Source organism: Pelmatolapia mariae, linkage group LG20 (assembly GCF_036321145.2).
Source record: "Pelmatolapia mariae isolate MD_Pm_ZW linkage group LG20, Pm_UMD_F_2, whole genome shotgun sequence".
Classification (NCBI taxonomy): domain Eukaryota; kingdom Metazoa; phylum Chordata; class Actinopteri; order Cichliformes; family Cichlidae; genus Pelmatolapia; species Pelmatolapia mariae.
Window position 1 is genome coordinate 14875201 of NC_086244.1, and position 72089 is coordinate 14947289.

The 72089-nt window shown below is 38.8% G+C and overlaps 5 protein-coding genes across 5 annotated transcripts; 4 read left to right on the top strand and 1 right to left on the bottom strand.

The window, feature by feature from the left end:
• Positions 1-3547: 3547 nt before the first annotated feature.
• dnajc25 (DnaJ (Hsp40) homolog, subfamily C, member 25) lies at positions 3548-8695 on the bottom strand. Its single transcript, XM_063463693.1, has 5 exons — positions 8329-8695; positions 5973-6125; positions 5511-5881; positions 5324-5423; positions 3548-4457 (listed from the first exon to the last, which is right to left on the bottom strand). The coding sequence occupies exons 1-5, from the start codon at positions 8668-8670 to the stop codon at positions 4335-4337; spliced, it is 1089 nt and encodes a 362-aa protein (XP_063319763.1). The 5' UTR covers positions 8671-8695; the 3' UTR covers positions 3548-4334.
• Positions 8696-14662: 5967 nt separating this feature from the next.
• LOC134619195 (GTPase IMAP family member 7-like) lies at positions 14663-34922 on the top strand. The gene is made up of 3 exons (XM_063464967.1): positions 14663-14837; positions 33949-34519; positions 34754-34922. The coding sequence occupies exons 1-3, from the start codon at positions 14663-14665 to the stop codon at positions 34920-34922; spliced, it is 915 nt and encodes a 304-aa protein (XP_063321037.1).
• A 4394-nt stretch (positions 34923-39316) lies between these two features.
• Positions 39317-42670, top strand: LOC134619197 (GTPase IMAP family member 7-like). The gene is made up of 4 exons (XM_063464968.2): positions 39317-39444; positions 40895-40978; positions 41763-41797; positions 41952-42670. Exons 1-4 carry the CDS (start codon positions 39317-39319, stop codon positions 42668-42670), a joined length of 966 nt encoding a protein of 321 aa, XP_063321038.2.
• Positions 42671-51135: 8465 nt separating this feature from the next.
• On the top strand, positions 51136-52436 carry LOC134619198 (GTPase IMAP family member 9-like). The gene is made up of 2 exons (XM_063464969.1): positions 51136-51163; positions 51712-52436. Exons 1-2 carry the CDS (start codon positions 51136-51138, stop codon positions 52434-52436), a joined length of 753 nt encoding a protein of 250 aa, XP_063321039.1.
• A 14009-nt stretch (positions 52437-66445) lies between these two features.
• On the top strand, positions 66446-67341 carry LOC134619199 (GTPase IMAP family member 9-like). Its single transcript, XM_063464970.1, has 2 exons — positions 66446-66473; positions 66605-67341. Exons 1-2 carry the CDS (start codon positions 66446-66448, stop codon positions 67339-67341), a joined length of 765 nt encoding a protein of 254 aa, XP_063321040.1.
• The last annotated feature ends 4748 nt before the right edge of the window (positions 67342-72089 follow it).

Consider the following 72089-nt stretch of genomic DNA (forward strand, 5'->3'; position numbering starts at 1 on the left):
CTGACTGTAACGGTTTGCAGTTTATTTACTACTGCAGAAACAGCTCAACTGCTGTTGGCGTTCATGTTTCTGTTGCCATGGCAACAGCTCACTAATTGGGAGAGAGTCACTTCCCACACACACACACACACACGAAAACCTCCCAAAATCAGACTGAGTCACTCCAGAGTCAAATCCTCAGGATTTGACCTTCTGCTAGCTGCTCCGTGAGCGTCTGTGCGTCTGATCGAGTCTGTGCAGTTTGGTGCTGAATTGTAGGTGTACACCTGTGACGAAAAAAAAGGAAAAACATAATAGGTTCCCTTTAAAATACTTGAGTCTGTTCTGAGTCAGTGTTTTGTCATTCGTCTACATTTGTGGGATAAACGGGGATCTCCTACAGGCTGCTGTCAAAGCCGATGAACTCCAAACACGAGGGCAGCTAGCTGACGTGATTGCACTGTTCAGGCTGTTTGTGACGGTGATGTGCTTGGATGCTTTGGCTGAATCGATGTACAGAACAGTTTTTCTTTGTGAAGCCTTCAGTGTGCGTACTTCCTGTAATGTAGTTAGTTGCAAAGGCAGATTAAAGCTCTTATTATTATAACCGCTCTTTAAAAAAAGAAAAAAGAAGAAGACAGACCCTCTGTGAGGTCTGTAAGTCTCTGCACTTGTGTATCTGTTTTGTTTTTCATTGAAAAAGAAGTATGATTGTGATCATCTCAGCCGGCACTATTTTAATCAGTTAACTAAATAACGCGTCGTTGCTAAGACTCGACTCCCAGCCAGGTTATGTTGGTTCATTTTTGCTCTTATGATACCAGATTATTGTGGTTAATGTTGGAATGACATGGGCCTTCTATCATCCTTTTGCCTTGTATTGTTTGTTTTTGTATGTTTAAAAAAAAATGTATGTTAATAATTTTTATTGTTAATGGAAAACCTGACACGGTGTGTGTCGTCTTCTTTCTACCATCATTTTCCGGTGATTTAGAGCTCAGACTGAGCAGTGAAGGTGTAGTGCTCACATGCTCCCGTGTGATTTAATTATACAGGGTGGGCCATTTATATGGATACACCGTAATAACATGGGAATGGTTGGTGATATTAAAGTCCTGTTTGTGGCACATTAGTATATGTGAGGGGGCAAACTCCTCAAGATGGGTGGTGACCATGGTGGCCATTTAGAAGTCGGCCCTCTTGGATACAACTTTTGTTTTTTCAATAGGAAGAGGGCCATGTGACACATCAAACTTATTGGTAATGTCACAAGAAAAACAATGGTGTGCTTGGTTTCAACGTAACTTTATTCTTTCATGAGTTATTTACAAGTTTCTGACCACTTATAAAATGTGTTCAATGTGCTGCCCATTGTGTTGGATTGTCAATGCAACCCTCTTCTCCCACTCTTCACACACTGATAGCAACACCGCAGGAGAAATGCCAGCACAGGCATCCAGTATCCGTAGTTTCAGGTGCTGCACATCTCGTATCTTCACACCATACACAATTGCCTTCAGATGACCCCAAAGATAAAAGTCTAAGGGGGTCAGATCGGGAGACCTTGGGGGCCATTCAACTGGCCCACGACGACCAATCCACTTTCCAGGAAACTGTTCATCTAGGAATGCTCGGACCTGGCACCCATAATGTGGTGGTGCACCATCTTGCTGGAAAAACTCAGGGAACGTGCCAGCTTCAGTGCATAAAGAGGGAAACACATCATCATGTAGCAATTTCAAATATCCAGTGGCCTTGAAGTTTCCATTGATGAAGAATGGACCCACTATCGTTGTACCCCATATACCACACCAAACCATCACTTTTGTTGTTCCAACAGTCTTGGAGGGATCCATCCAATGTGGGTGTCAGACCAATAGCGGTGGTTTTGTTTGTTAACTTCACCATTCACATAAAAGTTTGCCTCATCACTGAACAAAATCTTCTGCGTGAACTGAGGGTCCTGTTCCAATTTTTGTTTTGCCCATTCTGCAAATTCTGTGCGCCGATCTGGGTCATCCTCATTGAGATGCTGCAGTAGCTGGAGTTTGTAAGGGTGCCATTTGTGAGTAGCTAATATCCGCCGAAGGGATGTTCGACTAATGCCACTCTCCAGTGACATGCGGCGAGTGCTACGCTGTGGGCTCTTGCTGAATGAAGCTAGGACAGCCACTGATGTTTCTTCATTAGTGACAGTTTTCTTGCGTCCACATTTTGGCAAATCCAACACTGAACCAGTTTCACGAAACTTAGCAAGCAGTTTGCTAACTGTAGCATGGGAGATGGGTGGTCTCGTAGGGTGTCTTGCATTGAAATCTGCTGCAATGACCCGGTTACTGCGTTCACCAGATATCAACACAATTTCGATCCGCTCCTCACGTGTTAACCTCTTCGACATGTCAATGGCTGTGAACAAAGAGAAGAATCCAGTAACTGGGATCATTAAGGGATGGATCTGGTCAGTAATAACACTCAAGCAGGCTGTGGTGTTTAGATAATGCTCAGTCTGTACTAAGGGGCCCAAAGTGTACCAAGAAAATATCACCATCACAGCACTAACACCAGCCTTAACTGTTGATACAAGGCAGGATGGATCCATGTTTTCAAGTTTTTTATGCCAAAGTTTCCTGTTCTTTGGTGACAGGAGTGGCACCCAGTGTGGTCTTCTGCTGTAGTCCAGAGATGCTCTTCTGCATACCTTGGTTGTAATGAGTGGTTGTTTGAGTTGCCATTGTCTTCTGGTCTCTGGTATCAAGAAGACCAGATATTTTGTTTTTCTGACCGTTCTTTGTAAACCTTGGAGATGTTTTTTGGGGAAAATCCCAGCAGGTCAGCAGCTTCTGATATATTCAGACAGCCTGTGTGACACCAACAAAGATGCAAGTCAGGTAAATCACCTCTCTTCATCACTCTGATGCTCGATTTGAACTTCAGCACCTTGTCTCCACCATGACCGAATGCCAACAAGCACTCAGTTGATGCCATGTAATTGATTGATAATTATATCTGGGTTAACAAGTAGCTGAGCAGCTGAGGTTTGAATCAGGACTCGTCCTTGGTATGTGGTGGCAGTGCTAATTGGTACTACATATCCAACCAATCATGCTGTTGTTTTCAAGGCAGAAATTAATTTCAGAACAGTTTTTTAGTATCAGGTTATAAACATGTTTGTTTTAACTGTGGACTCATTCACTTTTGGAGCCAGCCTCCAGTGGACATTAGAGGAACTGCAGTTCTGGTACTTCTATTAAACAGCAGCTGCTTTACTTCAGACTTGAGGGTTTAAAGCTCCACCCCTCTGACATGTGAAAGAGGAAACAAGTGTTTCTGTTAGAAGTTTGTAAAAGAAAGCAAGTCAGCATGACTTGAACTGAATTTGTGGTTAATGAAGCAACTTCATTAACCACAAATTACTTAAAATAACTAGACACTCTTTAACTCATGATGAGTCAAATAGAGTAAAGATGTATCTGAATATAGCATGAAAATTTTATGCATTCTCCTTGCAGTGTTTGATTAGCTCTCAGAAAACTTGTGTTCATACACCAAAAACCACAGGGCAGGTTAATTTCAGAGTGACTTTAATTTCGCTTTGCCACTGAAAAAAACGAAACGTGGAAACAATAAATAACACTGAGAGTAAAATCAACCTCTGAAATGCAGTAAACAGTAAGCAGCCACTTGAACTTCTGAGGAGAGCGATGATGATAAAAAGAGTCAGCGGGTGACAAAGATCAGCTGTTGTGAAACCGCAGCTGTGACTTTGGTTTCCATTTATACAAATGTATACCAAAACACCATGTCTCATTTTCTTCAGATAAAAAAAAAGCTTCAGCAGCACATCAGAGACAGAAAAGCCCTGGAAGAAATAACGTACTGAAGCTGTTTCTTATGCGCTCAAACAGCTTCTGATTGATGTTTCTAACCGTCGCTGTCTTACCAAAGGACACTTTGGTATAATAACCAGCAGCCGCCTGGTTATTCATCCAACAGAAAATCACTTAATAACACCTCAGGCTCCAAAAGTCACTCAATGTGTTTTTACCAGCAGGAGAAAACCAAAAATACTAATAAAAAAAATTACTGAATCATTATTAAACTTCCCTCTACTTAGTTTGGAAAACAAAAACATAATAAAAAAAATAGCCATGATATAAAAAAATTACTGAAAATCTCAAGCTTCAGCTCACAGTTTATTCCCTCCGTCGTCCTGTCAGAGGCCCGACTGCTATGAAAATATCTCTGCTATATAATCTTTCTGTACAGGTACGTTTCTCACACAGCGTGGCGTCCCTCTGTGTGTGTGTTGGCACTGAGGCAGGCGTGTCTGTCATCGAGGATGCTTTCTGTGCCGCTCAGTCGTCGATGAAGGTCAGCCGGCCCGGCCCCTCGTTCTTCATCCAGCGGCGGTATCGCTTCATCCTCGTGTCGGTTGCCATCTTCACCTTCATCTCCTGCTCCTGCTCTTTTCTGTACACCTGAAAGACAAAGACATTTTAAGCTAATGTATGGAACTGAAAAAATATTTGCTAAATTAATTCAGCACAGCAAAAATAGGATAAAAATAAAAAAACGGAATGGCACAAAATGTCCCACCAGGATCCTCGAAGGGCTAATATATTGACAGAGGATGCAGTATCTGAAACCATAAGGCTGTACCAAAGCTCTTCCCCATCACAGCTGTTGGGTCTAAGAATTCTGATTCTGCACGGACAAAAGAGGTGAAGCAGGAGCTACAGGTAGGTTTGTTTCTGACTGGTCAGGAGTAACTGCTGAAAGATCCTGACTACACAACAACAACATGACTGACTTCTGGAAAGCTGCCACACTCTTAAGGTATTTACACATCAGACATGTAAAAGACGCTCACACAGACATCATAATTTTATTGGATGAATTTGCAGCGATCTGAATAAACTAATCTGACCAATCACCGGTATGCAATGGCCTTTACTTTGAAAGTCCAGTCTGGCTAGTTCCATTCCTTTCTGTCAGGTGATTCCCTGATATCATTAAACTGTTTCAAATCTTTCATCTCACAGTTTGGATGTAGAGCACCACTGTCTTAGACTGCAGCTGCTGACTGTAGTCTTAACCTGGCCCTGCTATGCAGAGCTTACTGAGGCTGCAGAAAAGGACAAGGTCCATCATCACCAGCTGCAAGTCTGTGCAACACCTGAAAGACCTGTGGTCAAACTAACACCAGCTGCCTTTAAAGGATGGAGCTGGATTAGCTTTTATTCATAAAGTAAGTAAGGAAGAAGAAACTAAAAACGTACCAGGAAGATCCACGGAGGAGGCTGTAGGAGGGAAGAAGCAAAAGAAAGAATTGACTGCGACCAACCTCGAAGTTTTCTTTGATCCAGAGCTGTTTGTCCAGGAAGGTCTGCTTGGTGCTTTCCTCCAGGCGGTCAAACTGAGTCTGGGACAGCTTCATGTACCTCCTGAGGATAAAGCAAGGTGAGAAACTTCTAAACATGTTTCATGTCATTCATCCCGGCATTCATATTGTAGCTTAAGCCTGAGCTGACCTGATGATGTAGAGCTTCTCCTCATCTCCATACTCCTCTCTGCAGATGGTGAAGCGGTACACCCAGGACACGTACCACGCCACGTAGTTGGTCAGGTAGTACGGGAAGAGCACGATCTGACACAGCAGGATGTCCGACAGGTTGGGCTTCTGGTAACCCCCTTTGATGTCTATCTTGTTTTTGATGATGTCGCGGATCACCTCTTCCTCCTGCTCCCGGATCTCCTCCTTGGAGCGTCGGTTCTTGCCTTTTTCCTTGGTGCGGTTGAGGAGGCCTTGTTGCTTGGCGATCTCCGTGGCCTGGATGCGGTACTTGGGAACGGTCATCAGGTAGTTGATGGCCTCGTTGTAGCTGCTGTGCCAGCTGTAGTACTGCAGAGAGATGGGAACAGGTTTGTAAATAAGTCAGGTGATGTTCAGCAAACCCTGAATATCACCTGGCTTACTCAGTATGCAGTCTTACCTGGAAGATGGAGATGGCACAAATGGTGACCAGGAGGACGACCCGGACGTCCACTTTGGGAGCGAGCCGTCGGCGGTAGTAGGCATAGTAGTGCTGGTAGTACTCCTCAGGGTGGTCCAGCATGTAGTCGTAGTCCCGCCGCGTGTCCTCGTCCTGCACACAAAGATCAGCAGGTTTTAATTCCTCCAAGAATTAAAACACCTATGAAAACTTAGTTTGTTAATCCGGAGTGAGGGAAACACTGGTTTTCTGTCTTAGGAGAGCTAACAAGCTCTGGGTCAAATACTGGTTTCCACTCATCCTACTCCTCTCATGCTGCATTTCATTTTCTCTGTCAGTCAGTATAAAGCATATATTAGAGGACATTAACTGGCAGAAATTGCTTTTATAATTTTATAATCTGACAGATCACTGGACACTAAATGTGTTTCTTTCAAATAAAATAAAGCTACAGTATCCGTCTTTCTAACTCTTTATCAGCCAGTTCTCCTGTACTGAAAAATTTACTGTAACAATCAACTCTAATTCATCACAAAAGTGTTTTGTCAGGTGGAGGTCTGGACTCTGCGTGGGGCAGTCAAGTTCTTCCACATCAACCTTGCTTTATGCACTGGTGCAAAGTCTGCGCTGAAGCACTGAGGGTCCCTTTCACTTGCATCCGACGGTTTGCACCATGCTGGGTGATGTTAGGCTTGGATGAGGCTGCTCAGCCATGGAAACCTATTCCATGAAGTTCTCTACATGCTGTTCATGAATTAATCTGAAGACCACATGAAGTTTGAAGGTCTGCAGCGTTTGATGCTACAGTAAGTTGTTGATCTCTGAACTGTCCGCCTCAACATCCACTGACATGGCAGCAACTGGAACACTTGAATTCAATGATTTGGATGCGTGACTTTTGGCAATAGAGCATACGCCAGTGGATAGAGTATAACATGGAACAAATGATTAGTTCTTAAAGAATTACATTTTTTGTTAAAAGCAACACTGAGGTCAATTACAGAAATAATTTTAAACTGTTCAATACATTTTATTTTACCCTATTTCTTTTCTTCTTCTTTTTTTTTTTTTTACTGAACTTTATGCAATTGATGGTGATTATTAAACTTTACCTGCAACTCTAGACTCTGGTTGAATGTAAATGACAAAGGTGTTGAATTTAAGATTAAATACTTTATCTCTATAGTAACTACCAATAAAATGAACAGCCGGATGATGAAATGTCAGGCCTTTCAGCTCACGACTTATTAATAACAAAGTCAAGATGAACATGAGTCCTAAAAATACACATATGTGCGGCAACTTTTAAAGTTTTGAACATGGGTGTAAAACAGCTATGAAATACATCATGTTTATGCATGTGTCAGCTCTGATAATATTTAATGAGAAAAGTAAAGAATATTCATGTTCATGTGACTCATTCACGTGAAAATGACAGAATGCCTGCATTATACTTATTTTTTTCTTTAATTTGACAAGTGGTGTCTAATTTTTGTGTTTTCCTTTACCTAAAGAAAGATATTTTTCATAAATTTGTACATGGATGCATAAATCTGTACAAACTGCTGCACAAAAATTCACCAGAATACAAGAAATAAAGAGTCTGACACTCAGAATACTCAAAAAGACGACCTCTGTAAGCCCCAGTTTTGATAAAATCTGTTATCAGAAAATATCAGTGCTTGTATTGCATGCATTTAATTTGTTTGTGCTCCTTGCCCAGCTGTCTGAAGCTTTTTACCACGTTATTACTTTTTCTCCTGTCATGTTTTAAAGATTTATTTTTGTTTAAACATGTTTTTGTACTGGGTTTAAAAGGGAAAATTCTGCTTATAGGTTTGAATATATCCCAACTCTAAAGCACAAGTCTCTACCCCTCTGCAGACTTCTGGAAGCTGGCCAATCAGAGGGAAGTTAGCTTTTTGGACAAATGGCCTTAAAGAGACAGCTCTTTGCTTACAGGATGAACTGACCAGCATAAAGGCCCAGTTTTTGGACTATGAATCATGCAAGGTTACTCTAGAAAAGTTCAAGGTTACAAATATGGAAATAAAAATAACTTAAAAATAGTGGAGCGCTTTTAAGATGGTCAAATATCAGAGGATATATTACAGGATCGGAAACACAAGCTGACTTCATGTCTATTTTAGGACTATCAGAGCAGTGAAGAATTAAACCTGCAGCACAGTTTGAGGTAATACAAGATTGGATCAAATAGACATGATGGCACAAATAGTTTCCGGGTGGATATTACAATAAATGAAACTTTTATGAGGAAATTAAAAACAAAACAAAACAAACAAACAAACAAAAAAACACTGTAAAGCTTTCAAACTTCCCACACTCTCGGACGAACCTTTAACGTCTCGTACGCTGTCGCGATGAGCAGGAACTTGGTGTGTGCAGATTCCTGGGTCTCCCCCTCCAAGCCCGGCTCCCCCGGCCTGAACCGGTCCGGGTGGTACCGCCGGGCCAGTTGACGGTAAGCCCGGGCGATATCCGACTTGGAGGTCTCCCGAGTGACACCGAGCACGTCGTAGCACACCTCCTTCCCACAGTACAGACCCTCCACCAACGCCGAGACCGCCGGCAGGGAGGACACGGAGAGGAGAAGCACCGCGAGGCGCCACCACGACTTCACCGCCCGCGGACAGCCGGTGCTCCGTCCGCCACTGCTCCGCTCCCCGGGAGCAGCCATCTCTGCCGTCTGCCTGCCTGCTGTCCCGTCGCTCACTGCTGACGACATCAAAACGAGCCGGAGCGGAAGGATGACAATCAAAGATCGTTTGGTGAAAAGATGAAGCCTCCTTCATTTCTTTGATTAGTTCATTTAAGTTTTTTATTTTTTATTGGTTTTATTTTTCGGTTCCAGCCTATAATGTTCCAGTTCTCTAAATTAAAATGCACAAATATATGAAATATTGTTTTTTTCTTTCTTTTTTTGTTAAGTAGCTACAACACTTTGTCATCTTCATAAACCTCATAGTTTAATGGTTCTGGGACTGTCAACTGCTGCTGGTACGTCATGGATTTTCAGGTGAAAATATTGAAACTACAGTGAAATTATTATTTGTTGAATCCCTTTTTATTGTTTTTATAACTGATAAAACTGCAGGATACAAGATATTTTTTTCAGCCCCTGAGGTGCAGCACATCATAAAATGTTTCAGATCTACAGTGGCTGGCCTAACCAAATTATAGCCTACTTTGCAGTCAGATTTAGCACAAATAAATAAACAATACATGTAATTTTGCCCTAACGTCTCATCAAAAGCATGGTGGCTTTGACGAGACTATTCAGGGAACATTCTGGTGAAAGGTTTGATGGATCAGAAAAAAAAAGAAGAAGTTTATTGTCACATGCTGTGAATTTCTTTTCTAGAGTAGTCCACACTACAGGCTCTTAATCAGTGTGATATTACTGGTGCATTGCTCTTGTTTCTGTAGTTATGTTCCACTCACATAGATTTAGTGTTTGGCTGCCTCTGTTGACGCCGGCCATGATGACTGAAAATTCCCCACTTACTTGTGATAAAGATCACTTCCTTTATTCTAGTTACTCAGATATTCCAAGACTGTTTCCCCACAGAAATATGCAGATGTGTTCACCATTTGGGTCAAACATTAACTTCTAAATATTTATAGGAAATAACTTACTGCAATTACAGTTTTCAAACGACAAAATCTATAAAGAGAAAGTTGAAAAATAATTAAATAATTGATCGGAGTGATCCATCTTTCTACCATGAATAATCTTTGAATTGAGACTGAACGATGACGCGGCATCAAGCGACAGGCTTTCCGTCGCCCTCTGGTGGTTGATTTAACAGATGCAGCGAAGCGGTTCAGATAAAGCTTCACACAGATATCAACTCTTTTAAAGCTTTCCCAGTTTCCCCCTCTTATTTTAGTCATTTTTTTAATCTCCTTTTAAAATGATGATAAATGTTAGCTTCTGCTGTTTTAATCTTTTACATGATTTTCATGATCTGCTAGTATGGAAGTATGGAAGCCCGTTTCTGCCACTAAAAAAAACAACAAAAAAACCCCAAAACATATCAGTATTTGAAATAAATCACAGAACTGTTACAGTACTTACCATGGAGCGTGTGCTCAGGAAATCCGGTCTCTGTTGTTACCACAAACTGCCACACGAGGGCGCTCAACTAGAACAAAAAAAAAAAAAGCATCCATAACTCGAAATTTCGAGTTATGGATGCTTTTTTTTTTTTTTTTTTTTAAATAATTCGAAATTTCTAGTTATTTTCTCAAAATTTCAACTTACTTTTCTTGAAATTTCAAGTTAATAACTCAAAACTTTGACTGACTTTTCTCAAAATTTTGAGTTATTAATTCTAAATTTCGAGTTAGCGCTGCCAATCAGTAATCTACGTGAATGGCGTCATTTCCTTGTTACCCGGAAGCTGAAGCCCTCAGCTACAAATGCTACAGCTAAGCTACCAGTATTACAGCCAGTCATGAACGCACAAATTGCTGATTATTTTCAGTGTGGCTTCACAAATGATGAAATCCTTGTGTTATTAGCTGAATCACATGGCGTTACTATCACCAAACATACTCTCGAAAGCGCCAATTTGTTGCGATCCGGTTTTGACTGCGCTTTCCATGTAGATTACTGATTGGCAGAGCTAACTTGAAATTTTGAGTTACTTTTCTCGAAATTTCGAGTTATTAACTCGAAACTTTACTTTTTTTGTGTGGTGGAAACGGGCTTCCATATTTGTTTGTCTTGTGTAAATCACTTTGTAAAAATGCTTTGTAAATCATCTGTGTTCTAGTTGAGCGCCCTCGTGTGGCAGTTTGTGGTAACAACAGAGACCGGATTTCCTGAGCACACGCTCCATGGTAAGTACTGTAACAGTTCTGTGATTTATTTCAAATACTGATATGTAAAATGAATAGATCCATGATTTCATGCATTTAAGATAAGATAAGATAAGATAAGATAAGATAAGATAACCTTTATTAGTCCCACACGTGGGAAATTTGTTTTGTCACAGCAGGAAGTGGACAGTGCAAAAGTTATGAAGCAAAAATTAGAATAAAATAAAATAAGAATAAATACAGTATACAACTGTACAGAATAGAATAAAATAAAATACTATATACAGTAGAATAAAATAGAATAAAATATGCAATAAGATAAAAATAGAATACAAGTGCTATATACAACTCAGTAAAAATACAACGATGCCAGAAAAGATTATTGCACATTAGTGTTATTGCACATGTGTGAATGTGTGTGTTGATCAGTTGGGGTCTTTGTTGTAGTGTTGAAGGCACTGGAGAAATCAAAGAACATGATTCTCACAGTGCTTCCAGCGGTCTCCAGGTGAGCGAGGGAGCGATGTAGGAGGTGAATGACGGCATCATCCGCTCCAATGCCAGGCTGGTAGGCAAACTGAAGTGGATCCAGTGATGAGCTCACAAGGCGCCGAAGCTGAGCCAGGACCAGCCGCTCCAGGGTCTTCATCAGGTGGGATGTCAGAGCCACCGGCCTGTAGCTGTTGAGGTCCTTGGGGCGTGAAGTCTTTGGCACTGGTACAACACAGGAGGTTTTCCAGAGCTGTGGGACTCTTCCCAGCCTCAGGCTCAGGTTGAAGAGGTGCTCCATCACACCACACAGTTGGTCCGCGCAGGACCTGACGACCCTCGAGCTGATGCCATCTGGACCCGCTGCCTTCTTGGCTTTAATCCTCCTCAGTTCCCTCCTAACCTGGGTGGTTGAGAGAGACAGGCTGGAGCCTTGTGTTGATTGTGTATTGGATGCTGTTGTTGGGGGTGGGGAGGAGTGAGCAGGGTGAATAGAGGAGGTGTGAAGTGTCTGAGGTGTCAGAGGTGGAACAGCAGCAGTGGGGGTGGGTGAGTCTGCAGCCGATGTTGGAGACTGCCTCATGGCTGAATCAAATCTGTTGAAGAAATGATTCAGTTCATTTGCCCACCTCACATCCCTCCCAGGCAGAGAGGTCTGATGTTTGTGGCCTGAGATGGTTCTGAGGCCTCTCCAGACTTCACCAACGTTATTTTGCTGAAGCTGGTTCTCCATCTTCTGCCTGTAGCTGTCCTTCCCATTCCTTATCAGTCCCCTCAGCTCTCTCTGCACCCTTTTCAACTCCTCTTTGTCTTTGGATTTGAAGGCCCTCCTCTTCTGCTTGAGGACGGCTTTAATTTCTGGGGTAATCCAAGGTTTGTTGTTGGAGAAACACCGTACAGTCCTGGTAGGTACGGTGTTATCCACACAGAAATTAATATAGTCAGTAATACATGTAGTAAGGCTGTCGATGTCCTCTCCGTGGTCGTCACAGATCACCTCCCACACAGTCGACTCAAAACAGTCCTTAAGAGCCTCCTCGCTCTCCTCCGACCATCTCTGTACTGTGCGGGTGGCTGGTGGCTCCCTGCGCACTAAGGGCTCATACACAGGGACAAGGTGCACCAGGTTGTGATCAGATCTGCCCAGGGGAGGGAGAGATGATGAACTGTATGCCTCTTCTGCATTGGCATACAGTAAGTCCAGTGTTTTATTGTCTCTGGTTGGGCAGGTCACATACTGGGTGAAGGTGGGCAGTGTGGAGTCCAGTGAGGCATGATTGAAGTCCCCTGATATTATGAGGAGGGCTCTCGGAGATTGTGTTTGCAGTCTGCTGACCACTGAGTGGAGAGTGTCACAGGCTGCATCCGCGTTGGCCGAGGGGGGGGACATACGCTGTTATCGCGATAACATGCGAGAATTCCCGGGGCAGGTAGTACGGACGCATGCTAACGGCTAACAGCTCAATGTCTCTGCTGCAGAGTTGTTCTTTCACAGTGATGTGCCCAGGGTTACACCATCTGTCATTCACAAACACTGCCAGTCCCCCTCCTTTCCTCTTACCGCTCTCTATCGTCCTGTCCGCTCGCAGCAGCTGGAATCCCGGTAGTGTCACGCTCGTGTCCGGAGTTAGCGGTGTTAGCCACGACTCCGTTAGCATCATGATGCTACATTGCCGGTACTCCCTCTGTGACCAGGTTAGCGACGTGAGCTCATCCAATTTATTGTGCAAAGAACGTACATTTCCAATAATTACAGAAGGAAGAGATGGTCGATAACGTCTCCTTCTCGGCCGACGGCGCTCCTTCCCAGCACGACACCCCCGTCTTTTCCTCCTCAGCTCGCTGGGAATGTCAGGTCTGTCCGCCGGCAGTACCGCTGCGGGACGCAGCGCTAACAGCTGATCCTTACTGTAAACAAAGGATCCCTGCTCTGGGTCCCCAGACACGGGTGAAAAAAGTAGAAAAAAACTAAGAAAAACGACCAGAACTAGCACAAAACGGTAGAACATGGTTGCAGAGTCTAATTACTAATACGTTAGTTATAAAAAATTACGAGAGAAAAGATAAGAAAGAAAGAAACTCAGAATGAGCAGAGCTGCTGTAACAGGCTGCCGCACACGGGGGGCGCCGGAAGTAGTATATGTTACACCAAACTATGACCCTGACATCCAAACGTTCCAGCAAAAATTGCGATTCATCAGGCCAGGCAACATTTTTCCAAACCTCTATTGTCAAATTTTTGTGAGCCTGTGTGAATTGTAGCAGTTTCCTGTTCTTAGCTGTCAGGAGTGGCACCCAACCTGGTCTTCTGCTGCTGTAACCCATCTGTTTCAACGTTTGACATATTGTGCATTCAGAGATGCTCTTGAGGATACCTCAGTTGTAACAAGTTGTTGTTTCGTTACGGTCAGCTCCAAAAGTTTGGCCATTCTACCCTGACCTCTGTTATGAAAAACCATGCCACATTTAAAGTGTCTTAAATCTTCCCCGATCCCGAGTGGCTGACTAGATATTTGCGTTAACGAGAAATAACCTAACCATTTACTCATGGATATATGAGTAAATGTTATTTGTATTGTAAAATTTCAGTTTTGGTTTTAATAGAAATTCCACTTTCTGGGGAGCAGTGAATAACTGAATGATCTCAAAGACATCTATTATGTAATTACATGTAAATCGCATTCATTTAATTTTACATTTTCTAATTGTAACATCTACTATTACCAGTAGCGGTTTATAAAGATTTAAAATTAATACCGAGCGGAACTGAGTGCAGCATATTGGTCCCAACAATCCCAGTTTCTCATGGGACCCCTTGGGAAAATTAATTGCCCACCACTCGTGTTCTGTTAAGTGAGGAGTGAGTGATTTCAGACACAGTTGATATTGGTGGGAGCAAGGCAGGGGCACATGCCCACTTAAAAACAAACAAACCTTAACAAATTAAACCATATATGAAAAACAAATCAGCTGCATCTGGTAAGTTACTTGTACCGAGAACTGGAATACTGTCCTGTGGCCCAGTTTCTGAAGGAAGGGGGTCATACTCTGCTTCAGTACATGTCACATTACATGTTGGCATTCACGGTTCCCTCAACTAACTGTAGATCCTCAGTGCCAACATTACTCATGCAGCCCCAAACAATGACATCCCACCACCATGCTTGACTGTAGGCAAGACACACTCGTCTTTGTACTCCTCACCTGGTTGCCACCACACACCCTGACACCATCTGAACCAAATCAGTTTATCTTGGTCTCATCAGGCCACAGGTAATCCATGTCCTTAGTCTGCTTGTCTTCAGCAAACTGTTTGCAGGCTTTCTTGTGCATTATCTTTAGAAGACACTTCCTTCATGGACGACAGCCATGTGATGCAGTGTGCGGCATATGGTCTGAGCGCTGACAGGCTGACCCTCCACGCCTTCAACCTCGGCAGTAATGCTGGCAGCACTCATACACCTATCTTACAAAAGACAACCTCTGGATATGACACTGAGCATGTGCACTCAACTTCTTTGGTCGACCATGGTGAGGTTTGTTCTGAGTGGAACCTGTCCTGTTAAACTGTATGGTTTTGGCCACCGTGCTGCAGCTCAGTTTCAGGGTTTTGGCAATATTCTCATAGCCTAGGTCATCTTTATGTAGAGTAACAATCCTTTTTTCAGATCCTCAGAGAATTATTTGCCATGATGTGCCGTGTTAGACTTCACATGACACCAGAAGTGAAAATGGCTAATTGGGCACAATTAGCCATTTTCACTTAGGGGTGTACTCACTTTTGTACAGTGTTATACAAGCTGTACACTGACTACTTTACATTGTATCAAAGTGTCATATTTTCAATGTTTCGTTATGAAAAGATATAACAAAAATGTGAGGGGTGTACTTGTACTCACTTTTGTGAGATACTGTATGTACTTCACTCAGACCCATCACCACCAGGTGTCGCCCTTGTTCTCTTAACAAATGGGTTTGTGGGTTTTTTTTTTTAAAGCTGACTATTGTTTGTACTCAGTAGCGGTTTTAGATACGGGCGACACGGGCGGTTGCCCGGGGTGGCATCGTGGTGGGGGGCGGCATCACGGGCATCGGCAAAAAAAAAAAAAAAAAAAATGCTGCCCCGACATCATGCCAGCGCATTTTGGAGATGGCATAGGCACCGATCGGTTTTCTATCGCCCATTTGCTGGGAGTAAGGGCGCCCTCCGTTTGCAGGGTGCGCCTGCTACTTGCAGCACAGGGAGGAGAGGGCGGGGTGGCGGGGGATTCTTTGGCTGGCTGGAGCAGCGTCTAATAACCAACTCGCAAAATAAAACAAAATAAAAACAAACCAACAACACGAAAACACCAGACACTATGATCCAAACTTATAATTTGCACCGATGTTTTTCTATACACGAAAAGTGAGCGAGAGAGCCCTCGGTGCGCCTGCTCGCTGCTGAAGTCAAAGTAAACTTTATTGTCATCTCCGCTACATAAAGTCCGGTACATAGAGAGACGAACGACGAGGCTCCAGTTAAAACAGTGCAAGTAAACGAACAATAAATAGTTAAGAGTAAAAACATTAATATACACTTTAGGACCAGGGGTAAAGGGATCAATAATAATTTAAAATGTATATTTTATATTTTGTTGATTTAAAGTCTCACACACAACCCGTTTTTAAAGTTTAAAAAAAGAGAAAGAAGAGGAGTGTAGCGACTTCCACAGTCGCTAGAGGCCGGGGATGGAGCCTATTTGCCTGACGCGCTGTCAACTTTACGCAATAATGCGAGAGGTGGAATTGCTTGCTTGTTTATTAAAGTGCTTGAAAAGTTTACAGAGCAATGTGAGCAAAACTCTTAAAACATCACAGCTCTAATGCAACAAGGGGAAACTCGTTGGCTGCGGTCAACAAAAACTACAGCTACCCAGCCCTCCTCTCTGTCAAAATCAAACCAGTGAAAGACAGATTGACAACGCCCTCTTAATGTCGCCGCTAGCACCCACGTGACTCCCGTTACACATCACCATAGCAACCAAACAAATGAAAACCCAGTTATCATTAAAATTCAATACATTTAATTATGGCTCCTAGAAGGAGAAACGAGCAAAAGATACAGGTAAGCAGATGTGTCATTGGATAATGGCAGGTCATGTATCCTAAAACATTAAGAATCAGAATACTTTCTTAATCCCTGTGGGTCACAGTTCCTGCAAGAAAAAATGGTAAAAAATAGTAACAGTAACAGACTAAACTCCAAACAATATATACAATAATATAATATTGGGAGGGAGTGTTCGCCCAGGGCGCCAAACAGGCTAGGACCGCCACTGTTTGTACTTAGCCTTGTAGTTTATATAAAAGGGTAAGTTATGCATTCATTATCAAGTAATAGTAAAGTTATGATTATGTTTGTTTAAGAAATAATTCATTGCCTAAAATTACTTTTTGACAAATTATATTTATACCTAATATCCAGGTGGTCCCAGAAAATTAAGTCTGTGGCCTAGCTTGAAGCTTCCTCATTATCAGTAAACTGTTTCTGAGATGCACTTTCATCAGTAACTCAGAGCCACTGCCTATTGTTGTTATTTCAATATTAGCAGGAAGCAGTATCTGCTCTCTATGACTTGGCGCGGCCATTGAGCAACACTATCTTTACCACATATGTTTCTGAAATTGTCAAACTAACCTACTGTGTTAAAAGAAATGTTGAAAGAAATGGCAAACACCTAAGAAATTGTAGAGTGAACATTCCAGTTGGCTGAGGCTAATCCGGACAGAAGGTTTACTAACTTAGAAGCATATTCAATTTTCTCGCTATGCATAATATCAGGATCGATTTGGTTTCATCAGCTGTTTATGCAACATTTTTTATTAGGTAAAAAAAGTATAATTTCAACCATTGCTTTCTGACAAATATAACAAAGACTTTAAAGTGTTGGCTAATAATGGTCTATTATTTTATAGCTAGCTGATGATAGTGATGTTTGATTAACTTTTGCAAATATTCTTTTTTCTAGTTCAGGCACTCCTTCTGACAGTTTTAGCAAAATATTAATACACAGTTACATGTCCATTGCAAAATAAAGTAGTACGGTTAACAGTACCTTTTCACTGATGGTAGTAGTAATGTTATCATAAATGAATGTGTTCATGAGCAAGAGTACAGGTAGAAGGCAGTTTATTGCACAGAAACAAGAAAAAAACATGAACAGTGAGAAAATTAATGCCAAATGATAATGTATATATTGATGACTTTTTTTCTACAATACTACAGTCATTGCCATTCAGAGGAGAAACTGAATGTTTGTTTAAATTGACAAACATCTGCAAATTACAAACGGCCACGTGTCACCTTTGTCCTCTGAATAATAACTTTTATTTGTGTTTAGCCTATTTATTCTGTATGCTATTGGTACATTTATTGTTTAGTAAAACAAGCTATCATTAGAATACCAGATGCCCATGCATTTTTAGAAGGCGGCTTTGGCCTGAAAGATCCATTTAGGGACTAGAGAGGAATTCACTGAGCTACAGAAAAAGCACTGAGGTAGATGTGATATGGAAGGGATAACAGTCAGATCTGATGAAATTTGAATTATCAGGCTACAAACGTAAAAAGCTACAACTTTTCATATGATTACACAGTGGAAAGTAGAAGTTTGAAGCTTCTATTTTTTCAGTTTGTTTTCACTTCCCCAATGCTCATTTCATCAAACTCTCGAGAACACACTAATGAGCCAGTAATGGAATAAGTAGAAGCATATTATAGCTTTAACATGTGTTAAGGCTATGTGAGTGTTTTGTATAATTTATTTTTCACTGCATTTCCTGTTTGAAGTCTTTTGTGTTGTCCAAACATCAGTCACAGAAAAAAAATAGGTAAATAAAATCAAACGTGTATTCAATTTATTCATAAACATTTAATCTGTATGTTGCTTAGGAACCACTTTAATTTCACAGCAAGCTCTCCTCAACATGTTTCTAAATCTTTTAAAATTAGTCTTTATAACTGACTGCACTATTTCATATACATAAATAAGAGCTAGAGGTTGTACCACCAACTTTGGCAGTCTTATGAAAAATTATACATTGTTTACTAATGTCCTTTCAGTTTGGCTAAATATTCAAGATGAAACAAAATGGCAAATCATGATATCTAGGTTTAATGTAAAATTAGTTCACATGCCATCAAAAAATTGCACTTCACACCCCTGAATCAGCAGTAGCTAGAATAAACAGCACTGTGAATGTGGTTTTGAGTTTAAAAAGCTTTCTTCATGAAATTTATCAAAGAGCTCCCTGACTTGTTTAGTATCCTTGGAGTTGTTATTGAATACATGGTAACGATTGTTACAAGATTCCACAATGTACTTGAGATAACTCCTGTTGCCGATAAACTGATCCACTGTGCCTTTTAAATCATCTCCATGTGTAAATAGGACAATTGTGTTTTTCCTGATTTTCCAGCCAAGCTTGTCTTCCAGTTTCTCTAATATTCCTATTTCACCATCTGTGAACCTGCCCAACTGTATCACAAGTAACACTACACACTGCCCTTCCTGACAGTACCTCTTACACTCCTCTACTTGTGCCTCCTCTATAGGTTTATCTTCATAAAAGAAGTCTGGGGTGTCGACCAGTCTAACTTTTGTTCCATATATCTCGATTATTTTGTCCTTACACTTGGTGGTGATTGGTATGGAGCTTGGCTTGGCTTCAAAACCCTGGCCTTTGTCCTTGTGGTGCTTCCCAGCAGCCAGGATGGTGTTTGCAGTCGCACTCTTCCCAGTCCCAGTTTGTCCCAGCAGAATGATGTTAAATATGATATCTTCCTTTGCATCACTGCCCCTCTCAGCTGAAAGTAAATGCTAGATTATTTCATCAATAGTTTCCAATAGTGTTGGTTTTCAACCTCTGGGTGCCAATATGTCAGCTTTAAATAAAATGCAGAAAATTTTAGATCTCCAAGCTTTGTTATGTTTAAGTTGTCTAACTTATGACCACTTTAAAATTAGATTTTTTTTTAACTGTATTTTCTAAAACAATATATATCAAATATTAGTTTATTTAAATGATCTCACTTTCACAATTAGATGTAGTTTTCTGAAGCACACCCTTGTTTCTTCCAGGTCCTTTTCCTCTTGGTGGGTCAGTCTGCTCTGAGATGGATGTACTGTGATTCCTGGCTCCTGATTGATTGGTATTTTATCATGAAAGCAAGTTTATCTTGTCTAAACATATCACATATGATGAAAAAATTGCACTTATTTACACAGGGTGATCACAAGTTCTCAAAAAGACATAAAATGTCTTATAAAAGTAATAAATTACTCAATATATTATTATTCAATTTAAATGTAATTAAAATGTTTTTAGTCATGTTGTGCAAAATATTATTTAAATGGTCTCTTCTTTCTTTCATTTTGAGATTATATGTTTCATGGATTTCTGAGGCATACCCTTTTCTTGCACAGTTGCTTCTTCTGCAGGTAGGACAGTCTGTTCTGAGCTGGATGTACTTTGATTACTGACTCCTGGAGAAAAGTGGATACTTTTATCTTATTGTAACATTATGTTCAGAAACCTCAACATACTCGTTATTCATAAACAGACATGTTTGGTGATGTAAGTTAATTAAGTATGAGAAGGTTTTTACATCATGAGCTATGGATAATAAAATAAAGACAACTAGCTGTACTTAACTACACATTTACTAACAAACATTAATATGAGAATTTTTTGTCACTGAGAATTATAGATAACACAACAGATATAGTTTATGGTGAAAAAAATAGTAGTGTTACACAAAATAAAGAGCAAACTACACACTTGCTATTATTTTGAGATTAAATATATTGTTTTTGTTTTAAGCATACCCTTTTCTTGCACAAGTGCTTTTTCTGCTGGTTTGGTAGTCTGCTCTGAGCTGGGTGTATTTTCATTATTTGCTCCTGAGGAAAAAGCGGATAATACATACTTCTATCACAGTACAACAATATGTTCAGAATCTCAGCACATTTGTTATTTCTAAGCAGGTTTGGTAACATTAGCTAAACATACACATAAGGTTTTCACACTGTCATTTTATAAAAAAAAAAAAGAAGATATTTTATACATATGATTAAAAACATTTAAATGGCTTACACAGCAAGTGTTAAAAATGTAACAAAAGTATTAAATTGTCTGGAATTTGTTTACATTGGTCACAAACGTGTTAGTCATGTACAGATATTTAAATTGTCTCATTTTCTGTCATTTTGAGATAAAAATTTTTGTGGATTTCTGAAGCATACCCCTTTCTTGTACAGCTGCTTCTTCTGCAGTTGGGACAGTCTGTTCTGAGTTAGATGTACTTTGAGTACTGACTCCTGAAGAAAAGTGGATAATGCATACTTTTGTCTTATTACAACAATATGCTCAGAAACCTCCGCATACCCATTATTCATAAACAGATAAGTTTGTTAATGTAAGTTAATTATAAATATTAGAAGGTTTTTACATCATAAAAAATAGAGATGACTAGCTGTCCTTAAGTGGCTTATATAGGATAACTGTAGTTTCTTCAATACTTAAAAAAATCTGGACTACACATTTACTAAAAAACATAAATATAACAAGGTTTTGTCATTGGGAATTGTATATAATACAACAGATATACAACCCAAATTCCAGAACCGTTGGGACTTTCTTTAAATTTGAACAAAATGAAAACTAAGATACTTTCAAATTACATGAGCTAGTATGATGAACAAAGTCTCTTTTTAAAACTTGTTTTATTAGTTTTAATCTTTTAACTTTATGCATCAAGCAAAAATGAAATTATATGGAACAGTCTTTGACTTGAAGAATTTGTTTAACATTTAAACCTATTTTCTGAATATTCCAGCATATAAAATAAAAAATATGAACATATATCGGAATATAAAGATAAAGAAGGTAGATATATATTGGTAACGGTTAAGATTGAAGGTACTATGATTACTCTCTTAAATGTGTATATTCCCCCAGGCAGTGACTGGTCCTCATATGGGCAGATTTTTAAACTAGTAACAACAAGGAGTCAGAGAATTTTCATCTGCGGTGGTGACTTTAATGTCACATTAAGTGCCAAACTAGACTCTTCAAACGGAAAAGGTGATCAGAGGAATATTGGAAGAAGAATGGTGCATTTTATGGACGATTTTGGACTGCTAGATGTGTGGAGAGATTTTCATCCAAATGATAGAAAGTACACCCACTTCTCAATTCCACACAATGTATATTCTAGGCTAGATTATATTTTTATGTTTAAGAATGATCTATTTAGAATTACAAGCTGTGAAATAGGCCCATGTACCATCTCAGACCATAACCTGGTTTATCATGATATCTGCCTGAATAGCAAAAATAGATCAACGTTATGGAGGTTGAATACAAACATTTTAAATTATCCAAATATTAAAGAGAGTTTGATAAAAGAAATAGAAATCTACTTAGAGGATAACGAAAATGAGGAGGTATCACCGGGAATATTATGGGATGCATTGAAGGCAGTGATTAGAGGGAGAATAATTAGTATATCCTCTTACCTGAAAAAATCAAGGTGGGAAAACCGTTGTCAATTAGAAGACAAATTGTTAGAGCTACAACATCTACATTCTGTGACGCTGAATGATGATATTAAATCTGATATAATAAAACTTAAAAAAGAAATAGATGATCTAAACATGATGGACATACAGAAAAAAACTTTTTTTTTATTAAACAACAGCACTGTGAGGTAGGGAGGAAATCATTAAGACTTAAGCTTAGGAAGCAACAAGCAGAAAGGACTATACATAGAATAAAGAACCCTTTTAACGGACAAATAGAAACTGAACTTGGGAAAATTAAACAATGCTTTCAGAATTACTATAGAAGACTTTACTCCCAACCCTTTCTAGATAACAATTCTGATGTTAATACCTTCCTGTCAGAACTAAACTTGCAAGCAGTGACAGAGGAATAAAATAAAATGCTATTATCCACAATAACCAAAGAAGAAATTTATTTGGCAATTAAAAGACTAAAGGGAGGGAAAATGGCACGGCCAGATGGGTTTGGCCCAAAATGGTATAAAATAATGCAGGATTATTTGACTCCCACCATGTTAAAAACATTTAATTGGGTAATGGAAAAGAAAACTATCCCTTCTTCATGGAGGGAAGCAATAATCTCCATTATACGAAAAGAAGGAAAGGATAAACTAGAATGTAGTAACTATCACCCAATTACTGTACTGAATATTGATTATAAGTTGTTCACATCCATCATCTCTAAGAGACTAGAAACAATATTACCTGGGTTAATACATAAGGATCAAACGGGTTTCATCAAACAGAGACAGGCCGAGGACAACATCAGAAAGGTTTTGCACATAATGAGGCAGGCTGATAAACAAAAATTAGAGACCTTAGTGTTAAGTTTAGATGCTGAGAAGGCATTCGATTCAGTGAGGTGGTCCTTTTTATATAAAGTGCTTGGAAGTTTCGTTTTGATAAATCCATAATTGATATTATTTCAGGGCTATACAACAAATCAACAGCTAAAATCAAAATCAATGGAGACCTCACCGAACCATTTATATTGGAGCGCGGGACACGACAGGGCTGCTGCATTTCACCACTGCTTTTTGCCGTGTTTACAGACCCATTAAGTCAGTGGATGAGGCAGAGACAGGATATAACTGGAGTAAGAGCGGCAGGAGGGGAACAGAAATTAGCACTATTTGCTGACAACCTACTATTAACGGTATCCTATCCCACACAGGCACTCCCCAAAATCATGGAAATGCTATCAGAGTATGGCTCTTTTTCGAGATACAAGGTTAATGTAAACAAAATGCAGGTATTAACTTTAAACTATGAACCACCAGTCGAAATTAAGAATCGCTATACATGGAAATGGGATGCAGATAGCATTAGGTACCTAGGGGTGATAATACATCGTGGCTTCACCAAAATGTTCAATGCCAACTATGCCCCACTAAATGAATCTATAAAATCAGATATACAAAGATGGAATACCATTCAGTTTCTGGACCTACACTCCAGGATTGAATCAATTAGAATAAATATTCTTCCCTGACTGCTGTATTTGTTTCAGTCTTTACCGATTGCCATACCACAAAGATTGTCTAGATTACACCGAGGGATGGAAAGATGTTGAAATGGGAAATGGTAAATGGCCTGTATTTGTATAGCGCTTTACTTAGTCCCTATGGACCCCAAAGCGCTTTACACTACATTCAGTCATCCACCCATTCACACACACATTCACACGCTGGTGATGGCAAGCTACATTGTAGCCACAGCTGCCCTGGGGCGCACTGACAGAGGCGAGGCTGCCGGACACTGGCGCCACCGGGCCCTCTGACCACCACCAGTAGGCAACGGGTGAAGGAACAATCGTTAAAGGAATACCAGTTACAGCTTTAGTATCAGACATAAAACTACAGAATAAAATACACACGACAGACGAACCCATACTACAAATAATGATATCTGCTTGGAAAGAAGTAATAAGAATTTGTGGTTTGGAAAATGCCTCTAACGTCTTAAGATGGTGCGCATTTGATTCAGATTTTACCCCGAATCAGTACGATAATAGACTCAAGAACTGGATTTCAAAAGGCCTAACTAATTACTATTCATTTGTCCACAAGGGGGCATTCCAAAGCTTTGAATTCTTAAGGAGTAAACATGATTTAGGCTCAGACGACTTTTTTATTTTAGTCAAAACTTAAAAGTGAACCTAAATGATTTACAATTTGTAGAAACATTTTCATCCATCCATCCATCCATCTTCATCTGCTTTATCCGGGGCCGGGTCGCGGGGGCAGCAGCCTAAGCAGAGAAGCCCAGACCTCCCTCTCCCCAGCCACCTCCTCCAGCTTATCCGGGGGAACACCAAGGTGTTCCCAGGCCAGCCGAGAGATATAATCTCTCCAGCGTGTCCTGGGTCTGTCCCGGGGCCTCCTCCCGGTGGGACATGCCCGGAACACCTCACCCAGGAGGCATCCTTGTCAGATGCCCGAACCATCTCAACTGACTCCTTTCGATGTGGAGGAGCAGCGGCTCTACTCTGAGCCCCTCCCGGATGGCCGAACTTCTCACCCTATCTCTAAGGGAGAGGCCAGCCACCCTTCGGAGGAAGCTCATTTCTGCCGCTTGTATCCGCGATCTCGTTCTTTCGGTCACTACCCACAGCTCGTGGCCATAGGTGAGGGTAGGGACGTAGATCGACCGGTAAATTGAGAGCTTCGCTTTTACACTCAGCTCCCTCTTCACCACGACGGACCGGTGCAGCCGCAGCACCAATCCGTCTGTCGATCTCCGGCTCCCTTCTCCCATCACTCGCGAACAAGACCCCGAGATACTTGAACTCTTCCACTTGGGGCAGGAACTCATCCCCGACCCGGAGTGGGCACTCCACCCTTTTCCGGCTGAGAACCATGGCCTCAGATTTGGAGGTGCTGATCCTCATTCCTGCTGCTTCACACTCGGCTGTGAACCGTTCCAGTGCGAGCTGGAGGCCTTCACCCGATGAAGCCAACAGAACCACATCATCCGCAAAAAGCAGAGATGAGATTCTGAGGCCACTGAAGTGAAAGCCCTCCGCCACTTGGCTGCGCCTAGAAATCCTGTCCATAAAAATTATGAACAGAACCGGTGACAAAGGGCAGCCCTGGCGGAGCCCATCACCCACCGGGAACGAGTCCGACTTATTACTGGCAATGCGAACCAAGCTCTTGCAACGGTTGTACAGGGATCGAATGGCCCGTAGCAATGGGCCAGACACCCCATACTCCCGCAACACCTCCCACTGGACACCCCGAGGGACATGGTCGAATGCCTTCTCCAAGTCCACAAAACACATGTAGACTGGTTGGGCAAACTCCCATGCACCCTCAAGTATCCTCGAGAGGCTAAAGAGCTGGTCCAGTGTTCCGCGACCAGGACGAAAACCGCATTGTTCCTCCTGTATCCGAGGTTCGACTAGCGGACGAACTCTCCTTTCCAGCACCCTGGCATAGACTTTCCCAGGGAGGCTGAGGAGTGTGATTCCCCTGTAATTGGAACACACCCTCCGGTCTCCCTTCTTAAAGATGGGGACCACCACCCCGGTCTGCCAGTCCAGGGGTACTGCCCCTGATCTCCACACAACATTGCAGAGGCGTGTCAACCAAGACAGCCCTACAACGTCCAGAGCCTTCAGGAACTCGGGGCGGACCTCATCAACACCAGGGGCTCTGCCACCAAGGAGTTGTTTAACTGCCTCAGTGACCTCGCCCCCGGAAATTGGCGGGTCATTCCCCTCATCCCCAGACTCTGCTTCCTCCTCGGAAGACGTGTCAGTGGGATTAAGGAGGTCCTCGAAGTATTCCTTCCACCGCCTGACAATTTTCTCAGTCGACGTCAGCAGCGCTCCGCCAGCACTATACACAGTGTAGGTAGAGCACCGCTTTCCCCTCCTGAGACGCCTGACGGTTTGCCAGAATCTCTTCGAGGCAGTCCGAAACATTTTCATCATTAACTAAATCCGGAGCGCAAAGCAAAATTATTTCCAAACTATATAACAGCATCCTGCAGTGTGAAAACGACAGAACTGTCTATATTAAAGCGATGTGGGAAAAAGAAGGTAATCTGACAATTACAGAGGAGCGTTGGGGCCACGCATGCCAGATACAGTGGGCTACCACTGGGTTTAATGTTTGGCGTGAATTTTGTTGGAAAAGCATTATGAGATTTTTCATCACCCCTGCTCAACAAAGATATCGGGGAACTGGTGACACTTGTTGGAGATGTGAGGGAGATGGAGCTAACCATTTCCATATCTTTTGGGATTGCAAAGTTATTCGCCAGTTCTGGTCTCTAATCCATGAACATCTACAAAATGTTTTTTCATTTGTTTTTCCTTTAACCTTTGAGACCATATTTTTGTGTAACACACCAGTGGATAAATTGAATTCTAATGATAGAAGACTTTTGTCTTTGAGGAGGAGATGCCTGAACCACCAACGATGGAAGATTGGATACATTCTGTACAAGAGATCTACACGATCTACACGATGGAAAAATTGTGAGGTGTTATTTTTTAAGAACCATGCTTTTTTATGTTGATGCTCTAAATTAAATACCCATGTCAATAATATGATGCTTACTTGCTTGCCCTGCTAACCCTTTACCCAAGTTCTTTTTTTCCTATCTATATTTTTTTCTCTCCTTTTCTTTCTTTTTCTTTTTTCTTTTCAATTAGATGTTTAAAAATATGAAAGCAAAAGTAATGCCATACTACTGTTATATTAAATTGCTTTCTCAATAAAAGAGATAATGTTAAAAAAAATAAAATAAAAATAATGTTTTGTGTTTACACTCACTCTTTTGAAAAGATGCAAGTAAAACACAGCAGAAAATAAATGAAATCAAAGATTCAGCAGCACTAAGTCCTGTCGCTTTTAAATCTATTTTCATCTGTTTAGCAGGAGTGGAGTGGAAGTTTGCCCAGTGTCACAGCGGTCATGTCAATGGGGGGATCTGGCGGTTTCTCTGTGAATTTCACATTCCCGTGGCAGCGTGCTAGGTGCTTGCTCAGATTTGAAGTTTAATTTTTCGCGATAGAAAGAGTGCACAGCGGATACTAATGTTTTTGCCCCTTTTTACGGAATCAAACTTAAAGTAATGTCAGTACTTCCAAGCTTAAACACTGCATGGTCGCACTCTCTCCCGCACTCCATATTATCCATTGTTGATCTACACACGTCTGTTGCTGCCACGGAGAATGCACGCTCGTACGTCATTGTCATGAAACAGTCTCACAAACAAAAATCACGGTTTAGTAACGCATTGTGCTTACAGGAATGTAAGAGTATTCTAATTAATTTTTTGCAATAGTAATCCTTTACTTTACTCATTACTTGATAAACCTAATCGTATTACAGTAACATGTTACTTTAATGCATTACGGCTCATCTCTGTTCACAACAGAACATAAATAACATAAATGTTTAAACTGAGAAATTGTACACCTTTATCCACCAAATGAGGTAATTTCAAAAGCCTGCTACATGTTGGAACTAGGGCTGGGTATCGTCCCTGATTTCTAGAATCGATTCGTTTCCGATTCACAAGGTCCCGAATCGATTCGATCCACGATTCGATTCAATTCGATTCGATTCAATTCAGTTTGATTCGATTCAATTCGATTTGAATCTGGGAAATTTTGACAGTCAGAAATAATTCAGATCAGTATATTTACATATTTTTGTATCTATAAAAAGGAAGCTGACACACGCAAGACTTTATCAAAGGTGTGAGCGTCACAGCAGATGCCTTTGTGTCAAAGTAGCTGAAGATAAAACACAGAAAAACGTGAAGGTGATTTTCCTGGCCTGGGATTTTATAAAAATATTCTACAGTACATCAAAAACAAAAGAAAACCATTAATCAACATATGAACGTTACCTCTGACGTTACAGCGGTTTTATTAGAGACACGGCTAAGCGTTTTGCATTTTGCATAATTTTAAAAAGTTTAAATTTGTTCAGTATTGAACGGCAGAAATTAGGTTTTCTTTTCGGAAGTATGTAAAACGAAAAAAAAAAAACAGCGGCTGACAGCGCTGTAAACAACAGTAGACTTGTGCTTAACAAGCAAGCGAATAATGCAGAAAACAGATTTTTAGACGGGAAACTGTTCTTGAAGTACAGACAGAGAGAGAGAGAGAGAGAGAGAGAGAGAGAGAGAGAGAGAGAGAGAGAGAGAGAGAGAGAGAGAGAGAGAGAGAGAGAGAGAGAGAGAGCTCTGCATGAAGTGTGATTTTATCGTGGTGGAAGCAAAACAGTAAGAGTGAATTCATGATGATGTTTATGTGAAGCGTAGTTTGGATCTTCTTTTGCTGCTGGTTCGGTCAATATTGTTTGGAGAGAGATAAAACTAACAGCTTTAGAATCAGCGCAAAAAGGGCGTAAACACAAAGTGCGGACCCGCCGAAACATCAGAATCAGCGAGCTGTCGGCTTTCAGCCCCGACCGTGTCCGTGCCGTCAGGTGAGAAAGGCGACATCTCACTGATTCTGATGTTTCGGCGGGTCCGCACTTTGTGTTTACGCCCTTGTGCAAAATCCGTGTACCTGCTCTCCTTTACTGTCTTAGCTGTTTGGTGGTTGTTGAAATTTTGTGAGGTTTCACCTGAGATTCTGGCGTTTCGGGCAAAATAAATTTATATTAAAAAATCGATTCAGGATTTTAATGAATCGATATCACGTTATCCAAGCCAGAATCGATTTTAATCGATAAATCAATTATAAAAACCCACCCCTAGTTGGAACGGGGCAAAAAATGGCTGACAAGTCAAGGAAGTTCAAAAAGGTCTAAGGAGCTTGGACAGAAAAGTGTCTAGACTTCAAGTTTCTTGGGGACGTTTCACCTCTCATCCAATAAACTTCTTCAGTTCTGAAGTTCAAATAGATTAAACTGGGAAAATATCTAGCAAGAGATTTAGCTTAACTGATATCAGGTAGTATGTAAAATGATTACCTATAAAAGAGATGTCTTAGAGGGGCAAAGCCTCTCAGAAGTAAAGATGGGCAGAGGCGCTTCAGTCTGTGAAATAGTGCTTGTAAAGATGGATACTTCAAAAACAATGCTCCTCAACATCAAATTGTAAAGGCTTTGCAACTCTCACTCTCATGCAGTACATAATATAATCAAAAGATTCAGAGAAACTGGATGTCTCTAAGGGACAAGGCCAGAGACCTTTATTGGATGCCTGTGGTCTTCGGGCCCTAAAACAACACTACATCACTCATCGGCATGTGTGTCACTGACATTAGTAAATGGGGCCAGGAATACTTCCAGAAAACACTGTTGGTTAACAAAATCTGCCGTGCCATCTACACATGCCAACTTAAGCTCTATCACGCAAAAAGGAAGCCATATTCAAACTTATTCCAGAAACATTGCATGTCCTGTGGGTCAAGATTCATTCGAAATGGACTGTTTCAAAGTTTGCTTTGGTTAGACGAGTCAATTTGACATGCTTGTTGGTAATCACCAAGCATGTCCTGTGGGCTAAAGAGGAGGGAGACCTTCCAGCATGTTATTAGCATTGAGTTCAAAAGTCAGCAACTCTGATGTTGTGGGGGTGCGTAAGTTCATATGATATGGGCAGCTTGCGTGTTTTGGAAGGAACTAGGTATGCAAAAAGATATATAGGTTTTAGAGCAACATATGCTCCCCTCGAGATGACATCTATTTCAGAGAAACCCTTGTGTATTTTAGCAGGACAAATGCAATGCAGCTATTACAACAGCATGGCTTAGTCTGAGAAGAGTCCGGGTGTGGAATTGGCCTGCCTACAGTCCAGATCTTTCACCTCTAGAGAACATTTGTCGCATCACTAAATGAAAAAAAGAGATGACCAGAAACTCTTTAGCAGCTGGAAACCTACACTACCGGTCAAAGGTTTTAGAACACCCCAATTTTTCAATGTATTTTATTGAAAATTATGCAGTTTAATGTGTCATTGCACTCTGAAATGAAATCATAGTACAAATAAACAATTGGAGTTAAAAAAGAAATCAAGGAATCAATTTATAGACAAAATGTATTCTAAACCTTTGACCTGGATCCAGTAAAACAGCTCCAGATCATCACACTTTCTCCTCCATGTTTGACAGTTGATGCCATACAATGTGGAACCATCCTTTCTCCTACTCACAGCGTAAAAAGATCCTGTGTGATGAACCGAAGATTTCAAATTTTTATTCAGCAGTCCATAATACCGTGAATGGTGGTGTTTCATGGCCCAGGCAAGCCTCTTTGTCTTATTCTGACGTCTTAGCAATGGCTTTCTTGCTGCAGCTCGTCCTGTCAAACCTGCAGCTCTTCTCTTCATAGTTCAAACTGAGACTTGGTTACTATGACCACACAACTTCAACTGTGCTTTAAGTTGTTGTCCTGTGAGCTGCCTATCTCGCAAACTGTTAACTCTAATTCAGTTGTGGCTTTGGGTCTGCCAGACCTCTTCCTGTCAGAGTTTGCCCAGGTTTCTGAGAGCCTTTTGATGGTGAAGAGGAAACTGTACTCACTGACACCTTGACTTTCTACTTGAACTGCAATGAATTAATAACTGCAATAACTGGAAAAATTGGGGTGTTCTAAAACTTTTGACCAGTAGTGTATATCAGACAAAAATGGGACCCAATACCAAAACTCATAACCTTGATGCCCAGATGTCTTCAAACTTTTGAAAAGAAAAGAAGATGCTACACCATGGTACCCTGACCCAACTACTTTGAGGCCTGTGGCAAGTATCAAATTAGAAATTAACTAATTTTGTGCATAAAATTGTAAAACTTAACAGTTTAAACATTTATTATGTTACTTATGTTCTATTAAACAACTTCCCAACTTTTCTGGAATTTAGGTTATAGTTTATGGTGAAAAAATAAAACTGTTACCCAAAGTAAAGAGCAAAATGTCAGTCTCACTTCCTATTACTTTGAGGTTAAATATATTGTGGTTTTCTGAAGCATACCTTTGTCTTGTACATGTGCTTTGTCTGCCGGTGTGGTAGGCTGCTCTGAGCTGGGTGTATTTTGATTAGTTGCTCCTGAGGAAAAATGAATAATGCTTACTTTTGTCATAGTACAACAATATGTTCAGAAACCTCAGTGTACCCTCAGTGTATTCATTTGCAGAATGTTTGATACTATAAGTTAATTATAAATATGAGAAGGTTTTGTCGTCATGAACAGTAGATAATAAAATAGAGATTACTAGCTGGACTTAAATGGTTCACATAGGACGATTTGTAGGATCTTCAATACTTTAAAAATCTAAACTACACAGCCATCCATCATCCATGCACCCATTCTCTTCCGCTTATCCTTGTCAGGGTTGCGGAGGGGCTGGAGCCTATCCTGGATACCATAGGGTGAGAGGCGGGGGACACCCTGGACAGGTCGCCAGCCTGACGCAGGGCTAACATAGAGAGACAACCATTTGCACTCACATTCACTAAAAATATAAATATGAAAAGGTTTTGTCATTGGGAGTTGTAGATGACGCAACAGATATAGCTTATGCTGAAAAAATGCGGCAGGTGAGGCAGTCTGCTCTGAGCTGGTGTATTTTGATGAGTTGCTCCAGAGGAAAAGTGGGTAATATGTGGAAAAGTGGATAAAATTATGTCACAGTACAACAATATGTTGAGGGCCTCAGCTGACTTGGTATTAATCAGCAGACATATTTGGCAATGTTAGCTAAACATACACATAATGTTTGTAATAAAAATAAATATGAAAAAAATGAAACTTTGATATTGTGGTCTACAATACAATAGAAGTGTCGTACAAGAACGCATATAATTAAAACTGCTCTGAAAATGTCTTATGCAGAGTGAGCACTGGTTCTTGAAAAGCCACAAAAATAGCACTAAACTGTCTTTAACTCAGTTCCCAAACTCACATCTTGCCTTTCATACCTTTGTCTTGTCCAGGTGCCTCTGCTGGTGGGGCAGTCTGCTCTGAGATGGATGTGCTTTGATTCCTGGCTTCTGAGGAAAAATTCATAATGCATACTTTTATCATTACAACAGTTATTTCTAAGCAGGTTTGGTGATGTAAGTTATATATAAATATTAGAAGGTTTTGTCATCATCCACTATTGATAATACGGTAGAGATGACTAGCTTTGCTTAAATGGTTTATGCAAGGTAATTCCAGGTTCTTCAGAGTCTTACAAAATCTTTACAGGGTTACTGATAAAAGAGTGAATTCTTAAAGTGTGCATGTAATAAAAAAAAGACTTTTCTAGTAAAAGTACTTTTTAAAGCATCACATTATGAAACATATTTAAATAATGTTTTGAAATCTAACCACATTTTTTTTCTAATTCACTCTGAAAAAAAAAGTCTTTTATTATTATTATTATTATTGTTATTATTTATAGAATGGATTGATTAACTTTGTGAGTGTACTTTCACTTTATAATTTAATACAAACAAATCAGTTTTATAACATATATTGAATTTACAAACTCACCTTTGCTCCCAGGATTATAAGGTGGAACCTTTGTGTTTCTGGAAGAGTAATTGTGATCATTGTAATTACAAAGCAAATGACAAAACATAAAAAATATATTCACGTATAATCACAATTCCTCAAATAATTGCCCATGTCATTTCAGAGCATGTAGTGTGGACTAATGAAACGCCTAATCCCTAACCAGAACCATTTTACTGTTAAATGAAAAGAAAAAAATTAAAATGCAATGCAGAAAATCTGCCTGAAGTGTCATAGTATTGTGTCATTATATTATGTAAGCTGGAAACACCACCAAACCTCAGCAGTGCAAGAAATGGATGAGACTTGTTTAACATAACCTAAAGTATGTTTTATATTACATTATTTTAACATTATGGCATTTCAGCTAAATAAAAATGATTTCATTACTTCTTCCACCTTTGATGGATACCCTCATTAGAGGAAACAGAAACAGAAGCTAACTGTTAATACAATTAGACTTGTTATTCAAATGCAGTATATTACAGATAGGAAGAAAATGAAGTTTTTACCTTGTGTGTTTCAGATCATTTTTCCGCTGTTCCACAAGATCCTTACTGCAGCTGTTGTAATCAAACCGGAATGACTTGTGGCGTAAACACCATTGCTTACACTGAACAGTCATAGTTTCATCCACAATTTCCATCTGGATATAGAACATTTGTTTCACATTCTCTAGTAAACCATGGCTCTTTTTGTTTTCTAAGATTATAACTAAACTTTGTGTGACACTGGCTCCAAAGATATCTTTAAGTTTAAGTATTTGAGCCCGAACATTATCTTCTTGGTCGTTTTCTGCATCGATTGCCAGTATGAACAGATCAGGCCCAGGATCAGAAAGCGCCATGAAATCAATAATGAGCTTGTCTTGTTGATGACATTTTTCAAAAAAATCAGCAGTGCTGATGATTCTGTACAAGTCATTCTCTCTCTCAACAAAGTTGTTCACAATTGTCATTGCAGGGTTGGTCCCTCTGAGAATTATATTATCAATCTTTCTCACAAAATCAGCTTTCTCTCCAAACAGAGCGATGGTAAACTTGTCAGGACATTCTATAGAAAAAAAGAACAAATAAGTTACTCTTAAAACACTGCAAAAATGCAGGAACGGTTAAATCTGTTTGTGTTTTATGTTATTTTCAAATAAACACGTGATACTTGGTCCCAATACGGGTATCTCGAGGTCAGAAATTCACATATTATTATACCAGCAAATGATTCATAAATGTGATGAACTTTGACAAGTAATAAAACTAAATAGCTGTCACTTACGAGAAGGCTCAGGAGAATTCATCTTGGCAGCTGTTTAATGAGTGCTGTAGGTTTCAGCAGAGTCTCTGAACTTGCTTTGAAATAGGTCAGACTCATGCTGATATAGGCTGAGAATTAGCTCCACCCTCTGGGCGGAGTGCACACTAAAACTATGGAGTGCTGCTTCAATTTCATTCTCCAAACGCACTAGAGATGGGCAACAGCGACTCAATCCCTAAAGGTGTAAAAGATGCTTTAAATTAGATTTTCAACTAAATTTGGGTTTCTAACTAAACATGTTTTTTTCTTTCTGCAGGTGATCCTCTGAGGATAGTGATGATTGGGAAAACGGGTGTTGGGAAAAGTGCTGCTGCCAACACCATTGTGGGAAAAGAGCTTTTTGAGTCTGGAGTGAGTTCAGAGTCAGTGACGGCGACCTGTGCAAGAGAACGAGTTAAACATTGCAAGAGAGTGATCCATGTGGTCGATACTCCCGGCTTTCTGGATACATCTAAACATGCAGATGACATAAAGAAAGAAATTGCAAAATCCATTCAGATGAGCTCTCCAGGCCCTCATGTTTTCCTGCTGGTTCTTCAGATTGGCCGGTTTACCAAAGAAGAAAACTGTGTGCAAGCCCTGGGGCAACTCTTTGGACCTGAGGCATCAAACTACATGATGATTCTGTTTACTCATGGTGATCACCTGGCTCACAAGAAAACAACCATACATGAGTATTTGACAAGAAACAGCCATCCTAAACTCAAAGAGTTGCTGAATCGATGTGGTAATAGATACCATGTCTTCAACAACAAGAATAAGAAGAGAACTCAGGTGGTTGAGCTGATCAAGAAGATTGATGACATGGTGGCAGCAAATGGAGGATCACACTACACCAGGGGTGCCCAATCCCAGTCCTCGAGAGCTACTGTCCTGCAGCTTTTAGATGCATCCCTACTCCAACACAGCTGAATCAAATGGTTTGATTGCCTCTTCAGCATGCCATCAAGTTTGGCAAATGCCTGATAACAAGCCATTCATTTGATTCAGGTGTGTCGGAACAAGGATCCATCTAAAAGCTGCAGGACGGTAGCTCTCGAGGACTGGGATTGGGCACCCCTGCACTACACTGATGAAATGTTTGAGAAGGCACAGACGATTCTGCAGCAAGAAGATAAAGACACACCTGAAAAGCTTTTTAAGAACGCTCCCTTCATGTTGGAACTGCAGCGAAAAGTCTTCCTGTTTCAGAAAGTGTTGGCTAATGCAAAGGGCTGGACTGATGACTAGGACCATGCTAGCTATTCTTGTGAGTCGATAATATGTCTGTAAGGTGAACAAACAGCTCTTAACTCCTATCTTTAGTAATCACGGTGGCTTTTTTTGCACAGCAAAATTGAATAAGCTGTCAGATTTAAGGTGACATACTGTCTTATGCCTTTTATTCTGTGTATAATAGTGTTTGCACATCTGATATTTTTTCTTTCCTCTTGATGTCATTGTTGTTCCACACCATTGCATTTTGTTTTTTTCTTAAATTTTACACACTGTCCCAAAATTTCTTTTGAATTGGGGTTGAAAGTAAAATGTCAGTTAAATTTCAAAAGGCCTCCTGTCTTACTTTTTCACCTACACACACAAACAAATATGGCCAATAAACAAGAGACGAAACTATGATTTCAAACTATGAAATCGGTATGCTTTAAGAATGGGGAGTTTTGTTTCTGAAATTGTATAAGCCGGTATAGGAAAATCTCAATTTAATTTTATTTCCAAAACAAAAGCCTCCAGTTATTTTAAAGAAACTGACAGGATGCTCTGAAATATCTCAGATACCTGCCATTTATGTCATGTCTGGTGAGGCAGGAGGAGATTGAGGGCCCAAATGCAGGCACACGGAGATGAGGGTGGATGATAACAAAAAACAAGCTTTTATTGCCAGCTGTACAAAAACTACAAACAGGAGGAACTGAGAAAACTAACTAAAACCTGGGCAGGGAAAATAAGCATAAACACATAACCTGAGGATAGAGACCCGAAGCAAGGGACAAGGGACCAGGAAACACAGGGAAAGCTGATGGAGGAAACACAGGGGCAACACGGAGGAAGGCACACAGACGGTCCGATGAGGAACAGGGAGAAGCACACATTATAAATACACACAGAGGGACACGAGGACAGAGCAAACAGGAGTTGAACACAGCTGTGGAAAATCAGACATAATGAGACAGGGGGAAGCAATACTCAAAACACTGAACACAGGACACGAGACTATCAAAGTCAAACATGAAATACATGAACATAGAGACAAGGATGACAAGAGCCACAGAAACACCTAAACACTAGAAACCATAACCAATAACCAGAACTTAACTAATGCGATGAATATTAAATAATCAGTATCAAAAACTATTTTTATTTTTTTTTTAGCCAAGGTCTTTAAATGTAACTTTTTAGCATCAAGCAATAAACAGTTTCCTATTCTCCAGAAATTTGATTGATCACAACATGATTACTAACTAGAATAAACTATTGCTATTAAGAGAAATGTGCTACCTTTGGAGTTCCACAGAGTTTTGTGGGACTGGATATGTTCCTCGGTAAACATAATTTCCATGGGACTATTTTAGGAAACTCTGTATACATTTCAGTAGCTATTTAGATGAAAGCAAATTATATTTATCTACATAGAAAAATCCCAAATGAGCAGAGTTTTGCATTTGGACCTCAAAACTTCAGAAACCTGGTGGCTAAAGCAATATTTTAGTCTGGATGGCATTAGCTTGGATTCCAGTAAAACGGTGAGGAATCTCAGCCGTCATAGGGTGAATAGCACAGGAAGTGCTGACTATGTTTTATGAAATAAACCCTGTAAGTCCTGGGTTATTTAATTTTTCTTTCAGGAGGAATTTCCCCAAATTCATCAGTAACAACGATTATTCAATCCGGTAAATGAGCAAACCTTACATCTCCCTTTGCTTTCTAGTGTGTGATTTCTGAGTGTGATTTTAAAAACAGCTTAAAGGATTTGAAAATTGTGATTCTGTTTAATTGTTTATGTAAATAACAGTAAATAACATAATAATAATAATAATAATAACAAAAGTTATAAAAGTTCTTATTTGTGACTTTACCAAATTTAATGCAACAAAACTGAAGTAGCATAAATCCATGTCCATTTTAGTCCTCGTAATGGAGGTACCAGTAGTAGTAGTTGTACATGAATTTTCAATTTATCTCTAGCTGGGAATTTCAAAAGAATTCACTCTCTCAACACACCCTCTATTACAACAAAGTAAGGTCCAAGGGAAAAAAATGATGGTTAGTACACGGTGGTTTTATATGTACCGATCTGTTATCTGGAACTTAGTTTGCTACATGTTTGTAGTAACCTAGTAAGAACTGAATCTCACTTCTAACCCTCAGGAAAACTCAGGATTGCCTCACTAATCCCCAATATTGCTTCATCATGCAGACTTGATGAGGCTAAGTGTGGCTGTGTTTTTTTTCTAACAACTTCTGAAGTAACAAACTCATTATTCAAAATGTTCAGTCTTTCAGCTTTCTTTACAAACTTCTGAAAACTGCAAGAAGAAGCTAAAACAGGACAATATGAGACATGAGGTGACCGTTTAAAATCAGTTAATTTACACGAGGACAGCAAGTACAGGCAGCTCACAGGCCTGTTCCCTGTGGTAGAGCAAGTCATCTGATTGGAAGGTTGGAGCTCCAATCCCTGGCTGCTACAGTCTGCATGCTCAATATCCTTGGGCAAGATATTGAACCCCGAGTTGCTCTCTGATGCTTCCATGGGTGTGTGAATGTTAGATAGAAAACACTTAGAAAAAGCATAAAAATGGGCTTGTATGAAATGATGTGAATGAGGCAAGTTGTATAAAGTGCCTTGAGTGCTCTGGTAGAGCAGAAAACCGTTATATAAGAACCAGTACAATTAGATAATTAGATCCAAAAGTAGATCCAAATTAGTGTTTCAGCTGCAGAAGTCTGTTGTTACAGTTTAACTTTTATTTACAGCTAGATGGAAACCACTAAGACTTTGACTTCTGAATAAAAAAACAAAACTGTTCTCAATTGTTTGATTGTTCACCAGGGTGCTTAGTCTTACTGCAATAAATTAAATATGGCACTATGATAAAATTACCTGACTACCACTTTGTTATGAGACTTTCTTGCTTATCTTTATTACTATCAAAGAGAGAAGTAAAGGTAATCAGTACAAGAGTATGACAACAACAGAGCGTGTCATGTTTTTATATTCAAGTCAGAGTCTCTTTGGCATCTATCCACATGGAGATAAAAGCTAACGGGAAATATTATCAGAACTCATTGCAAAAATGTTTTTTACTAATACTTTTTAGAAGAAACATGCCTTATGAAAACAAACTCAAAACCAAATGTAAAATATGTACCAATGGGCTTTTTAAAGAAAAAGAAATTGTAACACAAATTAATATCTACTTCATTTCCATTTCTAGTCCTTTAACATCTAATGACTTTTGATGTTTCCTTATCACCATTTTGCTTTTTGGGAATCCACTGCCTGTTGTCTCAGTACTTGTCGTATAGAGACAATGGCCAGCGTTTCACTTTGGCTTAAAAATCTGATCCAGTTGTTTAAAAATCTGATCTTTTGCCAGATGATGGCATGTGTAATAAGTCTGAAAGAAGGAGGAGGAGGAAACTCTTGTAACATACATAAGCATACTATTCATAAGGCACTATGGTCCAAACCATAAGCATATGACTTAGTTTTTTACTGATTCATAAATATCAAAACCCATCTTTCTTCCCTTTAAATCCTGCTCTTATGCTCTTCTCTAACTCCTTTCTGACTCTTTCAGGATTGCGAAGAGTTTTGAACAATGAACGATGTCTGGAATGGACTAAAACTCAGGCCTCATGGCAGACAGTTGATGGCAGACAGTTGGTGTTGTAGCAAGTACTCTAGTCTGAGCTATGTGGACCAACAGTTGATGTCGTTCCATCATGATGTCTGTTATGGTTTTATGGTTTTATTTCTTAGTTTCATGAATGCAAAAAAGCAGCCATAAGATGGTGGTATGAGAAGATTGGTCTGAATTTAAGTTGCTATCAGCTATGAAGCCCTTCCAGTTTATTGAATAACAATTGACAGGTAAAAATCAGAAGAAGACTGAAAATTCCAAAGGAAAAGAAACTGAAAAACAAGTAAGTGGATAATTTTGATTAAAAAAAATGGATGCTTTAACCATAATATTAATAAAAAGCCTAAAACTGATGAGCTTGCATGTAGCTGGGCGTCTCTATATAGAGTATGTAATAAAGGTTTATCACTTTTATTCCTGTAAAATCAAAAGTCTCTTTGGTTTCCATCCAGCTACAGATAAAAACCAGGAAACAGAACTTATGGTAAAGCATTTTGATAAAGACAACTTCCTTCTGAAAAAACATTTCATTGGAAGAGAAAATCAGATATCAGACCGCTGCTATCCAAGCCTGACGTCTTCGTTTGGTAACACCAGATACATGAGATCCCTCGCGTTGCTTCCAGGAGGGGAAACGATAAATATTCCCTTCCCGATCGTGCGATCTAACATTGCAGCCGACACAACACAGTAAGTACGAGCCATAGCTGATGTTTCCATCTGCTTTCGCTCCTGTAGCCTTCTGTTTGGCCTACTAACATGGCGACTCGACCAAAAATCGTGGCCACGCCCCCTCCCGTGACATCACGCTCCAAAGCCCTAATTGATCCTCTGCCTAATCACACGAGCCAATGTGTGACTTCGGGTGTAGGTCACAAACAGCAGAGGTTTCGGCAGGGGCGTTTTTAGCCCATTTTGAATCAAAGCTCCCCCAAAGAGTTCTTACTTTTTTTGACAATATTTGCTATTTGTGTGACACACTACTAGAAATATAAAAACCATACAGCACTTGGTTGAGACATAATAGTTTAACAACAAAAGTATAGATATCCCCCACCCCAAAAATGGTTTGTTCCAGCTTGCCTCTCCCCTACTCTGGCTCTAGCGCCCTTTCTACCAGAGCGACGGTGTGAGTGCCTGGCTTAAAACGGGACATGTTAGCTGCATTTAACCTTCAGTTACTCTTTATATAGTTAGGTAGGAGTCAGACCATGTTTCTTTTTAGCTGAAAAACATTACACCCAGGTAACCTGCAGTGTTGAAAATGTGTTTTCCAATGATGTTTGCTACCCTACAGTCCGTCCTGCTCTGTAGTAAAGTCAGCGACATTTGACCGTCCTGTTGCTCCCATTAAAATGTATATAGCCTATTTAAAATCTAAAACTTAAAATTGTCTGTACCCTGCTGTTGTTGCCACTGTCCTGTTTGAAATGGAATGAGAGAAGCTGCTTATTTTGTCATATGTGCATGTGCCGATATTAAACCCAAGGTACTAACTAGCTAACTAACTAACATTTAAGGATGCGGGGACTGACAGAGACAGGGAAAGAAGTCTCATCGTGACAAGTAAAGTTTATGTTGCTTGACTGGGCAGCTCTCTGGGTGCTCAGCACCCCCAAAGCTCTGATCCAAGAATTGCCCCAGGTGAACTAATTGTGAGAACTTGCCCCACCCTATAGTGTAACTTACTTATGTGGAACCTGGGAAGGGATCTCAAAAGTGGATTATAGATGGCAGATAGTTGGTGTCGTAAACCACCGCCTTTGTTCAAAGATAATAATAATGGATTGCATTTATATAGCGCTTTTCCAAGTACCCAAAGCGCTTTATAATTCCACTGTTCATTCACTCTCACACACTGGTGGAGGCAAGCTATAGTTGTAGCCACAGCTGCCCTGGGGCAGACTGACAGAAGCGAGGCTGCCATATCGCGCTATCGGCCCCTCTGGCCAGCACCAGTAGGGTAAAGTGTCTTGCTCAAGGACACAACGACTAGGACAGAGAGAGCAGGGGGATCGAACCGGCAACCTTCCGGTTACAGATGAGCTTCCCAATCCCCTGAGCCACGGTTGCCCCCTAAACTGTGGAATAATCTACACATCAGACAGGCTCCTTTTTCAAATCTCATCTAAAAACACATTAATATTCACTGGCTTTTAATACAGTTATTTAGTATTTGGTGTTTGGCACTACTATTATAGGCTATCAGTTATTTGGTTCTAGTTATTTTGTATTTTTGTACAGCATTTTGGTCAATTTTGCTGTTGTAGTTAAATGTGCTGTATAAGTAAAAATGATAACGATAATAATGTGTGTGTTGATTTTCTTTCCCTTTAGGCTTAGAGGGAACTTTTTCAGCCCGGAGTTCCAGGGTCCTGATTACTCCAAGTTTGTGTTTCAGAGGATGGTGGGAGTCAAAGAGTAGGTACTGGTCTGTGTGTGTGGGCTTCTGGTAAACATCAGTGTTGAGGTTTCCATTCTCCTCACTGCACACAGCACAGCCCAGAAATGGCAAACTGTCATCCTTTGTGTCTTCCCTGGTGAACTTATAATTGTTATAAATGTTGTTATTATTACGGTTGCAATTCGGTTCTTTATTTGTATTTAGCTCGTCTTTTCTCTCTCAATCTTGGAATGGACAAAACGGAGCACGCTACAAATCCCACACAGTCACATCTTATTATTTGACTTTTCTTGTTTCCTGTATATATTGCTTGTCCTTGTTCTACCCTATCCTCTCCTTGTTCTCTTGTTTTTGTAGTTTAACTAATAAAAGTAATGTAAAAATGGGCAAAATTGATACCTCTTTTTGATAACAGAAATGTTGGGTGGATAATATTCAACCACTTATCTTAAAAAAAAAAAAAATCAAGCAGATAAAAAAAGGTAATAAAAAAAATCCAACTTAACAACAGATCGACCATATATAGATTTATAGATATGTAAATGTGCGTATATGTAAAACTTTCATGGATTCATAAATGTGATGAACTTTGCCAAGTAGTAATAAAAATATATAACAGTCACGCGAAGGCTGGGCAGAACTCATTTGTTTAATGATGAACCCTACAGGCTTCCCCCTCTGAACTAGCTTTCAAATAGCTCATGCTGATAAAGGCTGAGAGATTAGATCCACCCTGTGGGCAGACTGCTATAATCTTCTTCACACTAAGAGGAATCCTGCTTCCTTTCATTCTCCAAACAGGCTAGAGATGGGCAACAGCGAGTCATTCTCTGAAGGTGAAGCTGAAACTTTAATTTAGACCTCCAGCTAAAATTTAGATTGCTAACTAAATGAAATGATGCAGAATGTATAAAATGATACAACTATTGTAATTTGCTGTTAAAATATTTTCAACCTATCATGAGTATAACAGAGTTTTTATTTCTACAGGTGATCCTCTGAGGATTGTGATGATTGGGAAAACTGGTGTTGGGAAGAGTGCTGTTGGTAACACCATTATTGGCAAAGAGGTTTTTCAGTCTTTAGTGAGTTCAGAGTCAGTGACCGAGACTTGTGAAATAGAACGAGTTAGAGATTGCAAAAGAAAGATCCAAGTGGTCGATACCCCCGGCATTCTGGATACGTCTAAAAATACAGACATCATAAATAAAGAGATTGCAAAATGCATTCACATGACCACTCCTGGGCCTCACGTCTTCCTGCTGGTTCTTCAGATTGGCAGGTTTACCCAAGAAGAAAACAACTCTGTGCAAGCCCTGGAGAAACTCTTTGGACCTGAGGCAACAAACTACACGATCATCCTGTTCACTCATGGTGACAAGCTAACTAAAGAGAAGACAACCATACAAGAGTATTTGAGAACTGGCCACCCTAAACTCAGACAGTTGTTGGCTAGGTGTGGTGAAAGGTATCATGTCTTCGATAACAAAGATAAAAACAGAATTCAGGTGGCTCATCTGATCAAGAAGATCGATCACATGGTGGGAACAAATGGAGGATGTCACTACACAGATGAAATGTTTGAAAAAGCACAGGAGCAATTAAAAACATCAGGACAGCTTTTAAATGAGGCCTTCATGGCAGAGCTGCGGCAAAAAGTCATCCTGTTTCAGCAAATATTGGCTAATCCAGAGGGCTGGACTAGCTAGGACTACACTTGCCAATCTTCTGAGTCAATAATGGATCCTTAATCTGATGTAAACGGCCATTAGTTTCTAATTTTGTAATCACAGTAGCTTTACAAAACTGCTTAATGTTTTTAGCTGATAAGCTGTCTTATGCCTATTATTATGTGTCTGAGAACAAATGTATACATAATTTAAGTCTGTATGTCTGGTATGTAACCTACATGACATTTATTTTCATGTTCACTAGTAAATATTTTGAGCAGTATATACAAATTCAAGATCTGCTGTAATTAAATAAAACATGAATTGAAAAACTATCAACCATAAAAGTTGATACATCAATCGTGATTTGGTCAAAATTCAATGACTAACTGAAACCTATCTATCTATTTACTATTTTACTATCATATCATAATTTGAGGAAGAGGTCAGAGCATCGATCTGAGTTTTACCTATATTGTACCAAATTGCGGCACTACTTGCCTCAGAATACTTCATACTGTTAGGTAAAGAGCTTACATTGTTAGCGACATCAACAAACAGTCCCGTAGGAGTAAGAACTAAGTGAATGTGGGCAGGGAAAGCTTCTTTTTAACAGAATAAAATCTCTGGAATCTCCAGAAAAAGAGAGAATGTAGGGAGAAGGAAAACAAGGACAAAGTATAGATGATGGGAGAGAGGAGACAAAATTACATGAGGACCCCCGGGGAATGAAAAGAGGTAATAGGGAATCAATGCTCAGTGTATAGAAGTTTTATATAAAAGTTTTAGATTTATATTTTTACAGTAACTTGATAACAGCAAAACTGCAGGCAGACCACAGGACTCATTTTCAAAATACAATGACAGTAACTTTATATTTGCACTGGTTTTATGTGTCAGATTGAAATATCCAGATTAGTGTTTCACCTGTTGTTACATTTTAACCTTTATCTAAAGCTGTTTGGAAACTACTAAGATTTCTAAACATAAAAAAACCTGTTATCATATGTTTTATACTCCCATAGAGCACATTAGTGATTATGATTACTGCTGTTAAAAAAATATCAAGGCTCAATCATGTCACGAAATACCTGAATGCCATTTTATTACTTTATGAGATTGCAAATTACTGGAAATGAAGATGAGGAGTTGCCCTGTTTTTCACATATCTTTATTACTGTGAAAAAGAAAGGCCAGCATTGACCAGGACAAGAACAACAGGCTATCGTCACTTGTTTGTATTCACAAATTAAAAAGTGTTTTTGGCCTGGAGATGGAAACCAAACCAAACTAGATCAAACCAATAACCACAAGCAAAACAGCATGTTGTCCTTGTAAAAAGAGGTAAAAAAAGAACAAGCCAAGAGGCAAGTTTCTATTTTACATGTTTTATTCATTATCAGCACAACAACGAAAACAAAAAAAACAAACAAAAAACAAACAGAATCACATACATTTAAAATCATTACATACATTTACAATTACATATATAGGGAAAAGAGGAGGGAAAGAAAAGAAGAAAAGAAAAAAAAACTACAAAAAAACAATTGTTTATGATCAACCATCTTCACTCCAGCAGTGGACCTTGGATTCATCGGGTGTTTCGGCCATTATCACTAGACACCCTCATCCAAGGAGGCTCTGCCAGGGTTGATCAGGCCCCGGAGTGTGTCACTGGTTTATGTTAAAATTGTTATTTCTCTTCTACTTTCTTCTGTTTAGTTTTCTACAATTTACTTTCTTGTATCAATTCACTGCAGCTGAGAAGTAATACTTACCTCTTTAATTTTTATGGAGCCTCACTTCTTCAAAGGGATAGAAAAGGTGATAGAGAGAAGTAAGACAAAAGAGAAAAGATAGGAGAGAGCAGAGAGGAGAGCCAGAAGGGGGGCGCCTGATCTGGCATCCTACACCTCCCCACTGGATCTGGCCGTATGCTCTACCTTTTAGGTAGAGCATATCTAAAAGCGTACCTAAAAGGGAGGCAGTGGAAACCTCCTTCAGGTTTCACTACCATGAGGTTAACTGCACGGCCCCCAGGAGGCCCTGAGACAGCTGTAACAGTCAACCAGCAAAATTTCTAATGTTATGTTTTACCCTTTTGACGCCCCCTGCTGAGGCAGGCCCACCACGGGTCGATCAATCCTGGGCGTGTGTCTCGCAGTTAGCTGACTGCCTTAGCTGCCCACGTGATGTCAGCCCTCTTTAGCCACAGTGACTGGTCCTTTCAGCAGTGTTAGCTAATTTTCTTATAGCCTGCCATTGCGCCTGTCCTCTGATCCCAATCTCTCTAAGCAGTTTTGCTGTTGTACTGGCTACAAAGCCCCTGCACCCCACTTCCACCGGGCGCACCTTGATCTTCCAGCCTCTGTCCTCTGCCTCAGCTGCCAAGTTGGCATACCGCAGCTTCTTACGCTCAAATGCTTCCTCAATTGCTTCCTCCCATGGTACCGTCAGCTCAATGACCTATGCAAGTTTTGGCGAGTTAGACCAAAGGACGAGGTCTGGTCGCAGAGTAGTTGTTACGATCTCTGTGGGAAAAATTAGCCTCTGATCCAAGTCCACTTGCATCTGCCAATCCCTGGCAACCTTCAGCGGGCCCAGGTCCGGGGTTGAAGGGCTAGTCCTCAGCTTGTCCCCCTCCCGGACAAATGTTGATGAATACTGTCACATGAAAACATTCCTTTGCAGCATTTGATTGAAAATAATTACTTTGATTCCATCACATTTTAAATGAATAGTGTTTAATGTCTTGAATACTGATGGTTCGTGAAAGGTTGAGCTGGATTTTCTCTTGCACTCAACTTTCTCGACTAGGCACCCGAGGACCTGATTGTGTCTCCATGTGTATCCGCATTGAGTAAGGCAGATATACATATGACAAAGCTGTGGCATCAATCTATTAGTCAAATAATATTTAATCTTGGCAGCTGTGTTTACTTATGCAGTAGCTCTGAAGTTCATACAATTTACCATCATTTCCCACTGATGGAAAATTTCTACTGAATATTACAAACACGAACTTTTACTTCACAGAATAACATTGTCTGAGCATATAACCTTTAACTAGTTTCCCTGTTTGCGTACGGTGTGTAAACCTAACCCAACTCTACCCCATACCACCAAGCCAAGATTCTTAAACAGTTAATGCAGTATTTTATATAAAACGCTTAAGTTAACAATGAAACTCTGGCCATTCAGCGTTAACTTACAACATATTCCATATATGTGATATACAAAGGCAGAACTGCAGAAAATGTGCATTTTGTCAACAAATTATGGACACAAATGTATACAGGAATAAAATATTATTCATATAGACTGGAAAAATAAAGAAGACATCTTGAAAAAGGGGGAAAAAAAACCAATACAGAATCAACCCTACAGACTCCAGTGTTTTTGAATTCATAGTAAATCTGAAAACACCACATGCCTCTTACCCAAATTTAGATTTTGTTCTCTTTAGTGTAAAACAGTGATGTAGTTTTCCTGCCAGATGGGCTGTCTCAGTCTTTGAATATAATATTTTTTAAATATCGATTGGACTAGTGTTTCCTGAGTTAATAAGAAACCCACAGTTCACTGACAGACCAGTCAGTATAGCAGACCAGTAATAGAATAAACTAAAGCATAATTAAATAAATGGAATCAACATAAATGCTGGATTTATTATTATTTATTGAATATTATTATTATTATTTTTATTTATTTATTTATTTATTTTTTTGCCTGTCCCGTTTGGTTCTTTTGCCATCAGAATTATTGTCTAAAGGCGAAGAAAGATGCCCAACGGATTTACTTTACCAAATGGACCATCCCAGCCTTGCCGTACTGGTCTATTTAATTCACCTTTTATTGTTTATTTTATTTTTTATTTTCACTTGCTAGATATGGGACAGACTTGAATGAGGAAAAGAAAAGGGAGAAAGAAAGAGGGAAAGAAAAACAGCGGGGAAGAGGGACGGGGATAAAGGGCAAAAAACAAAAACCAGCAGACAAAAAATACATATATCAATCACCTGGATCACCTGTTGAGAAAGAAAAAAGAAAACAAGCAGAAGAAAACGAGAGCAATAGAATAAACAACATCACAATGATATATGGGAATATGACAGTAAATACTAAATATTAAACATTATTGTGCAGCACGTAAGATCGACAGCGCACAGTGTGCTTTGAGGTAGGAGCCAAAAAGGGTGTAGTTTGTGTGTGTGAGCACCCGTGTGTACACCTGTGAGCATGAACGCGCTTGTTTTTAAAAGGTTCCTTCATGTAATGATCTGCTAGAGTGTGTGGGGGGGGCCACGGCCCCGTCCTCCAGGGCATGAAGCAGGTATGGAGGAGATCAAAACTCCAGACATCCAGAGGCCCCCAGAACACAAGAGACCAAGGAAGACCAACTGTATGCAATCTAAATTTCACAACATAGACAACGTGATATCCAGCAGGACAGGAAGTTGGATCAAAGATTTTTTATTAGTGGAGACAAGTCTTGTATATTTTCACCATGATGCTAATAAGTATAAAAAAACTAGAGGTTAGAGTTAATATCACAAAATAATAATCAGTATGCAAGAGCAGTAAGTTCACACAGCTTCAAAAAATGATATTCATACTTGCCATCTTGCACAAAGTGGTAGATAGTTTCAAATTACTTTATTCGGACATTTAATATGAATCAGCCAAAGAAAACACAATTTTCACTGTGCATATGATATTTTTTTCTATAAAGACTGGAAAAATTTTCTCTGTATAAAAGACTTTGTTATTTGGACTTGCAGTGTAAAGCAGCTACGGCTAACGTAAACAAAACATCGTAGATGTTCTTATTGTTGGAAAATTTGGAAACATATCTGGAAATTTCTTGACGAGTGCTTTGAATTGTTTTGAGTCTTTGGAGCTGTTCCTGAATACATGGTAACGATTACTGCAAGCCTCCACAAGGCGCTTCAGGTGACTTCTTTCACCAATAAATTTATCTACACTGCCTTTCAAATCTTCTCCGTGTGTAAACAGGATGATTGTGCTGTCCCTGATTCTCCAGCCAAGGTTTTCCTCTAGCTTCTCTAATATGTTTCTCTCACCATCTGTGAACCTGCCCAGCTGCATCACAAGTAACGTCACACAATGCCCTTCCTGACAGTACCTCTTACACTCTTCTATCTGTGCCTGGTTTACATGTTCCTCTTCATAAAAAAAGTCTGGGGTGTCAACTACTCTAACTGGTATCCCAAATATCTCCACTATTTTCACCTCACACTTGGTGGTGACTGGTGTGGAGCTGGGATAAGACTGAAAATGTTGGTTTGAACCGCCAATGAGCTTCCCAGCAGTCAGGATGGTGTTTGCAGATGCACTCTTTCCAGTTCCACTTTTCCCGAGAAGAACCATGTTATAGAGACCTTCCCTTGAACCATAGACACCTGGAAGATGTGGTCAGATCAAATATTTAGTTATTTTAGCAGCAGGTCCTAGCAGTTGCTCCAGGTGGAGTCAGACATTAAGACTGCCTGTTTTTTGTTTTACCTCTAAATTTATAAAGGAATACTTCAAATATTATGTAAATACTTTAATTTACTTTCCTGTCAAAGTTACATGTGTTGTGGTTTTCTGAAGCATACCATCATCTTGTCCGGGTGCTCTTTTTGCAGGCAGGGAAATCTGCTGTGAGCTGCAGTGACTTTGATAACTGGCACCTAAAAAAGGGCATATCATATACTCATATACTGTAACTGTCATTTTATAACAATACAGTCAGGAAACAGCAAATGCTCTACTTCTAAGCAACTATGTTAGAGAGTGTCTGTTTAATTTATAAATGCTGAGTCTGCTATGAGTGCAGTGTGTGTGATGAATCTCTTTTCAGTAGGGATTTTGATTGTCGTTATATTACTTTATAACAGCACGGTTGCCAAGCATCAGTGTCACTTTGCAGTTTTTTGTCCTACAACAAGTTACACTTCGGCCTGAAATCTGTATTTTTCTGTGATTTTCACTTACAGTTAATTTCCATACCATCAGAAACTGATACCAGAATCTCTGTCTTATTTTATCAACATCATGACACCCCAAAGTCACTTTAAAGATGTTCTCATAATCCGAGCAGTTGCAGTTCTGCTTCCCATCTATCAAGCAACCGTTCAAAAGGCAGTGAGACTGCAAGTTCATTGCAGTCTGTATGGCTGCAATAATGTTGGTCACATCATGATTTTCAGTCAGAGTTCCCACTATTCATAATCAGATCATTATGCATTTGGTTAATATTCTCAAATTTAAACAAATACTTTCATTTTAACTTAGTGTTTGAACTGATATGAGTGTGTTTATCAGAAAATTATTTTCCATTTTGAGCTGTGGTCTGAAATTTAATTTAAGATGCTGATGAAAATATTTTATTTATTGCCATAATTTATTACATAATATAATACATGACATAAAGCCAAAAGATCAGTTTCCTAACATAGGTGGATTTAAGAAACTCACCTGTACTCCGAGGAGATTGCTGAGCATGCCACGAGTGTCTGAAACAATAAGTGTGATCATTAAATATCAACAGAGAAGGAAATGATAAAATATCACAACAATAGCTGTGGCAGGGGTTTTCTGCCCTCTCTTGGCACCAGCTTGTATTTTTTTTTCTTTAATAAATCTTCTGAAATGGATGCTTATGCTTGTCATTGAGCTTTAGGTTTTTTGGAAAGACAAAACATAATTCATTTTAGTTTTGCTTTGAAAATCCATTTGAATATATCACAAAGGACTGAATTCTGTCATTACCTATGTTTCACTTTGGTTTGCATTCCTGTCTCCGTAGAAGCAGACCTGCCAGGGTTGCTCTGATAAGTCTCACCTGTATAATCACACTTTCTCCTGATAAAACAGATTTGGAAAAAAAAAATGAACTGAATTCTTCAATGAGTTAATTAAGTAATTAATTAATTAGGCTTCATGTTCATTTTATTTTACAGGATGAAGTTTGGACTTGTTAAATTATGAAGGAGAGATTTAACATGTGTGCTAAATGTGTAAGTCTAATATGTAGGTCAGAAATACTACTGTAACTTCACAACAAGCAGTTCATCATAACAAAGCTCCTGTGTTAAATCGGTGAGGATTGAACACATTTAGTTAATTATTGTGATCTAAGCATTATTCAGAATATAGAACTTTTTGTAGTATTTGAACATTGTGGAATTTCACCATTGATAGAGACCATAGAGAAACACAAACTAGTTGTTAATAAAATATGGCTCAGAGGGAGAAAACAACATTTTTACCTAGTGCGTATCAGGTGATCTTTCCTTCGTTTCACAGTGTGTTGGGAGTAGTTTCTGTAGTCAAACTGAAATGGCCGTTGGTGTGAACACCACTCCTTACATTGGACAGTTAGATTTTCATTCATAGTTGCCATCTGGATATTGTACATTTCCTTAATGTGACCTTGTAAATTCTCTCGACTCTCCCAGTCTTCCAACACAATGACTATGTTTTCTGTGACATTTTCTCCAAACACACGTTGAAGGCGAGAGATTTGACTCACAACTTTTTCCACTTTTGTGTTTTTTGAATCTATTACCAGTATGAACAGACGAGGTCCAGGATCAGAGAGAGCCATGAAATCAATGATCAGCTGATCTGGGAAATCATATTGCTCATCAAAGAAATCACAAGTACTGATGATTCTGCAGAGGTTGTTGCTACGCTCAACAAAATTGCCCAGTTTTGTGACAGAAGCATTGGGACCTCTAATGATTGTACTTCCAGTCCTGTTCACTGAGTCAGCACTCTTTCCAAACAGAGCGATGGTAAACTTCCCAGGATAATCTTTAGGAAAGACAAACAAACTTAATTTTCCATAAAAATGTTGTACAAAACTTAAATCTGTCAATGTTCCTCCTACATTCTACCTATGGGGTGTGATTCTTCTATAGTAGATTTATTTACATTTATTTAGATTATTTATATTTATTTATTTAGAGATTTATTTTTAACCTCTTATAAAAAAAACTAACAAAATGTCAGTAAACAGACAATATAATCACTTATCTGTATCTATGAAAGACAAATGTACTTCAAATTTTAAAAAAAAGGGGAAATTTGTGTCTCATTCACTCACTAAAAGCTCTAACGCTGTGCTGACACACACACACACACACACACACACACACACACACACACACACACACACACCTATCTATCTATCTATCTATCTATCTATCTATCTATCTATCTATCTAGCTGTTGTCAGTATATAATATTGTAATAAAGCTGTATAGCAGTAACTTACGTGGAGGCTGGGCAGAGCTCATCTTGTTAAGTGCTTAATCATGAAGACTGCAGGTTTCACTGGAGTCTCTAACTACCTTTGAAACAGATCAGACTCTTGCTGATATAGGCTGAGAGATTAGATCCGCCCTGTGGGCGGAGTGCGGTCTTTGATCTCACACTAAAACAGTGGAGTTGCGTTTCAGTTCATTCTCCATAAAGTTGCGAACAGACAGGAGATGGGCAACAGTGGGTCAATACCAGAAGGTGAAGTTGGAGCTTTAATTTGCTTCAGACTAAATTTAGGCTTTCAGCAGAACTGAATAACACAAAGAATTGATAGGGAGAGATCATTTTGCATAATTTAACTTAATTTATTGTGTTATTAACTCCTTGGGGACTGAACTCTGATGTAGCTACAGTACATAGCAACAATAGCAGGAAGTAGGACAGAATCCCCCCAAATTTACTCACTGGTGGTTGTGGAGATGAAGCAGGTGGAGGCTTAGTAGACTCCGAGCAACCAGGAAGACTTGGAGATGGAAAGGAGGTGGGTCATAAGCAGTCTGAAAGGCAGAATGACAGAAGTGCACTGAGGTTAGTAGCATGGGGAACGAAGACTGATTGGCTCACACAGGTGAGCAAGAATCAGTGTGGGAAAGTGGAGGTGATGTAAAGAATAGACTAGAATTTCAAGTCTCTATGAACACAGCCAGATTAGATACCAATACTTCATCAGTTAACTTATGAATAGGCTCCATTTAAAATATATTCATCCATGCAATAAGTATAACAAAAACATGTTCTTTCTGCAGGTGACCCACTGAGGATTGTGATGATTGGGAAAACTGGTGTTGGGAAGAGCGCTGTTGGGAACACCATCGTGGGAAAAGAGTTGTTTAAATCTGAAGTGAGTTCAGAGTCAGTGACAGAGACCTGTGCAAGAGAACGAGTTAAATACTGCAAAAGAGATATACATGTGGTCGATACCCCCGGCATTCTGGATACATTTAAAAAGGCAGATGACATAAAGAAGGAGATTGCGAAATGCATCCACATGGCCAGTCCTGGACCTCACGTCTTTCTGCTGGTCCTTCAGATTGGCAGGTTTACCCCAGAAGAAGAAAACTGTGTGGAAGCCCTGGAGAAACTCTTTGGACCTGAGGCATCGAACTACATGATTGTAGTCTTCACTCATGGTGACAAGCTGGCTGAGCAGAAATCCATACAAGAGTATTTGACAGAAGGCCACCCGAAACTCAAAGAGGTAGTGAGCAGGTGTGGTAACAGGTATTATGTCTTCAACAACAAAGATAAGAACAGAGTTCAAGTGGTTCAGCTGATCAAGAAGATCGATGAGATGGTAGCAGCAAATGGAGGATCACACTACACTGATGAAATGTTTGAGAAGGCACGGGAGATTCTGCAACATGAGCGTGAAAAGACACCAGAAAAGCTGTTCAGCCACCGTGAGTTCATGGAAGAACTGCGGCAAAAAACTCTCCAGTTTCAGCAAAAGTTGGCTTTTTTAGAGGACTAGCTTGGTGATTCAGGACCATTTTGACCATTATTTAAAGTTGATCATCTGCCATATGATGAACTAATTAATGGTAATTATTTTTAGTTAATGATAGTTTAGAATCCATTGTTATAGTTTCTAGATTTAGTGAAATGATTCTGGTGCTGATCATTTAAAATATGGTATGAAATCGGTTTCCATGTCAGCTGTATCACTGTAAATTCATCCTTTTGTTCACATATTAGTCAAATCTCGGTTCCCACTTTAAGTTTAAAATCAATTAAAATATGCAAACTCCAACTACATGTGTATAAGGGCAAACATTATCAAGTGATGTAAGGCTGTTACACACCAAATGCACAGTGAAAAAAATGGCATGAAAGGATGCTGAGCTGTTGCTGATGTTTCTAAGCAGTAATAGAAGGAGAAGTTCATCCAGTTCTCATGAGGAAATTCACAAAGTTGGCGTGAATGGCTACATAAAGAATAGGTCCAAAAAATATTTTTAACACTCAAAATATTCCCAACGATTTTAGGCATCTGGTGTGTAAAGGTCTTTATTGTTTATGATGATTATAAATATAGAAAACACCACTTGTTATCATTCTGGAGATATACATAAAATCCTGACACGATTTCATTTAATAAAGAACGTTTTCTAAAACTTTTTGTCTTTTCCTCACCACATCAGAATGTGATAATCTAGAGTTTACATTTTAGGGTGCATGGAGCAAACCTTTGAAAACTGAAATCTTAGTAGAGGATTAGAACTCCTGGAGGTTGTGCTGGACCTCAAAACAATGCAGTGAATTTCAACACAAGCTTTAATTTGAGATGCAATGGTTACAATTTATGAATCAATTACTTTTTAAAAAAAATATTGTGAATTATTTAAGGTACATACCATTATTACACATAAAAACATTAGATTATTTTAATATTTTTCTCTGCTTTAACTGATTTTTTACCTGTTTTTCTATCATGATCTTGACTGCTATGGATACTAATGGACACCCTGTCATGGGTCGCACCGCTAATACGCACCGTGCCCCAGTGTGCTTGACCTGAAAGCCCGGTTCAGTAGTCTAGTGTGCTAGTTGCTGTGCTCGGGCACAGTTAAGTAATTAGTGCCCTGGCCTGTTTAAAGATGTGGGTCTGGGTGTGGTTCAATTGGACTTGGGAATGATACATATGTAGTGTCATCATCAATTGCTTTGTTTAAGTAAATAAATCTGTAAGGCCTATGATAGGACAGTGTTTCACAACTGTTGTCTCAGAATTAAGTAACAAAAAATAGAAAATGATTAACCCAACTCAATCATTAAACTCATGTGTTTGTCAAACTCCAAATGGAGCTGCCAGATTTTTAACTGATTCAGAGAACAGCTCATCAGATCATTCCTGCTCTGGCTCAGTTACATGCATTAAAATTCAGTAGATATGAGTAAGGAAAGTAGGACAGAAACAAAGAGATGTTAAAGTGGTGAGACATCGTGATGCAAATTAAACTGTGTAGCTAAAGGCAACTGAAAAGTAAGCAGCAGGATTTCCTATGGATTGTTCAGACCATACACATATATAACTTTATATAACCGTACATAACTCAGTCATACCAAAACCAGTGTCTGTGTTATTTTTGTAATTGTGATGAGAGCAAAAAAATGTGAACTTAACTCACTAGCTTTTAATTGTGACTGAGTTATTGTTTTGTTCTTTGTGTGTGTTTGTTCTACTTTTTACTTTTTTACTATGTGCAGCACTTTGGTCAACCTGAGTTGTTTTTAAATGTGCTTATTAACAAATTGATTGATTGATTTAAAAAAAAAAAAAAACTCTGAAAACTTCCAAAAATGTCATCTTGAGGCAACTGTTGTGATTTGGCACCACATAAATAAAACTGAATTAAACTGAATTAAACTGAAGTGTGGTTCTTTTTCCGAGGAGTCGTAGTGCAGCTCTTTTAATGAAAAACCTGTGGCTGCTGTCATTTCATTGCTTTGGAAATTAACAGAATTCAAAATATTCACTCTTTGGTTTTTTTTTAAATATATATATTTTTTCTTCTTAATATAATGTAAACTGCCAGAAACACTGAAACAGGAAAATATGAGGAAGAAAGTTACAAAACTGCAGGCGACACACAGGCCTCATTCAAGAGAAATAATAATGAAATATTACTGTTAAATGAGTTTTGTGTCTCAGAATAAAGAAATGAAACCAAACTTTTTATTGCAGAAGTCTGCTTTTACATTTGAGCTTTTATTGATAGCTGGATGGAAGCCAGGCTTTGGTAGGAGATTTAGACTTTTTGGGTATAAAAACCTGTTATGTACAGAGCACGTTAGCATTTTTCTTTCCCACTATAAAAAAATCAATTAACATGATGTTATGACTTGATAATGATAATCTCAGATAATGTCATGTTATCTAATACGACACTATTATATTAGATAACATATTATCTGACTGCAGTGTTACCTCATGAGACTGCAAATTGCTAATTGTATTTTTTTATGAAAGCTTATGGGAAAAGAAGCCTTTTTCCCGCTTATCTTTATTACAACGAAAAAGAAAGGAAAACACTGACCAGTACACGAGGATAACAACAGATTGTCATAGCTTTTTATATTCAAAAGTCAAAGTCTCTTTGGTGTCCATTCAAATGGACATAAAGGTTGACAGGAAATATAAACAGAAGTCCTTCAGAACAGTTTTCACAAAGACTACTTTTTACTGAGAATTATTTTTTAAGAACACAAAATCAAAAACAGTGCTATGATGCAAATTAACATCAATTTCATGTCCATTTCAAGTGTTTCACCACCTGTAATGATCTGAATGTCATTTGGCACACATAGTGAAATACTGCTCTTTTATTTATTAGCATCAAATCACACTAACAGCAAGTTTATATGATGGAAATTCAAAGTCTCTACAGTTTCTGTCCAGCTGCAAATAAAGTAACATCTTAATTAAATGTAAAGAGTTTTCCTAACAAAACAAAATTATAACAAGTAATGGTAGCAGTTTTGGCTTTATAGTTATGGGTGTTTCTTTATTGATAGCACATAATTGGGCCTTTACATACAGTAACAGGGTGTAAAAGTAAAAACCAAAGTACATCAGCAGTATAAAAATCACAATGAAACACTTGGATAAAAGCAACAGATCAGTATTTTATTAGTGTGCTACAATCAAAGGCCAAAGTGTCTTTGGTTTGCATCCAGGTGGAGATAAACCTACCGGGAAACACAAACCAAACTTACCGTACAGAGTTTTAAAAGACTACTTCCGTAGTACTTCTGTACGGTAAGTTCGGTTTGTGTTTCCCGGTAGGTTTATCTCCACCTGGATGCAAACCTAATAAAATACTGATCTGTTGCTTTTATCCACGTGTTTCATTGTGATTTTTATACTGCTGATGTACTTTGGTTTTTACTTTTACACCCTGTTACTGTATGTAAAGACCCAATTATGTGCTATCAATAAAGAAACACCCATAACTATAAAGCCAAAACTGCTACCATTACTTGTTATAATTTTGCTTTGTTAGGAAAACTCTTTATATTTAATTAAGATGTTACTTTATTTGCAGCTGGACAGAAACTGTAGAGACTTTGAATTTCCATCATATAAACTTGCTGTTAGTGTGATTTGATGCTAATAAATAAAGGAGCAGTATTTCGTTAGCCCCACACACGGGGCGATCCGCGTTAACTCGCTAACAGAGTTTTGCTGCATTAATGCGGTTGTGGCGTTATTGTCATTTTAACGAGATTAACGCTGAAAGCTCTAATTTAAAAACATTTGATCTAACAGCTTAACCTCATTTTAAATGCTTAAAAAGAAACATGGGGAAGTCCAACTACAAATCTGAAGTCAAGTAATAATAATAAATAAATAAGTTTGGATTAATTTGTTACTGATTTCATAAACTTTGATTCATACTTTCATACTTTGAAGTGTAGTTTAACTTGTAGAAGTAATTGTACTCAAATTTCAAACTCAGAATAAATTCAAATGGATCCTTTTTGTAAACCAAATAATGAGATATTTTCAATTGGTGTAAGTTTTTTTTTTCATTAAATGTTGACTAAACATCCAAACAACTCACTGTCAAATAAATCAAATAAATTTACGCTGCAGCTGATACCTGTTAACAGCTGAAACAACGGTGACACTTAGTGGAAAATAACCAACACTGCGAGTTACTGAGTCACAGTGAAGACACATAGTGCTCTGACAGGAACACTGAGTTATTACAGCTGTGCTCATGTTTTAAAAACTAACATATGTGCATGTGCATACTTTGGTGTACGTACGCAGATTTATAAACACTACTTGATAAATAGCACAGCTAAATTCAATGTATTTTTGTGTTACTTCTTTTTGATAAAGAAAAATGAAAAAGTTAATTTTTTTGTGCGTTATTAGGTAGTGCCAAGAGCCATGGTTTCACCATCATCACCAACCATTTTCTTATCCATTTATAATAACACAATTTTAATACCCACTTATTTACTGGAGGCATGTATGCATATCTCCTTGCTTTTAAATTATATGAAAATATATAACCATTTAATTTATGAATATTATATATGGTTGATAGATGTGACATGCAAATTTTAAAGTTCAGGTGAATCATTTCTGCTTAAAATAATTTATTCACTTCATGACTTCATGTGATCAAGTATTTTCCAAGGAATAGGTTGGGGTAGTACAAGGAGGCTCTATAGTATAGTGATTTACACATCAGATCAGTTATACCTGTGATGCATCCTGGCAATATGTCATGGCCCGACAATAATTCTACATGGTCCAGAAGATATCCCATCCTGTCCGGGGTTACTGGTCTTATGAATGCAGCTTCTTGTGTCCAATTGTCCAGTCCCATAGTACGCGCTGACCATTAAGCATACAGTGAAGTATGTATATGTATTTAGCTGTGTCACAGCATTGTCTAGTTGTACAGCAGTATTAGTTTTGCCATTAGATGGCAGTAGAGGCCTTGGTATGTCATTTTATCCACAATGAATTTATATCCAGCTCATGGATCCAGAAAAGTTTTCAAGCTTGTTTCCTCATCATTAACTGGGGACCACTGCCTAATGTTGTCAATCCACTGTTAGCAGGCACCACCATCAGGGCACCATGAACAACACTTCATATTGGTTTGCTTTTTCATCTGTAAAATCAAATTGTTGTAAACTACACAACCAATTCTTTGTTGGCTAATTTGGAGCAAAAACAAATGTAATTTGTGCAGACTTACCAATTTGCAGGTGCTAAATTAGCATAGCACGTTAATAGCATTAACATCAACTGGCTGTGTTACCTGGAAAGCTAATTAGCCATGCATTTAATGTCAGATAATTGAGGTGGAGTTTGAGTAAAATGACAGTGTTGTGTTGTAGTTTTAAAGTATGGGGACATAAGTTTGTAGCTTTAACCATTGCAGTTCATATGAGAAACAGCAGGAAAATGACTGATTTACTGATAATTATTCTATTTATGCTGAGGTGAAATCAGAATAAGGAAGAGCGAACATGAAGATAAGAGGGCAGAGAGAGCAGGTAAAATAAAATTATTAAACCCTGAAAACAAGCACAAGGTTAAATTTTTTTTAGAGGAATAGCCCAGGCTAATATTTGGTCCAATCAAAATAGATTAATTTACTTACCTCTCTGTAAGTTATGTGAAACACAAGCCATCTTTTCATCTGACATGCAACTTTCAAGTGTTTCTTAAATTTGTCCAGGATTTTAGATTACACATAAGGCAAAAGTATGATTTCAGTGGAAGGTTGGCAGTAGTAGCATTTAATTATAATTATTATACAGTCACAGTAAATTACACACAGCTTCAAACGATTATATTTGTACTTGCCACTCTTTACAAACTTGTAGATAGTTTTCAAATAAGATTATTCAGACATGGAGGGTGAATCAGCCAAAGCTAACACAAAGTTCACAGACAACATGATGGTTATTGATGGCTATACTGTGAAAGCTGGAAACATTTCCTGACTATAAACAACTAGCATTTGGGCATTCAGTGTGTATTAGCCAAAGTTAACCGCAACAGAACAGTGGGAATGATTCTTTTGTTCTGAAACCTGGAAACATGTATTCAGATGCCTCGATGAGTTCCTTGACCTGTCTGGAGTTCTTGGAGGTGTTCTTGAATACATGGTAACGATCGCCACAAGCTTCCACAATGCGCTTGAGATGAATCCGTTCACCAATAAACTGCTTCACATCACAATGCAGATTTTCTCCATGTGTAAACAGGATGATTGTACGGTCACTGATCCTGCCAAACTTGTTCTCCAGCTTCTCTAATATTCCTGCCTCACCATCTGTGAACCGGCCCAGCTGTACCACAAGTAATATCACATGCTGCCTTGACTTGCAGTACTGCTTACACGCCTTGATTTCTTCCTCATCTACAGGTTGGTCTTCGTAAAAGAAGTCAGGGGTGTCGACCACTCTAACCCATCTCCCAAACATCTTTACCATTATCTCCTCACACTTTTTGGTCACCGGTGTAGAGCTTGGGTAAGAAAAAAAATGCTGAGCTGATCTACTCTGATGCTTTCCAGCATTCAGGAGGGTGTTTTCCTGAGGCACTCTTTCCAGTAAATATAGAAATTGAAAAATAACAAACCTAAAAAGGAACACTAGGTACGAGATACATGAGTACCTATGATACGGTGATACTTTTGGTAAACAACCATTTGACTAACATGTGTGTCTCACCTGCTCTTGTTACATCTCTGTTCTGTCCTCATTCTCCTCCCTCTCTCCCTCTTTGTGCTGACAATCATCAAATATACAGTTGAAACCAGATATTTACATACTCTTCAGATAAAAACACAAACACTTTTTTAATTGTAACATCAAATCAGACTAAATGTTTATTTTTTTAGATTGATAAATATAAAAACATATTTGTAAACTTTAAGAGTAAAGAGAGAAACTATCTGTATTTCTTAATTGTAAATGGCACCAAATTGTATTCAAAATTGAGCCACACTTATGGAGCTCCACAGTTCTTTTCCTGGTGTTTTGGTTGACATCTCTTGATTTTCCCATGTCAAAGAAACAGGCTCTGTGTTTTGCCTTATATGCATCCACAGGTGTGCCACCAATTTACTCACATGGACTCTACTAACCATCAGAAGCTTCTTCAGCTCAGAATGGAATCGTCTGCAGTTTTCTTATTAATTAGCAATAAACAGTGTATATGTACTCCTAAATTTGTAGAAAGTGATAAAAATAGACAGCTCTGTCTCTCTTTATTCTGACATTTAACTAATTCAAAAGATATTTCAATATTTATTTATCCAAAACAAAACAAGTTTACTCTAAATTGATGTTGTACAGTAAAAAAATGTTCTTGTGTTTTCCATAAAGTGTATGTAAATATCTGGTTTAAACTGTGAATATACTGCTGTGTGTTGAAATTCCTCTTGTTTTGCATAGAAATATACTAAACAACATACAAAGCATAATATATAAAATAACATCTACCAGAGTTTTTTCATTGAAAGAAGCCCCTTATGTCCATTCTTGTATATCAGTACATTACTGAAACCGATGTATTTAGCCGTGGAGGGAAACAACTGAAAATATGAAATAAACACGCACGCAAGCTAAGACTCTCTAAAGAAACATTGTTGTTGTTCGGCTTTTCATTTCGCCATTTGTTGATTCACTTGAAGAGGAAGTAACGTAATATGGGTCAAGTGATCAGTTTGATATCAATCTTTTGTGATACACCGTCATATTTACATTATTTGTACAGTACGAATGATTTGCTTTGGTACCTGGTCGAACTTAAGCTCTCCTCTGTCTGCCTGGCTGCGTTTCTCTCAGCGCACTCGCAGGCAGCAGCTCCCCCCGCCCCCTCGCTCAGTCGCTTAGTGTCTGAGCTCGGATCATACCAATATTAGGGGGGATTTACGCACAGTCGTAAAGTCCCACAATGTGCACTATGTGCTTCGAATATTGTGTGTAGTTTTTTGTTTTATACAGTTGTCAGCCAGGGATCTAACTATGAAAAAATTACACTCCAAAAGACCCCGGGCTTCTGAAAGAACAACCCGGGCTTAAGCCCAGTAAGCCACACCCCCCCCCCCCCCCCCCCCGCTCCGCCAGTGCTGTACAGGAGCCAGGGTACGGAGAAGATTTATTGACAATGGTCTACAGCTGATCAGGACGCAGCACACAATGTGCTGTAAAAAAAAGAAAGAAAAAAAAAGCATGCAAAATTGCACAAAAAAAATTCCACGAAACAGCGAGGCTGCGAAAGGTGAACCGTGTTATAGCGAGGGACCACTGTACTTCCAAAGTGACCGGTCTTTTATTGTATGATCAATGAACACCAGGTGTCACTATTGTGTTACCTAGACAACCAAATGCGCCTGACACGCAGGGATTTCTGTCAATGAGCTCCTCAGTATGTACTCTTGTTGAAATATGCTTGGCAGAGGATTCTGGGTGTTGGACTTCACTCTGCGGTTAGTTTTTTATTTATTTTATTTATTTATTTATTTATTTTAGCTCAGATGTAGAACACACACAGGCATATTTTTTGAAATGACATAAAGTTAAAAGAGACAGAATAGGGGTTTTACGTTTCCCTTACTCTGACACTTTGATTTTGATTTTACTCACTGTTTTTTTTTTCTCACCAGTTAAGCAATGAACAATGTGCCAGTACACATTTTTCATTGCCAAACTTTAAAAGATAGCAGATGCCCCTGCTGAAGTGCTGTGGGATATGGCCTACTCTGGATGCTGTGAGGTGGGATTATGGGGGTTGTTGGCTCTGTATTGGTAGGAGAATAACACATAACACATTTATAATAGCTACATTTAGAGAGCACTACAGGACTCACTGTCACTGGGCTGGGATGTTATGTCTGGGCTCTCTTTGATCGCAACAGGAACCCTGAACGATGGTGAAGACCTTCCCCTAGGTTTGAGGCTCAACATGCTAGGACACTAATATCCACATTTGGACCTGTTGCAGTCCAAGGCCATCAAATCTCAGTGGAGGCTTCTTATGAAGTTAACATTAATGGTGTAATGTAAGGAGCTTCTTTAAATTTCTTGAAGACACAGAAAGTGGTTCGAGTGATAAAATGCAAATAATTAAAAAGGAAAATAAGATAAAAATTGTAACAACAACAACAAAATAGAAACAAGATGACACTTGAGACTCAATACGAGTAGCAGAATAATTAGAGTTTATTATTTGCTTAATTTCCCCTTTTGTCCCCTTCAAAAAATCTTCCTTTGTATAGACAGAATAAATGTTTATAAAATCATATTTAACTAATCAAAATTGTGCCTTGATCTGACTAATGTTACACAAAAACTTCACAATAAGCCTTTTTCAACGTATCATACATTTTCTATTTGACAAAAATAAGAAAAAGTTAAAAAAAAAAGGCCAACGGAGGAAACTTTTTTGCCTGTGTTTACCAACTCTGTTTCAATATATTTGGAGTTTCTCCATACTAGAAGCAGGTTATTTGGCATCTCTTCATCCTTAAATGTTTGACATAATCGAAAAGAATACATTTATTTTATACATATATGTATAACATGAAGATTAGATTTGAATGTTAGAGACGCCAGCTTATCATGGTAAACATTAGGGGTGCAACAATACTCGTATCCATATTGAACCGTTCGATACAGTGCTTTCGGTTCGGTACGCATATGTATCGAACAATACAAAATTTTTAATTTATTTTATCAACTTTTCTTCTGACGATGCTGTCTGTGTTGAGAGCTCAGTGGATCTGCGTTCGACTTATCCGCCTAGGCTGCACTGTCGAGTGCAGATCCACTGAGCTCAGCGCAAGCTAGCGAGACAGAAGTTGCTCGTTGCAACATGGCAAATTGAACCTCCCCCACCCTCATTCAGATCTGGCGTTTGGAACTATTTTGGTCTTCATGTGAAGTATGACCCTGAAGGTAAGCGCGTCATGGACAAAAGTAAAACAGTATGTCGGATGTGCCACGCAATGCTCAATTACATTGGTGGGAACTACTGCATTAGCGCAGTTAGCTTGTTAACGTGTTGACGCCGTCCAGCCCCACGCACGGGGCGATCCGCGGTAGCTCGTTAACGGAGATTTGCCGTGTTGTGGCGTTAATGTCATTTCAACGAGATTAACGCTGACAGCACTAGTGGGAACACAACGAATATGACTGCACATTTACACCGACATCCTAGTGCGAAGACAAGTGGAAGCAGACAAAAACAACAAGCACGCATGCTACAAACTTTACCCGTGTCATTTAGACAGCCGTTAGCACATGATTCTCCTTATGGGGACCTGATATGTTTAATATGCTGCTGAGAATATAGCCCAGAAGACGCGTATAGTATAGCTTTTATTTTGGAAAGAGCCATTTCTCTGTAATAAACTCTCTTTTTCCAAAGATGAGTGATTTCTCGATCAGATAGATTTATTACTTTGTCGTTTCAGCAACATTAAATTTAAAAACTGTACTTTTGAGTTAAAATATATATTTATAATTTTAATAAATGACAAATTAAAAAGGCATGAACATTTTTTTTGTATCGAAAAATTATCGAACCGTGACACCAAAGTATCGAACCGAACCGAACCGTGAATTTTGTGTATCGTTGCACCCCTAGTAAACATGCAATCAGAGTAAGTTCAAATAACATCAACATATTATACTTTGGCCAATGAAGACAGAGCTATAAATCACTGTGATGTTAACACACACAGCACTGTGCGGGTGATTGTTTTGCTGGAAAGTTTGGAAACATTTCTGGAAATTTCTCAATGAGTCCCATGACTTGCTTTGAGTCTTTGATAGTGTTCTTGAATATATAGTAACGCTGACCGCAAGCTTCCACAATGTGATTGAGGCGACTCCGCTCGCCGATAAACTTCTCGACTTTGACATTCAAATCTTCTCCATGTGTAAACAGGATGATTGTTTTCTTCCTGATTTCCCACCCAAGATTTTCCTCCAGCTTCTCTAATATTTTACTCTCGCCATCTGTAAACCTGCCGAGCTGTATCACAAGCAACACCACACGCTGTTCTTCCTGACAGTACTTCTTACACTCATTCAGCTGTGCCTTGTCGACACGTTCGTCTTCGCAAAAGAAGTCTGGGGTGTCGACCACTCTAACCTGTATCCCAAGCCTCATCATTCTGACCTCACATTTGGTGGTGACTGGTGTGGAGCTTGGATAGGACATAAACTCTTCGCTTGAACCCTGCTGGGATGAGCTGAATGCTCGCATGATTGAATGCTGGGAGTTTCCTGCAGCGAGGATGGTGTTTCCAGATGCACTCTTTCCAGTCCCACTTTCTCCCAACAGGACAATGTTCAGTATAGTTCCTGACACACCATGGGCACTGCCACCTGGAAGGTGTAGTTAAAACAAATATTCAGTTGTTATTTAGTTATGACACTAAGAACACCAATACCTATAATAGAGCTGGATAGTTAGCAGCTACACCAGCAAGGTTACTGGATTTATTTGGCTGATAAGGTTTGTGCAAAGTTTAGCAAATGAACAAATTAAAAATTTCAATAATCAAAAGAACAGTGGAATAAATTGTAGCATAATATAATATAATATAATATAATATAATATAATATAATATAATATAATATAATATAATAATAGCTAAATCAGCATCTTAGCATATATTTAGAGTAGAGACTTACCTGTAGTTTGTGGGTTATTCTGAGGGTGCAATTCATTTCTGAAATGATAATTGGAAGATATACACAAGTGTATCTCAACAAAATCATGAAATGGGTAAATTTTCATACTGTCATCTTAAAAAGAAAGTAGACCATGCATTCTATCCAAAGGCCACCAGGGGGTGATAGCTGGAGTTGCAAGAAGATTTCTGGTCCTATAGAAGTCTATGAAAAAACAAGTTTCTGTCTTGACATCTTGATAATGAGTTTATGGCCCAGTTCAGTTGTTTTGGGGTATACTAAATAAAATATTATGTCTGTTTTTTAAATATTTGTTTCAAAAAAGGTGGGTTGTCTGATAGCATCTTGTGACTGATAAGTTGATGATGGTGGTTTAAGTTTGATTTACTAAATTCCACATTTATAGTGGTTGGAAAGCAGCAACAGTTCTCATGTAATATGTGCTCATATATTGTAGAATGTAGTTGGCTACTAATCACAAAGAGCAGCAAACATGTGATCACAACCTTCATATAAATAAAACAAATCAACAGGGATTCACAATCGAAATGATTAAAATGATTAATCACCAAAAATGATTGTTATAATATTATAATAAATAAAAATAATATAATGATATACTTACACTGTATAACTATTATACACTTTAAGTGCATATTTGACACATGTAGGTCAGAAATAAAAAACTTATTGCATCCAGTAAGTAAGTAATTTTTGGAGTAGGACTTGCTATCTCTATATAGGTAACAATTTTTATACTAAACAGTACAAAAACAAAAACAAAACAGTTTTACCTTGTACTTTCCAACTGTTTTCTCCTTCTTTTCACAATGTCATGGCTGTAGTTCTTGTGGTCAAACTTGAATTGCTGATGATTTAAAGACAAATCCTTCAATTCAGAGGCAAGGCTGTTGTGGACAGTCCTTTTCTGGATTTCCTTCATACACTTGAGTGAACTGTGGCTCTCGGGGTTTTCTAAGATTATAACTAGATGTTTATTTGTTACATTTTTTCCAGCTATCTTTTGAAGGTTAGAGATTTGATCTCTAACTTTGTCTTCAGATGCGTTTTCTGACTCTATTGCCAGTATGAACCAATGAAGACCTGGATCTGAAAGTGCCATTAAGTCAATGATCTTCTGGTCTGGATTCATACATTCTTTATCAAAGAATTTAGGAGCACTGATGATCCTGAATGAATCATTCTCTCTCAATTCATAATCTGAGATGTTCACAAAAGTACCATGACCTTGGAGGATTACATCTTCAATCTTTTTTATTAAACCAGGCTTCTCTCCAAACAAAGCGATAGTTAACTTGTCAGAATGTTCTGTGGAAGCAAAAAACAATAATAATTTTCACAATGATTTATTAGTCTCTGTCTTTAAAAAATAATCTGCTTTATTAGATTCTGGGCAGGTGTAATTCTAGTTCAAGGTCTACTAGAGGGTTAATAAGACTGATGTTTTCAAGATTGAACCTGGCAATGAGGATAGACAGTATTTAACAATACTGATGGTGACCACATGATGCGAAAAAAACATTAAAGTCAGCTCAGAATTTTTTTTTTTTTTTATAAAATACTATGATTTAAATACTTTTTCTTCCAACACAGCTACATTAGTCATGGTACCCCTTGGTCTATGATTATATACATTTTTAGTTGGTAAGAATAATGAATCTTTTCGTACCATCACTTCTCTTATTTTTGCCACAAATTATAATTAAAATGAATTAAAATATGAATCATGACTTCAAACATTGTCACTGTTCAACTCAACTAGTTAGCTAGTTCAGCTAGATTCTTGTGAGGAGCAACTACCAAAAAAGCAACTAGCTACTGAGATTAACTGATAATCACACAGGCAACACTTTTTATCTCAACTGAAAATAAATAAATGAAAGAAAACTGTACAAATTGCAAATGCTTTATTGCTGCATACAGAGTCCTGACCCTAAAGTTAAGAAAACTTTTCATATGATCAAAATCAGAGTTTCAGAATAAAGGATTTTAAGAAGACTCAGTTGTTCATGCATTTATAAATATGATGGAACAAAATAAGTTAGAGTTACTCACGCTGAGATTTAGAAGAATTCATTTTGTTAGTTGATTAATAACGAACAGTGTGCAGGTTTCACCAGAAACAGAATCAGCTTTGAAATGTATCAGATACATTCCTGGTGATATAGGCTGAGAGGTTAGCTCCACCCACTGGGGAGAGTCCAGGGAGCTTCTTTGCATAAAAAGAGTGGAGAACTGAGTTTCTGTTCATTAGCCAAAAAGAGAAGAATTAGGATGGGCAACGGTGCTGCAATCCCTGATGGTAAAGTTGGTTTCTTTATTTATATTTCCTCTTAATACTGCAGTCAGTGTTTTAGGTGCCACTTGTTTCATTTTTATTGCAGCTCAAAATATATTTATTTAAACAGTAATAATGAATATTTCTTTCCATAGGTCCTTCACGAAGGATCGTGATGATTGGGAAAACTGGTGTTGGGAAGAGTGCTGTTGGCAACACCATCCTGGGCAAACCTCAATTTGAATCTAATGTGAGCTCAGAGTCAGTGACGCAGACCTGTGAGTTTGAAAATATTCCCAACTGTGCAAGAAGGATCACTGTGGTCGACACACCCGGTCTTCTGGACACGTCTAAAACTGCAGACAGTATAAAAAAAGAAATCGCAAAATGTATTCAGATTACTACTCCGGGCCCTCATGTCTTCCTGCTGGTCCTACAGATTGGTAGGTTTACCAAAGAAGAGCAAAACTGTGTGGATGCCCTGGAAAAACTGTTTGGACCAAAGGCCTCAAACTACATGATTGTCGTGTTCACTCATGGTGACAAACTGACTACACAGGGCATAACAATAGAACATTATCTGAAAAAGGGCCATGAGAAGGTTAGACAGTTGCTGAACAGATGTGGTAACAGGTATCATGTGTTAGACAACAGTAACATCAAGAACAGAGCTCAAGTTGTTGAGCTGATCAAAAAAATTGATGACATGGTGGCATCAAATAAAGAAACTCACTACACTGATGAAATGTTTGAGGAGGCAGCAAGAATTCTGGAGCTAAACAAGAAAAAAGAAACAGAACAACAGCTGACTAACAATGTACCCTTCATGTCTAATGTCAGGAAAAAAGTTCTTTTGTTTCAGAAGATCTTGGCAAGGGATGAAGCTGAGTAGGGCCACACTGACCCTACCTACACTCAAACATGGAACTTTAAATAATCCTCACTTATTTAGTTTTTTGTAATTACATTGGGTCATCACAAGAATTAAATAAGACATTAATTATTATTTTCAATATTGTGGTTGTATTTTGAGGAGCTATTTACAAGGTAATCAGCAACACAGGGGCACCACAGGGGACTGTCCTCTCCCCCTTCCTCTTCACCCTCTACACCACAGACTTCAGCCACTGCACAGAGACCTGCCATCTTCAGAAGTTTTCTGATGACTCTGCAGTGGTTGGATGCATCAGCAGGGATGATGAGACGGAGTACCGGGCTGTGGTCGACTCCTTTGTCACGTGGTGTGAGCAGAATCATCTGCAGCTCAACGTGGCAAAGACCAAAGAACTGATCGTGGACTTCAGGAAGACAAGGAAACACTTGACCCCTGTTTCAATCCAGGGGGTCAGTGTTGACATTGTGGAGGATTATAAATACCTTGGAGTCCACATTGACAATAAACTGGACTGGGCTAAAAACACTAAAGCACTCTACAGGAAGGGCCAGAGTCGTCTCTATTTTTTGAGGCGACTGAGGTCCTTCAACATCTGCCACAAAATGCTGAGGATTTTCTACGAGTCTGTTGTGGCCAGTGTGATCCTCTATGCTGTTGCATGCTGGGGGAGCAGGCTGAGGGTCGCAGATGCCAACAGACTCGATAAACTGATCCGTAAGGCCAGTAATGTTGTTGGGATGGAGCTGGACTCCCTCAAGGTGGTGTCGGAGAGGCGGATGCTGTCCAAAATAAAGACAATGTTGGATAACACCTCCCACCCACTCCATGACATGCTGGTCAGTCACAGGAGCACGTTCAGTGAGAGACTGAGAGTACCGAAAAGCACCACTGAACGTCACAGGAAATCATTCCTGCCTGTGGCCATCTCCCTGTATAATGCATCTGCTTAACATACTGGTTACTGCTACAACTACACGGTTCTTTTCCAGCTATTTATTATTGTGTGACTTATGTTTCTTTCCTGCTATTTATTATTGTGTGACTTATGTATATATATATAGATATATATATATTGTGCTATTCTTAGTTAGCATGTTGTCTGTTTTGTTAATGTTGGTGTATAATGGAGCACTGTAACAAAGAAATAATTTCCCCCAGGGATCAATAAAGTATTCTGATTCTGATTCTGATTCTGATTCTGATTCTATTTAATGTTATTTTGAGGAGCTATATGTATGTACATATACATAATATTTAAGCTTATGTAATAATCCTTTATGTAAATGAATGTTATAAGGCAAATAAGGAAAATTCCTGATCACTATTATTTTATGTGCACATGAAACCCAACTTTGATTGAATAAAAAGCTTTAGAGAAAAATGTTTGATCTTTGAATCTTCATTTTCCAAACCACAATGAAAGTGAACACACATGGTTTAGGCATAATGAATTAACTGAATTAAGATTACACTATTATCACATGTATGAATCGTGTTACATTAACCCTATGCTGGGTAAAATGTTGCTACAGATGTTTAAGGTTTAAGTCCTTCTGAAATCTAGATTTTGCTTAACATATACTAATTAATCATATTCTATGAAATCATCTATAGTAGCTGTCCCGTGAGGACCATGTTGCTCTAAAAAAGCAGCTTTTAATAATCTCGGAAAAACAAGCCTACATCTTGATTTTAAAAAGTAGATTTAAATACATAAATAATCATTTTAAAACTCCAAAGGGGAATTTTAACGTTTGAGCAGAGTATGGCATGGCTAAATTTCAACGTGGTGTGTTGGTGAACGGCTGTTTAGTAATTTCATACATTCATCCAGCTACAGTAAAAGATTTTTCATACATGCTAAGCTGAAAGTGCTGGTGGAGCCATGTCACAGCCACGTCACTGTTGAGCAAGGCTTTCTTTGCCAACATGCTAAAGGTTTCTTATGTCACTCATGTTGTTCAAGTTGTTAGCAAGAGAAAACCTATCTGTTAAGATGATAAATCAGTGAAGTTTGTCTACATGCTAATTCTCTGTTTCCACACAATATGCAGAGGGTAACTGATGGTAACTGATCCCAAAGCAGAGAATGGATACTCAGCAGCAGCCTGTGTAGTTCCCCATTAAAAATCAGAGGTTTATCTACAATGGACATAATTTTTTTTAAAGAAGCTGTTGACCTCTCACCTTATTGACCCAGGACACTGAGACACAAATAAAATTGAGACCCGCTTCAGATTCCAATAGGATCCGAACGGAGTTAAGCCTGCTTCCAGAGGCAGTAGGCAACTGTAGCCACAAAATGGCAGTAACTTGAGGAACAGTGTTTGAGAAGATTTGCTTTCATTTTGGCTTTAATTGATGTCTACTTTTTCCATTTCACTTGCTTGCACATTCCTGAATAAATCCAAGCAAGTGAGTTATTTAAATAAAATCATCCAATGATATCATATCTACCACTAGCCTACATAACCCCCACCCCCGAAAGTAAACAAACAAATAAAAAAGGTACAACAACAATGACTTGAAAGCAAACAATGTAAGCCAAGCAGTATGATGTGAATATTTCATCCGGTAAAAAAGAGTTTAGATTGTGTTTTTGCTGATGCTTGACATAAGCTCCAGTATCTGCAATGGTGCTCAATGTCCAAGTATATTTACTAAAGTTTAGTTTTCTTTGCATGCTATTATTGATAAATTAATGCCAGTTTATCCACAGAAAACACAATATTTATTAATTTTAAAAAATAATGAAAAAGAAAATGTACCAAATAAAAATCTACTCCTCACATTAAACAAACCACAGTCAACCTCATCAAAATCAAAAGTTCACTCCAGACAAACAACTTTCTGATAGAATCATATCAGTCACAACATCAAAAAGACCACATAAAACACAGTTTTTGTTCTGTTTTTATATATAGTTTTTATTCTTTCTAGTGGAAGGCTTGACAGCATTTGTTTTATATGGTGTGACACTTCTTTTTCCTTTGCTGTAGTTCTGTTAATTGTGGCTTAAAAAACAAACTCAGCATCATTTTGTAGGGTCTAATGACGTTTCTTTCTTCTGATATCACTCTATCCTTTCCTTATTTCATCTTGCCAAACAGTGTTCCTGTAGCCTGTGCACATTTAATTAATACTCTTCTGGTGTATTTTTGCTTTAAAGAATGAACATTGCAGGAGTGAGCTCTGCAGATCAGATCGTTTCCTAGACATAGGCTAATCTTGGTCCCAGGGTAAAAGACAACTTGAATGGAGTTCTTCATTTGAAGATTTTTTTTTTGTTTGTTTTTTTAGATTTGCACTAGGCTTAATGTGTGAGTCTATGAGTCAGAAGAACTATTTTGAATCCTCTCCTGTGATAGCATTCCCCAAATCTTTGTTCCATTATTTTACCTTATGATGAAAAGTCTCAAATGATCATTTTTTATATGATTCCTCTTTTCTTAAACAGTCCTTTGTCATTATTTCAGTATGTGGTGGTCTTTGTAGAGGTGTAGATTTATTTTGCATTTTTCCTGTTATTCAAAATCGTGTTTTCATGTTTTCATCAAATTGTGTTTTCTGTCAGTTCCAAATGTTTTTTGGAAAAAGGTGATTTTAAATGACTTTTATAAAAAGCTTTTTAAATGATCAGGACAGAAAAAAATCTGAATAAATGAGAAGCTTGTTTAAATGGTCCAAATATTTAGTTCTGACAATGCAGACATATAGTTGCATGATTATATATGTACGCTTTTATTTTTATGTGGTGTTTTTTTACTTGGAGAAGAGCCATTGTGAAATATCCTGCTGTGCTGTTCTTGCATTTTCTAGAAGTACATGATATTCATTTTGTATATTTAGTACATGAATCATGCAGAAGAATCAATTCTCCTTTGCAACTTGTCACAGAGTAATGCTTTGTCAGGACCCCTGGTTGTTACATTTTTACAGAACCCCAGAATCCTTTTAACTTTAGGTTTTTAAAGAGTAGGATATCAAACAGGCTCTAATACAGTTCCCTCAATGTCTGAAAAAGACACCATGAGGGACAAAATTTAAAACATGAGTCCTGCTTTAGGACTCGATAGGACTCATTAGGTCATCCAACAAAAGGTCTAATAAGTTTATGCCATGGTGAGGCATCCCTCTGTCCAAATTCACAAGAGTCACTATTCCTCCTGCAGTATTCTTGTGCTCAGGGTTAAGGACACATCTGTTGTTTTATGGGCAATAATCTGTGAGTTATGATGTTCAGATCTATTTAAAAACTAGGGTAAATAATGTGTTGGCTGCTAACTTCAAGTTCTTTGTTCAAGCATTCCAGTATGAGTACTAACAAGAAGCATGTAACTTTTCAGTCCAACAATTACAACTACCCTTTCATTCAACACCAGATCTTGACAAGCTGTACTTTTCATGTTCTGCCTGTCAACGAGATTTGTTTATCTTAAAAAAAACCAAACAAACATTGCATGACTTTTATGAGGTGGCCCCACATGAAGAACAAAAGGACATGTTTCTACAGCAGTCAAAGGGAAAATGATTGCAAAAACTGCCACAGACTCAACAATAGAACCTGGAAATTCACTCCATACCATTCACCTCTTGATCCAGATAATTTTTTTTTTTGACAGTGTCAAAAAATTCTTTCAGTTTTTTATTTGTGACGCTATGATATGAAGTGTATAATTAAACAACAACAACAACAACAACAACAACAACAAAAAGTTTAAAAAGTACCTTTCAAAAGTGATATC

Bases quoted from the DNA above. Each gene is read 5' to 3' on its own strand.
- dnajc25 (XM_063463693.1), bottom strand. From the start codon at position 8,670: ATGGCTGCTCCCGGGGAGCGGAGCAGTGGCGGACGGAGCACCGGCTGT. The intron at 6,126-8,328 runs GTTCGTCCGAGA...CTTTGTGTGCAG, and splicing joins CAGCGTACGAGACGTTAAAG to GACGAGGACACGCGGCGGGA. The intron at 5,882-5,972 runs GTAAGACTGCAT...ATCTCTCTGCAG, and splicing joins GTGCCATCTCCATCTTCCAG to TACTACAGCTGGCACAGCAG.
- LOC134619197 (XM_063464968.2), top strand. From the start codon at position 39,317: ATGGCGACTCGACCAAAAATCGTGGCCACGCCCCCTCCCGTGACATCA. The intron at 39,445-40,894 runs GTTTCGGCAGGG...CTTTCCCTTTAG, and splicing joins GTAGGTCACAAACAGCAGAG to GCTTAGAGGGAACTTTTTCA. The intron at 41,798-41,951 runs GTGAAGCTGAAA...TTATTTCTACAG, and splicing joins CAGCGAGTCATTCTCTGAAG to GTGATCCTCTGAGGATTGTG.
- LOC134619198 (XM_063464969.1), top strand. From the start codon at position 51,136: ATGGGCAACAGTGGGTCAATACCAGAAG. The intron at 51,164-51,711 runs GTGAAGTTGGAG...TTCTTTCTGCAG, and splicing joins CAGTGGGTCAATACCAGAAG to GTGACCCACTGAGGATTGTG.
- LOC134619195 (XM_063464967.1), top strand. From the start codon at position 14,663: ATGGACGACAGCCATGTGATGCAGTGTGCGGCATATGGTCTGAGCGCT. The intron at 14,838-33,948 runs GTGAGGTTTGTT...TTCTTTCTGCAG, and splicing joins AACTTCTTTGGTCGACCATG to GTGATCCTCTGAGGATAGTG. The intron at 34,520-34,753 runs ACACTACACCAG...TTGGGCACCCCT, and splicing joins GTGGCAGCAAATGGAGGATC to GCACTACACTGATGAAATGT.
- LOC134619199 (XM_063464970.1), top strand. From the start codon at position 66,446: ATGGGCAACGGTGCTGCAATCCCTGATG. The intron at 66,474-66,604 runs GTAAAGTTGGTT...TTCTTTCCATAG, and splicing joins CGGTGCTGCAATCCCTGATG to GTCCTTCACGAAGGATCGTG.